The 72,089-nt window shown below is 42.4% G+C and overlaps 1 protein-coding gene across 1 annotated transcript; it reads left to right on the top strand.

Moving 5' to 3' along the window:
• Window positions 1-13,544: 13,544 nt before the first annotated feature.
• On the top strand, window positions 13,545-66,459 carry LOC311135959 (junctional adhesion molecule 3B-like; the record flags this gene model as incomplete). Its single annotated transcript, XM_084170005.1, has 9 exons — window positions 13,545-13,629; window positions 61,037-61,105; window positions 61,276-61,389; window positions 61,632-61,784; window positions 62,540-62,742; window positions 63,398-63,497; window positions 63,639-63,762; window positions 63,986-64,040; window positions 64,136-66,459. The coding sequence occupies 9 exons, from the start codon at window positions 13,545-13,547 to the stop codon at window positions 64,169-64,171; spliced, it is 939 nt and encodes a 312-aa protein (XP_084026131.1). The 3' UTR covers window positions 64,172-66,459.
• Between the last annotated feature and the right edge of the window lie 5,630 nt (window positions 66,460-72,089).

Raw genomic sequence — 72,089 nt, 5'->3', positions numbered from 1 at the left:
TCCGGCCCATTCCTGCTCCCCGCATCAAGCCTGTGGTGCGTCTCGTCAGCCCGGCTCTGCCCGTTCCTGCTCTCCGCACCAGGTCTGTGGTGCGCGTCGCCAGCCCGGTCCGGCCCATTCCTGCTCCCCGCATCAAGTCTGTGGTGCGTCTCGTCAGCCCGGCTCTGCCCGTTCCTGCTCTCCGCACCAGGTCTGTGGTGCGCGTCGCCAGCCCAGTCCGGCCCGTTCCTGCTCTCCGCACCAGGTCTGTGGTGCGCGTCGCCAGCCCAGTCCGGCCCATTCCTGCTCCCAGCACCAAGTCTGTGGGGCGTTTCGTCAGCCCTGTCCGGCCCGCTCCTGCTCCCCACACCAAGCCAGTGGTGTGCGTCGTCAGTGCAGCACGGCCCGTGCCTGTTCCCCACACCAAGCCAGTGGTGTGCGTCGTCGGTCCGGCACGGCACGTGCCTGTTCCACTGGAGCCGGATCCGCCGCCTAGGCGGAGTGCCCACCCGGTCCCTCCCCTGTTGTGTTTCGTTGGCGCGGTCGGAGTCCGCGCCTTTAGGGGGGGGTACTGTCACGCCCTGGCTCGGGGGACTCTCGTATGTTGAGCCAGGGTGTTAGTTTCTATGTTTTGTTGTGGGTCTAGGTATTGTATTTCTTTGTTTGAGTGACTCCCAATCAGAGGTAACGAGTGTCAGCTGTTGGCTCGTTGTCTCTGATTGGGAGCCATATTTATACTGTCTGTTTTCACTTTGTGTTTTGTGGTTTCTTGTTCGTGTTTGGTTAGTGTATGGCCATTGACTGTCACGTCGTCTTTGTTTGGTTTGATCGTGTTTCACGTATTAAAGAATATGTTCGCATTCAACGCTGCGCCTTGGTCCTCCTCTGTAGATGACGACCGTGACAGTCACAACACAAATGATTGGCTCAAACGCATTAAGAAGGGAAGAAATTCCACAAATTCACTTTTAACAAGGCACACCTGTTAATTGAAATGCATTCCAGGTGACTACCTCATGAAGCTGGTTGAGAGAATGCCAAGAGGGTGCAAAACTGTCATCAAGGCAAAGGGTGGCTATTTGAAGAATCTTAAATATAACATATTTTGATTTGTTTAGCCCTTTTTTGGTTACTACATGATTCCATATGTGCTATTTCATAGTTTTGATGTCTTCACTATTATTCTACAATGTAGAAAATAGTAAAAATAAAGAAAAACCCTTGAATGAGTAGGTGTTCTAAAACATTTGACCGGTAGTGTATATTTTTTGTCAGTACATGGTAGTTACAAAGTCTATAGACAGGTTCAGTGTAACCACAGTGTAGGTACACGTAAACAATTGTATAATTTGGTTTGAGCTTCATTCTATGACTAAGAACACTAACCTCTACATATCCTGTAAGTGCACCCTTGCAACCAGCTTCCTTCCTCTTCTTTCCTGCCTTCAAAAAAAAAAAACACCACCCACATCCCCCTGTTCAGATTACACCTTTATCAATATGCTTTGTGTTTCACTAGTTATATATTATTTTGCCTGTTGAAAAGAAGATCCTCCCCTGCTTTTGCTGCTCTGAGGTTCTGGTGAGTAAGGGTTTGTGAATGTCTGCTGGGGTGATCTTATGTCACCTCTTAGGGGGTGGGGGTTCACCCATCCTTTCTCCCCAGGCCCACCTCACTGAGCAGCTACCCAGAGTCCCATCTGTTCAAGTTCCACGTTTTATTAGTCATATGTATATGACACACATGGTATACACTGTCCAACTAAATGCTTACTTGCAGCTTCCTTTTCGACAATGCAACAACAATAGCAAATAATAAAAGATACCCCCTAAAAATAAATATATATATAAAAAAATAAAAAAATAATAAAAGATAAGAATACGAAAACATCACTTAAATGATGTTGTTTGTAGCATGAATGTATTGTATCTGTAGCTCAGTTGGTAGAACATGGTGCTTGCAATGCCAGGGTTGTTGGTTCATTTCCCACGGGGGGCCAGTATGAAGAATGTATGCACTCACTAACTGTAAGTCGCTCTGGATAAGAGCGTCTACTAAATGACTAAAATGTAAAAATATGTAAATGGTTCAGTAGAATAGAATATACATTTTAGCATGAGTATAATACAGGAAGGCACAATTTATAGTACAATATTTAGACATTTATCAGGAAAGGGGGGATTGGGGGCAAGTGTTTAAATTGTGCAGTATTATCTATTGTAAATAAGAGTCTGGTAGCTGCAGTTGTGATGTTGTTTGTCCCGCAGCATCATCAAGGACCCCACACAACCCCAGCCACGAGCTGTTCACTCCCTTACCTTCGGGGAGAAGGTATTGGCATCAGACCTCATGCTCCAATACCTTCTCCCTGAAGGTAAGGGAGTGAACAGCTCGTGGTTGGGGTTGTGTGGGGTCCTTGATGATGCTGCGGGACTTCCGTTTCAACTAGACGTCCTAGATGGGTGTTGTGAGTGCAAATAGTTTTGTATTTTATCCGTTTTCTTTTCTGGCACACATCTCAGAAGATAGAGGCGATCTGTTTATGTTTGTTTTTGTGCGAAGCACCGAAAAACGCTTCCCCGCTATTCACCTCGTGAGCACCTTGAGCACCAGTACTTATGATTTATTAAATCAATAATTTATCCATCTCTGCGTTTTTGTCTGTTTTGAGTGCAAATCGTTTTGTATTTGGTCCGTTTTCTTTTCATCATATGCACCACAGACAAACAAACAACTGAGCGGTGGATTCTATAACAGCTTCTCTGTTAGTGTAAGATCAAATCATGCTCAAGGCCGGGATGTTTTAAAGCAGAGGAATGTGTATTCTCCTATAGTTATGAACTTTTTTTTTGTAAGCATTCGCCTGGTTAAATAAATACATTTGTTAAAGTTTGTTATAATTATTTACACGATTTGCACAGTTACAACGTTAGGGTTCCTCTGTTATTCAAGGCACAGCTCCGGCAGTGCAACCAAATAAAACAAAGTAGAAAAAAAGGCATTTGGGAATTCCTACTCTGATGCGTGTTTGGCTTCAATGCTTAACAGTCATTTTGTTTGTCTAACTTTAGCAGCGACTTGTGCTTTGTTTCCTCTAAGGTTTGTGCTATATGGGTTTGCTGTGAGTATTTAGTGATAGCAGGGAGGATATCTACAGTGCTATTAAGCACTATGTGCCTGGGAGTTGAGGGTCATTCCAAGTTCAACTGTAAGGATAACAGTATGGTAGCATCCTCGATATGCGGGTGACATATTTGCAGAGCATGAGAAGTGATTCTCAATGCTTCCTATTTTTTTCCTCAATCCTTTTACTCCCTTAAGCCAGGTCCAAGTGGGAATTGTAAATTAGCATGAAAGGAGGAAAATATTACAGACCATTTCATCTAAAATGTAATTTTCTGGACACTAGTGTTTTTTCACAACTATTTTCTTTCAGTAACACTTTACTTGACACCCAGTGTCATAACACATTATGACAAGGTCATAACCATGTCATAATATGTCATAACAGCTGACATAACTTGTCATAACCTGTTATATTATGGTCATAACACTGTCATGACACATATTTAGACCTGTTATGACATATATTGCGTTATTTTATGGCTGGTTATGACACCTACGTAGGAGTGTAAAAACCCACAAATACTACCACGGTAGTTATTTTATGGCTGGTTATGACACCTACATAAGAGTGTAGAAGTGTGGTCCTCTGTAGCTCAATTGGTAGAGCATGGCGCTTGTAACGCCAGGGTAGTGGGTTCGATCCCCGGGACCACCCATACGTAAAAATGTATGCACACATGACTGTAAGTCGCTTTGGATAAAAGCGTCTGCTAAATGGCATATTATTATTATTATAAAACCCACAAAACCTACCACACATGGCAAAACATCAAATCAAATCAAATCAACTTGTATTTTATCACATGCGCCGAATACAAGTAGACCTTACAGTGAAATTTTTATTTACAAGCCCTTAACCAACAATGCAGTTTTATGAAAAATAAGTGTTAAGTAAAAAATTGATAAGTAAAAATAAAAAAAGAAGAAAAATAGAAAAATAACAAATAATTAAAGAGCAGCAGTAAAATAACAGTAGCGAGGCTATATACAGGGGGTACCGGTACAGAGTCAATGTGCGGGGCACAGGTTAGTTGAGGTAATTGAGGTAATATGTACATGTGGGTAGAGGTAAAGTGACTATACATAGATAATAAATAGAGAGTAGCAGCAGCGTAAAAAGAGGGGGTGGGGCGGACAATGCAAATAGTCGGGGTAGCCATTTGATTCCATTACACCATAGCCTACATGTCAACAGTATGTTTATGTTATATAATTTTTTTTGAAATGGACCATATGAAATTATCGTTATAGTTGCGCAAACATTGATGTCAGACATGCACCTACCCCAATGCTCTGTTGCTGATGACTGGGATAAATGCAGGAGCAGATTTCAGGCTGTGGACAAGACACCCTCTTTTTGACTGATGACTGACATAAAGGCATGTACGTGATAGGCCTATCTGGCTAATATGATTGTGACGGTCATAATGCTTCTTGACAGTGTCATAAAGTATATTTCCACAAGTTATTTAAAATATGATGAAAAAAAACATGACTGTAAAGAATGCATCACAACAACAACAACTGATTTAAGAAATAAACTTTCAAACAAAAGGAAACTTCTTGGCAGGGAAAAAACTAATTTGAATAAATGTGGATTTTGACACTTGTGTAGTTGTCATGACCAGCCATAAAATAACGCAATATATGCTACAACAGGTGTAAATATGTAAGTCATGACAGTATTATGACCATATTATGACAGGTTAGGACAAGTTATGTCAGCTGTTATGACATATTATGACATGGTTATGACCGTGTCATAATGTGTTATGACACTGGGTGTCAAGTAAAGTGTTACCTTTTTTTCTATGCGAGATGCCTGCAGATAATTTGGATGAGAAAAGCTTTCAGTTGTCCTGTCTATCACATTCTAAATATAACACAATACACATCAGGGATATAAATACATTGACTGACTTGATACCCTTGTCTTCACCCTTCGCCAATCAACTCTCACATTGGGCCCTGATTGGGTGCCTGCTTCCCCGGCCCCTTGTGGAGACTGGAGATCAGTCTGAGTGCTATTTGTTGCGACGGTTTTCAGACTTCTCCTTTGAGCGTCCTTGACTCTGATAAGGACTCCAAATGATGAAAGCCTGTAACGTTCGCACGTTGGGGGGGGGGGGGGTTGTAATTGCTTTGCTGCTGAACCCCAAGACCAACGGGACAAATTATTTATATATACACTAGATGACTGACAGGGGGCACTGTTTTGAAGCCACCGCACCTCCATCTTGGCACTGCCCACCATTGTAAAACGTATTTTGGAAGCTATAGTAATGCATTTATAAATGTCTACATTTGTTTTTGTAGCGTTTATTCTATTACAGACACCTTAGTGCATACTTTTAAATTATATTATGTGAGCTAAACATAAAACTTACTGGAAATTACTAATGTTACTGTCACCACTACAACAAGAAAATACTTAAATAAATGTAATTTTGTCCTTGCAACATTTAAATGAAATACTGTAGAATTCCATTAATTCCTATTGAGGACTGCTTTTCTGAGGAGTGCCAATATGGCTGACCGGTGGCTTCAAAGCCTCTCATTGGCCAATACAAAGCATTAGCAATACAGATTTTAAATACATCATTGGAGGGGACAGATATGGCCCTTTTAATTTGATTATACTTTACCTCTCTCCTTTCTTCTTCTACTGTCTTTGAGGATTTGTTATTCGAAAACGACCACGACTAAGACTAGGTATCATCTCTGGGAGCTTATGCGATTCTTCAAGTCTCAGGCAAGGTTACTCACCAAACCACCTCCTTTACACTGGAACTGTTGAATTGATTATGTACACTGAGTGTACAAAACATTAGGAACACACACGCTTTCCATGACGGACTGACCAGGTGAATCCAAGTGAAAGCTATGATCCTTTATTGATGTTACCTGTTAAATCCACTTCAATCAGTGTAGATGAAGGGGAGGAGACAGGTTAAAGAAGGATTTTTAAGCCTAGAGACAATTTAGACATGGATTGTGTATGTGTGCCATTCAGACTGTGAATGGGCAAGACAAATATTTAAGTGCCTTTGAAGAGGGTATGGTAGTAGATGCCAGGCGCACCGGTTTGAGTATGTCAAGAACTGCAACGCTGCTGGGTTTTTCATGCTCAACAGTTTCCCGTGTGTTCCCAACAGTACACAACTGTGGGAAGCATTGGAGTCAACATTGGTCAGTATCCCTGTGGAACACTTTTGACACATTGTAAAGTCCATGCCCGGACGAATTTAGGCTTTTCTGAGGGCAAAAGGCAGTGCAACTCAAATATTAGGAAGGTGTTCCTGATGTTTTGTACACTCAGTGTATATCATTATTATTTGATATGTGCCTTGAGGGATTTTACAAACCACCATGATACAAGAGATGTTATCCATCCACCTAAAGCAGTGGTATTCAAAGTCGAGGTCGAGACACCTCGGGGGATCTGCAGTTGGGACGCGGTTGAACTGCAGTTGGGTTGCCAATAAGAAATACATGAGTGAATAATACATGTTTTTATGAACAAAGATTATTATTATTATTATTGTATGGAATAATATACAAACGTTTTTGAGAAAATGTTATTGAGTAAATATATTTCATTTTGATAAGAGATGAAAATGCAATACATTTAAGGTTAATTGTTGATCTAAAAATTTACTGATTTTAAGGTTGTGTCATTAGATTTGGGGTCCCCAGAAATTCTGGTGGAAAAAATGGGTACCCGGTGAAAAAGTTTGAATACCACTGACATACAGTATGTATCTGTAATGAATACTCAGGGAGAAAAAGGTGTAGATTCACACGCAGAGCGTGGCAGGTGTTTATACGCCTTCGCAGAAGGCAGGAATCGTGGTCACAGGCAGGCAATGGTCATACACAGGTGGGCAAACAGGCAGGTGACTCAAAACTAGGACTGAAGGCTATAACTGGTTCTCACAAACGAGCTAGGAAAAGGCTTAGTAGAGTCAAAATGAACAATACCTCACAAGGCACAAACAGAAAGAACTGAACTAAATAAGGTGCTGATGAGACCAGGTGAGTAACTAACACAGGTGAAGTCAATGAACAAAAATTAAAGACAGGGCTACGTTCAAGAACACAAAGAAACAGGGCTACGTTCAAGAACACAAGGTGAACTAAGAAAATAACTACAGAACCTTACAGTATCTACCTCGATGGGTACCTACCTACCCACCCATCTATACGCTTAAACCTGATATACTCTCCTACAAGTCCTTGTGTCAAAGGCATCAATCCAAATCAAATACTGCACAGTAGTGAAATACAGTGGAGGCCCTCTTAAAAATAGATTTAGTCTACAGTGCCATATAGATTGCTTGACCAAGGGGACAAAAGACCAGAAGGCTTTGCTTACGTACCGTCTGGTGGTACATGTGACTGCCCTGCCATAAAGAGGACACCTGAGATTCGCACAGTTTATAGTGCTAACGGGCCAAAGCATCTCAAGGTCGCAGCGCCGGTCCCAAAGAAAATATCACTGACAGATTCGGTGAACCCAGAGCGTCCGTGTAAAACAGACCAAGAGAGGTAGTTTGTCTTCTGTCCGCAGCGTTTTACAACATGAGAACGGTCACCATAGCAGCAAGTGAGCCAATGCCACTCAGAGTCAAAACTAAATGTAAACTAAGGGTTTTGTGATACATTAAAACAGCAGTGCACACTGGAAAATGTGATTAAGATTTAGATGATGAGATCATTTTGTACTTGAATCATTAAAATGTCTCTGTTAAAGGGGAAGTGGGCTTGGATATGATGTCAGTGTTATATTGACTTAGCTACATAACCAGAGGACTGAACCAAAATTGTGGTTCCGATGGCTCAGTTAGCTGGAGCATGGTGCTTACAACACCAGGGTTGTGGGGGCAGTACAACATGGTGAGAATTGATCTGGCAACTGGAGGGCTGTGGGGTTCAGATCCTAACAACAATCCCCTAGCAATGTGCCCTGGAGTATTAAACCCCACAACATGCACTGCAGCTGACCTGGTGTTCCTCTCAACTGTGGGTGAGTGTGTGACGTGTGCTATCTGATAGGCATCTGCTAATGTACATATCATTGAATACTAGTAGTAGATGCAGTTGGAAAGGAAGATGCACAGATACATGTCACAATCCCTCATGATGGTTGTAACAACGCTGAGCAGTAAAATCTAACCTGACGCATTACACATTTCAACATCAATGGAGAAGATGCACTGAGTATACCAAACATTAGGAACACCTTCCTAATATTGAGTTGCACCCCCCCCCCCCCTTTTTGCCCTCAGAACAACCTCAATTTGTTGGGGCATTGACTCTACAAGGTGTCGAAAGCGTTCCACAGGGATGCTGGCCCATGTTGACTCCAAATTAAATGTTTTGAATACTCAGTGTAAAAAAATATAAACACAACATGTAAAGTGTTGGTCCCATTTTTTATGAGCTTAAATAAAAGATCACAGAAAATGTCCATAGGTACAAAAAGCTTATTTCTCTCAAATGTTGTGCACAAATTTGTTTACATACCTGTTAGTGAGCATTTCTCCTTTGCCAAGATAAGATAAGCTGATTAAACAGCATGATCATTATTACACAGGTGCACCTTGTGCTGGGGACAATAAAAGGCCACTCTAAAATGTGCAGTTTTGTCACACAACACAATGCCACAGATGTCTCAAGTTTTGAGGGCGCGTGCAATTGGCATGCGGACTGCAGGAATGTCCACCAGAGCTGTTGCCAGAGAATTGAATGTTAATTTGTCTACCATAAGCCACCACCAACGTCGTTTTAGAGAATTTGGCAGTATGTCCAACTGGCCTCACAACTGCAGACCACGTGTATGGCGTTGTGTGGCGAGTGGTTTGCTGATGTCAACATTGTGAACAGAGTGCCCCATGGTAGTGGTGGGGTTATGGAATGGGCAGGCATAAGCTACGGACAACAAACACAATTGCATTTTATCGATGGCAATTTGAATGCACAGAAATACCGTGATGAGATCCTGAGTCCCATTGTGAGGCCAATTGTTGGCAATCACAGAGGTCAGACGTTTCTTGTAGTTGGCCACCAGGTTTGCACACATCTCAGGAGGGATTTTGTTCCACTCCTCTTTGCAGATCTTCTCCAAGTCATTAAGGTTTCGTGGCTGACGTTTGGCAACTCGAACCTTCAGCTCCCTCCACAGATTTTCTATGGGATTAAGGTCTGGAGACTGGCTAGGCCACTCCAGGACCTTAATGTGCTTCTTCTTGAGCCACTCCTTTGTTGCCTTGGCCATGTGTTTTGGGTCATTGTCATGCTGGAATACCCATCCACGACCCATTTTCAATGCCCTGGCTGAGGGAAGGAGGTTCTCACCCAAGATTTGACGGTACATGGCCCGTCCATCGTCCCTTTGATGCGGTGAAGTTGGCCTGTCCCCTTAGCAGAAAAACACCCCCAACGCATAATGTTTCCACCTCCATGTTTGACGGTGGGGATGGTGTTCTTGGGGTCATAGGCAGCATTCCTCCTCCTCCAAACACGGCGAGTTGAGTTGATGCCAAAGAGCTCGATTTTGGTCTCATCTGACCACAACACTTTCACCCAGTTCTCCTCTGAATCATTCAGATGTTCATTGGCAAACTTCAGACGGCCCTGTATAAGTGCTTTCTTGAGCAGGGGGACCTTGCGGGCGCTGCAGGATTTCAGTCCTTCACGGCATAGTGTGTTACCAATTGTTTTCTTGGTGACTATGGTCCCAGCTGCCTTGAGATCATTGACAAGATCCTCCCGTGTAGTTCTGGGCTGATTCCTCACCATTCTCATGATCATTGCAACTCCACGAGGTGAGATCTTGCATGGAGCCCCAAGCCGAGGGAGATTGACAGTTCTTTTGTGTTTCTTCCATTTGCGAATAATCGCACCAACTGTTGTCACCTTCTCACCAAGCTGCTTGGCGATGGTCTTGTAGCCCATTCCAGCCTTGTGTAGGTCTACAATCTTGTCCCTGACATCCTTGGAGAGCTCTTTGGTCTTGGCCATGGTGGAGAGTTTGGAATCTGATTGATTGATTGCTTCTGTGGACAGGTGTCTTTTATACAGGTAACAAACAGAGATTAGGAGCACTCCCTATAAGAGTGTGCTCCTAATCTCAGTTCGTTACCTGTATAAACGACACTTGGGAGCCAAAAATCTTTCTGATTGAGAGGGGGTCAAATACTTTTCAAAATCAGCAGGGGATCAAATACTTTTTTCCCTCACTGTATCTGTATTCCAGTCATGTGAAATCCATAGATTAGTACCCAATGAATTTATTTCAATTGACTGATTTCTTTATATGAACTGTAAATCAGTAAAATCTTTGAAATTGTTGCATGTTGTGTTTATATTTTTGTTCAGTATAAATTGCAAGTGTCTAAACCTTTATGGGAGGACATTAATTTTGAAACTTCTTAGATAGCTGCTCCACTTTCCCCTGACCTTGCTGACGGCCACATAAGTGACGCGGAGCAACAGCCAAGTGTATATAAAAAGAACAAAAATCGGTATGCTTAGGGAGGGATGCGAGAGATGGGCTTCAAGGCAAAATCCAGATTTTTTTTAATTCAACATTTCGCTCTTCCTCGCTCTGACTCTATACCTCCGTTCTGCTTAAAACATGCCCTGAAAGAGAAACACAAGGATAAGAATGATGTCCGTGAATGCAATATGGGCTCAGAGCCAAAAGCTTGGACTTAAAGTGGATGGCAAAGGAGAATTGTTGTTGTCTTAAGTGCTGAAAGTAAACCTGATAATTCATGACGTCTCTAAAGGACTCAAGGCACCTCTATTTTTCAAAAGACAAGAGAAACAATGGAAACAAAATAAGCTGTTACATATTGTTTGTGCGTGTATGGGGGGAGGGGTGTTTAAGGGTTACTTTCCTCCACTGTACATCAAAAAGCCTGGTGCATTAGGTGCATATTGGGAATGTGTTTTACATCTCTAGGCTCCCTTGTCTGGCAAAGATCCTAGAATCTATAGTCAACAAACAGTTACAATCTTTTCTTTCTGTTAACAGTATTTTTAGACCCAATCAATCTGGTTTTAGATCTAAACACAGTACCACATCGGCCACTATGCTTATTGTAAATGATATTGCAAATGCCTTACATGATAGAAAGCACTGTGCTGTGTTGTTTGTAGATTTGTCAAAAGCTATCCTTTTGAGTAAGCTGTTATCTACAGAACTGGGCACTGATGCCTGTCAATGGTTTTATGACTATTTTAAAGATAGAACTCAGGCCGTCATGGTCGACGGGGTCAAGTCTGACCCCTTACAGTTACTTAAAGGGGTCCCTCAGGGTTCAATAATTCGCCCACTATTGTTCTCACTTTATATAAACAACATTGGTGATGATGTCAGATATTGTAAATTCCATTTATATGCAGATGACACAGTGATGTACTCTATTGCTCTAACAGCGGACCAAGCTTTAATGCAGTTGGAGTCTGATTTTAGGATACTACAGGGGTCACTTTTACATCTTAAACTTGTTTTAAACGCTAAGAAAACAAATGTCATGTTTTTTTCTAGGTCTAAACTCTCAATTAGAAACACTTTTGTAATCACTAGCTTGGATGGTACTCAAATCAAACAGGTCTCTGCATATAAATACTTAGGGGTATGGTTAGATGATAGGCTTTCTTTTAAAAAACATGTTACTGAATTGGGAAAAAAGCTCAAATTCAAGATAGGGTTCCTTTACAGAAACAGGGCTTGTCTGTCTTCCGTAAATAGAAAACAAATTGTGCAGGCTACTTTTATGTCCGTTTTAGATTATGGTGATATTATCTATATGCATGCATCGGCAAACACATTAAAACCACTGGATGTTATTTACCATTGTGCACTCAGGTTTATCACGGGTGATAGTTACAAAACTCATCACTGTATCCTATATCAACATGTGGGTTGGGCCTCTCTATCTGTGAGGCGAGAGCAACATGCTCTCTTGTTTATTTATAAAGCACTTCTTTTAAAACTACCTCCATATATATCATCATTAATTTCCACTAGATATACTAATTTTAAAACCAGATCACAGATGTGGATTACATTAGAGACTTCTGTGGTCTCCACAGAGTTGGGTAGGACTGCCTTCAGTTCCTTTGCACCTTATTTATGGAACAAACTGCAGATCCAACTTAAGTTAGACACTCTGGTGTCCCTTGCCCATTTTATGGAGGATCAATATGATGTTGTATGTGATTGCTTCTGTTGAATTATGTTTTTTGTTTTGTATGTTTGAAATGTTCTTGTTTGTATGTCTAAAACTGTACATGTCAACATGTTTACACTGGGCACAGACGTAAAAGAGATTCAGGTCTCAGTCTGTTTTTCCCTGATAAAATAAAGATTTATATACATTTGAGCTCTATTCACTGTGTGGACCTTGACAACATAGAACACATTTAAACTACTAGTTAAATGACCCGTTCTGTTCCATTTTCTGTATTACTACCTAAATGGTCTGATATTTAAAAACCATACGAACTCATTAAGGAGAAGACACCCTGACAACCTGAAAAGTGTAATGCAATTAATAATTTTTATACCCTCCAGTTCATCAAAGCAATACACATTTAATATGATGTCATCGCCATAAAATTGCAAGCAACATATTTGAGGCACATAAATGAGTGTGGATAAAAATCATACTAAGGGTGTTTACACCACAATCCAGACAATGTTTCCTAGTCCACACACTGACGCACACACAAGCACAGTCACACACAAGCACAGTCACACACACACAGTCACACACACAGAAGCACGCACACAGGCACACACACATCCAGTCAGCAGACACTATTCCAATGGTTGGCTTAGCTATCTAAAAGCAATAACGAATGCATGCAAGCTCTATTGAGATTGACTGGGATAAGTAGCAGATTCTTTCAATCTTGATCTGCTTGATGACACAGCTGTGGGATTCTACTTAAGTGCAGTTACCACTGACAGGATTAGGCCAGTAAAAAGAGCCTCCAATCAATGCACATGAATTCCTTGTTTACTCTACACAACATGAATACTCAACAAAACATCGCAAAGGTCATTTGATTTAGGAAGGATGCCTATTGTTTATTAAAAATTTTTAAGAATGGGATTTGTTTGGATATCTGACATACATAGCCTAATCTGATAATCAATGATACAAATTAAAAAATCACATAGAATAGAATGGGTAGAATGGGTAGCCTAATACAGTAGTCCCCAATCACAGCTTCCACCTGCCTGGTTCACCGTTGTAAAACGTCTGGTCCTCCCACGTCTAGTCAACCATCAATTCTTGACTGTGAGTGATGCTTTCGGTAGCCCCCCCCCCCCCCCCCCCCCCCCCCCCCCCCCACCCCCCACCCCTCTCACCGGCCAGTCCTCCTCTCTCCATCCACTAAAAAGCTCTTAACTTTGCGCATGTACGGCCAAACTGAACATTGCATCGACTCCAAAATGGCGTTAACACGTCTGGCTTGCATTCTGGTCCTGCTCTCAACTCACTGTAAGTAAATGTATGAGGACCACGCTTGATTTCCCTAGCCTCTTGCCATTGCTCAGATACATTCTGGACGTGATACTCCCACTTGTTGTTCAGAATTAGCTACTTTGTTATTTGCGAGCTACGTTGTGATCTGCGTTAGGATATAAGTGATTCTTCATGACCTAACTAAACTCAGCAAACTAGCTATAGCCAACCAGCTATCTTGATATTCATGGATGATGTTCTGATTTAAATGGAGATATATTCAATTATAAAGTACATAATCGAAGACCAGAAGTAAGACATTGTTTGGTAGAGCGCGAGGCTCAAGCCTTGTTGGCTCGTTGGAATGTTTGATCCGTCGCGAGCCGGACAGTGCAGTTATCTGGCTGGCATTTGGAGGCATGTCTAGCTTCTCGAACTCTTCAGAGATAGAAACCCCTCGCAAACTGCTCTACATACAGTTAGTTATCGATAGCGCATGTTTATTTGCTACAAACGTTACATTATGAAATAGCAAGAAGAGATCAAATGTATCCGTTAATTTAGAGGCGTGTTGTTTCATGGGGATGAGCCGAGTCCCCTTTGTCCGTCTCCTTACTTTCAAAAGTTTTCGAATCTATAAATTGAACTCTAAATGTGTTATAGTGTTTAATAAATACGTATTTGATACTAACATACGTTTGCTTAAACGTTTTTTAACGTCTTTGAATTGTGGTTGATAAAAGTTCAGACTGGCAATATTCAGTGATGGGAGATAACGTTTCTTTCCATTCGGGAATCAAGACAGACAGTCCGCGGTAGGAGCCTGCCTGAAAGCAGCATGCAGGGCGCTTTGCCAGCGTTGAGAACTCATTGATGATCGGTTCTAAAACGTTGATTTGTAACTTTGTATTAGCCATCTCAGATCAAGCGATTTGTCTCTGCACCTGGCCAAATTGTGACGTTGTTTAATGTTTTGATTGGGCTATATTTCTGAAAGGGTATGATGCAATTTCTTCTAGAAAAGTGCTCCCTCGTGTTTAGACAACTCATGCACGCTCAGATCCTTCTCGGAAAGAACGTTTAATCATTATGTTGACATTTTAGAGTTACATTTGTATCAACTTTCACAACAGTTGTTGTCATTGATAGGCATATGCTTAATTAAACAAAATAGAACTCAGAATAAGATACATGTAACCATAACATTTAGATGGATAGTTCCTAATAGCCTATAGCAGGTGTTATAGTATAGCCTACGTCAAATTAATCTTGTGTGTATTGTAATGAGAAGTATAATCACTAAGTTAATGATAACTAAGTTAAGGCTACTCACATACACAATAAATAAGACTAGATCATAGCAGGATCTTATTTAACAGCACCACATGTGATGGACTGGTGGTGGTCATTTGCTTTGTGCAAGGGCCCTTCATAACGACAGACACAGAAGAAAGGGTGGGCACAGACCTCAGTGTGCCTTTCTGATCATCAAAGTGTGTGGATTGGTTTAATTCTATGTGGATTTAATTAGGGATAGCAAGTAGGCTGCTTCCAAATATGTTGCTGGTGTCTTTCTCTGTTACTCTGGACTTAGGCCTACTGACAATCTGATTTAGTGTGTTTGAAGTGATGTATTATTTGACAGCTTATCCAGTTGTTATTGTCTGTAGGCTAAATAGTAAGAGCTGGTTATCCCTGATTGTTGTTGGAAAGACTGTTGACCCCAACTACAGTTCTGAAAGAAAAACATTGTTTGTTGTTGAGGAAAATAACTTTAATCAGCTTTGTACATTTAAATACTTTTTAATTTCATTTTATTGCTTGAATAAAAAATTAATTTGATATCCTGCTATGCATATGATTTTGTTGGTTTTAGGCTAATTCATCGTTGGCTTGTTTGTTCATTGCCAAGGAACTGTTTTGAACTCATGTCAAAGTTTATATTTATTTTGAATAGTTATGAGAGATGTAGCTATTGTGTATTTTTCCATCACAGATCTTAGAGAACAGGCTGACATTTCGCTGTTGGTTTTACCTGAGCTGTTTTACATCAAATTTCCTAAGAAAGGGGTAAGCACTCAGGAACGCATTTGCCTGAGTACTCCTGCCAAGATTTAGAAGTGCCAAGATATGTGTGAGCTGGACAATGCTCAAATTGGAACAGTTCCAAGACAATATAAACGTTGAGATCTTTCCTTAATAGTCATAGAAAGCAACCCTTTAGGCCCAGTCACTCTATTTTAAGTTAGAGAATTATTGGCTTCTAAAATGCAAGTTTGTTCATTGATGGCAATCAAACTTGTTTCCAGTCTGAATAAATGTGAAATAAACATGAATTACAATCTACCATGTATTTCTTAAAAGCGTGGTTGTGGCAAATGTAATTTCAGACTTGATAAATTACCTTTTAGCAAATAAGTGGGAAATTTATTAGGCTACTCGTGGAGGCTTGGCCAACTGAAATTATTGACTCTGGTCTAGTTCTTTTTTTGCGCTATGGCAGCTCATAGTAAGTCTGCTTAAGCCTCATGCCTCTTTGGGTGAGAAGAGAAGTCCCTTATTTGAGGATATACTGTATGTAAAGAAAATAAAACACACACGCACACAGAGAGACACACACAATGAAGGATAAGACGCCTGTCTTCTTTGCTGACTTAAGGCGTCCGCATGCTTTCCAGCCAAAACTGTTCGGAACAGTTTGTGCATATATTATGATGACATTTTGTGATGTTTTTGACTTCGGCAAGTTTTTTTTCCGGCTGTTCGGGCACACAGCATTTTTTTCTCGAGGCAAGCCGAAGACGGTAGCCGAAGTCTACGCACCCTCGTCAGCGAATGATCAACAGTAGGGATTCTTCAATGAAGTGCCTGTTGTCATTCAACGAGAGACGACTCGTCCTCATGCACATTTTTTCACTTTGAGAAATACTGCACCAAACATCCTGGTAAGATGCAAAATTGCGCGACTAAAATCTCGGTAAAACCGTCAAAAGTTATGACAGATTTCTTGAGTTATTTTAGATTAATTCTGACTATTTTGAGGAAACTGGCTACGGTGTCTCAAAATGGACAAACAGCACTATTGCTGTTTTTAAAAAAGTTTTTTTCAAGCCGAGCTCTGTTAGGCGCCAGCCGAACTGAAGCATGCTGACGCCTTTAAGAACTACAAGCATCCATTTAAACAATAGCCAGATGACAGATGCTTTCTTCATTGTCTGAAATGTGTGGCATTACTGGTGGGGACGGCAGGAGTTGGTGAGCCCCAGGGAAAGTGCTGCTAGTGCTTCCCCCAGGAGGTGCTTGTTATCAGATGCTTCCCTTCCCACCCACAGCTTGTGAGCAAATGTTTGGAGCACTCACTAAATGGCATGCTGGACCCTTCCCGGCGAGTCACATACGGCTTGACATTTTAGTGGAAAGACAGTAAATGGCAGGGAAAAAGGGATAGCACACACTGAGAGGAGTGGCTGCCCTCTCAGCACTCGTTTGTTTAGAGAGTTAAGGGTTATTCCCAACAGACAAAGCAGTTGTGTGAGAATGGTAGACCCACTGTCAGTTTAAACTAGCACAGTAGCCCATTTCCTGTAATTAGGCTTGCAGCTCTAGCCTACATTTCTAGTTTGCATGTAAAGCCGTTTACTGTTGACCTATTCTGGGGTTAGGGTTTGACAACAATCTGAAATGTCATTTTGAATTATGTGTTGTGCACAAAACATGCAGATTCATTTCAGCATTTAAAAGTTAGTTAAAGCTAATCCATGGACAACAACAAGACGATAACTGTGCTACAAAGGCCCATGCATGGGCTAAAGGCAGCCCAGCACATACCTCCTACAGTGGAATGGCCTGAAACAGCTGAGCAGGAGTGGGTGGATGTGTTTGGGGCGAAGGCATGGGTGACCAGAAATATCTGTGGCGTCCCTCCCAAACCTCAGACACCGTGTGTTAGCACATATGGCATTCCGAATCAAAAGCATACGGAGGAAAAAAACATTCTAATGTACAGTGAATTACAATACCCCTCCCACTCAACAACAATGTCAGTAAGACAAAAGAGCTGATCGTGAACTATAGGAAACGGAGGGCCGAATACGCCCCCCATCCACATCAACAGGGCTGTAGTGGAGCAGGTCGAGAGCATCAAGTTCCTCGGTGTCCACATCACTAAGGAATTAACATAGTCCACACACACCAACACAGTCGTGAAGAAGGCACGACAACGCCTCATTCCCCTCAGGAGGCTGAAAAGATTAGTCATGGGCCTAAGATCCTCAGAAAGTTATACAGCTGCACCATTGAGAGCATCTTGACTGGCTGCATAACCGCTTGGTATGGCAACTGCTTGGCATCCGACCGCAAGGCGCTACAGAGGGTAGTGTGTACAGCCCAGTACATCACTGGGTCCGAGCTCCCTGCCATCTAGGACCTCTATACCAGGCGGTGTCAGAGGAAGGCCCTAAAAAATATTTTGGTTCATCACATACACTGCTGCTACTGCTTATTATATATCCTGTTGCCTAGTCACTTTACCCCTACCCATATGTACATATCTAATTCAATTACCTCGTACCCCTGCACATCGACTCGGTACAGGTACCCGTGTATATAGCCAACTTATCGTTACTCATTGTGTATTTATTCCTCGTGTTATTCTCGTTCTATTATCTTTTTTAAATGTTTTCTTGCCATTGTTGCGAAGGGCCTGTAAGTAAGCATTTCACTGTTAGTCTACACCTGTTGTTTACGAAGCATGTGACAAATACAATTTGATTTGACTGACCTGTTTTGTTAACAGCTAAAAGGAACCCCTGCGGATAAGTTGGGCTTAAAGAAAATGAAAGGGGAGTTGACTAAGAAAGAAAGCATAACAGTTGTGTTAGCTGAAGGAGTTAGACATAAAAGCTGGATTTAAATTGAATGGCCTTTCATGAGATACAAATCCACATGAACTTCGCACAAAGAACTTGAAAGGTTATTGAAGTCGGCGCTATCCTGCTTGAAAAAAAACCAAACATCTCCTCTTGGTAAGCAGTGGCAGATGCTGAGGGGAAAGTTGAAAATGACATGCTTACTGTATGTTCCAGGAATGGCAAGCATGTGCATTCTTCAAATGTCAGTAAGAATATCATGCAGTAAGCCCATCTGTATGCCCCAATGTAGTTTATTGGAATTATGATAGAGGATGACAATTATTTATCTTTCTCACAGATCTCACTTTTGTCTGTCGTGAGATATGGCATAATAAGTCAGGAAGAGATATTTCCCCTTGTCAATAGCAGGTAAAATCTGTTGTTTGTTTTACTAAGACATTATTATGCTACCTTTATTCTGTGTCTGCGGGATAATTCTCAATCTGCTGTCTGAGCAGTGTTTGGGTGATTTCCTGTTTGGCTATCTGGTCACATGATCCCTAGGGGCGGAAGCACCGGAGGGGTTTTACTCCCTGTGTTCAGTCACTGGATTCAGATAGAGCCAGCACATCAACAGGTCAGGGGGAACCGCCATCGATCACACATTGGGATGCTGCCAACTTGGTGAAATGATTACAGATTAATTAATGACAGTGCACATATAATAAAGTGAATGCTGCTGAAGAACTGCCTGTCTGAAAATGCAAGGGAAGGCTGGGCTACATGCTGGGAGTCATAGCCAGATAATCGCTTTGGATTCATCCTCTGTTTACCATACTGTCACAAAGGCAATTACTCTCTCTATAAATAGCCAGATGCCAGAGTCATATGACACCCTCAGGTGTTTGAACACTGTTTATTCCAAAGCATGGGCTTGTAATCAAGCAACTCTAAATATATGATTAAACTTGAAACATGCATACTCCTGACATCTAAGCCATAATAAAAATACTATAGAAACTATTGGCATTATCAGAAAATAATGCCAATAGTTTCTCCTCTTCAAAAGTGGAGAATAGATTTGAATCATATTAGAAATCCCCTTGACCAATAAATAATTAATCAAAGACACATTGACGACAACTGGCTAGCTTCAGTGCCATTGTCACTGTTTTTCTACCCTTCCGAAAATGCAATTTGGCACTTTCAGAGAGAGCAGTGTTAGTTCCCAAAACAAGTCTATCACCAACAGCCAAGCTGACAGTCAAAACACTCCTTCCTGTGAACTGCAGGAGTGACGATGATTCCAATCCCTTAGAGCAGCCACCAGAGTGTTTTCTATGAAGGGCAGATGACACCAGCCTTGTGATTAAAAAAAGACATCCCAATAATTTTGTTGACCTTAACTAATCCACGCTGAGGCATTCTCTTGATGTAGTGCCTTACCGAAAAAGGTCAGTATGCAAGAGCCATGGTTGTACGGCCTCTGGGGAGGGATGTGCAATACTTGCGCTAAGACCTGGCAAAAATGTTTGTGGTCATCCAAAGGGAGTTAAAAAAAACAAACATTGCTTTGAGTAAGTGGGGGTGGAGTAGGGGTGTTTGGACTGCAGTGCCTCTTTATGTTTCTAACCAAGGTAATTGGCCGAGATGCTTTATCCACCCAGTGACACATTTGCCACAAATTATTCATCATCAGGCAGATATCCTTCTTACGACCATCTCAAGCTCAGGAAATGTAGTCCACTGCAGACTACTATGCCATCTCAAATTAGATTTTTGATCAGATAACTCTTTGGTCCATCAAAGTTTGACATTCATGTTTGGTTTACAGTTTTAGTCATTTGGTCCTGAGGTTCTTATTCACAGGGCTCGACATTCAGGGAAATTTTCTAGTGGCACACCAGGCCAGTGGCAACTGAAAGCTACTGGCCCGAATGGAGAAAAAAAATACGGGCCCAGGTCATGATCTGACAGGACAGCAAATGATGCGCGCATAATTCCAATAGCAGGTGATTTGATCTTTCATTTGCAAGTAGCCTATACATGGTTCATACAGACAGTGGCAAGTCAAATTCAAGGATTTTCAACATTTGAAGCACTTAATTGTAATTCAAGGACCTATTTTATATTAATTGTTGTAATAGCCTATAGGGGAAAAAACTCCCCCCAAAATGTATGCAAAAGAAGTATGAATTACCATTTTAAGGATAATTAATGTTTTAATAGGCCTTTCCAATGGCATTATGCATGGACATTCACATTATTTTTACATTATAAAATATGTCAGAATAATGTGGGCATTGCCTGACTAAATAGACTGCATACCCCTGAAGATGCTCCCGGCATAAACACACTAATGAAGTCTGTCCGTGTGGTAGCTAGTCAGTCTCGCCATTTGAGATGTTGAAGAGCTATTGAGGGGTTATTGTATCATGTTTTAAAACGAGAAAGCGACCAAAAACCGGGTTCCCTTAGTAATTAAATTATTTGTATGAAAAACCAAGTTGAAGCCAATGTTCAATGTTGTCTTGCTCATAATAACCGCACATGGTTTTAGCTCAACGAACGCAACAGACTGGCGAACGCAACAGACTGGCGGAACACCCGTCAATTGAAACGGCGGGAAACAAAAAAAAGCGGCTACATCTCTCATAAAAACGGATCAGAAATTAATTCATAGAATAATTATATTGGAGCAGTAGAACTTCTAAATTGGCTGCCATAACTTGAAGGACTTTTCAAGGAGCAAATAGCCTAGAGGAAATGTCAGATTTTCAAAGTAGGCTATTACATCATGGCTGATGTAATAGCCTACTTTTTAAATACCTGGTTTGCATACCCATTCTTGCCTTGGCATTTACTGGTAGATATCAGAACTGCACACAACAACCAGCTGTTTGAGATCTGCATGCTCTCTCTGCCCGACAGAAATAGGCCTACTATATGTGTGCGGCGCGCTTGTGATAGATAATCTACAAAAACGAACATAGCTTCGGGAATGCATCTGTTTTTTCATCAATTATATTGCCTAGATTAAAAATAGCATTATTACCATAATGTTTGTACTGGCCCAAGCGGGCCACTGACTGGCCCGGAGGGTTTCCAAAACCTCCCCGGGCCAGCGGCCAGCCCTGTATGTCGAGCCCTATATTTGGGCAGCTGTTAGGTAGGCCTACAACCTAAAACTACAGTTTCCAATTGAATATATTTCACAATAAAGCCTCTCTCCACTGAACGTTAGAATGATGGTGAGTAAGCGACAGAGAACAGACAAAGCTACAATAAATGATTATTGATTTGTGTCAAACAAAGGAAGGCCTTATTAGAATCATTAGCCTTTCTACTGTTGAGAATCCACCATTAGCATCAGATTTGCAATGTTAATTTAGCTGACTGGTCAGATAGTGTCGGAAGATTGTCACTAGACCATATGGTGACCGGGCATTAGGGCTAACACTTAGGGCTACAGTATTAACTGGTAAAAAGGATGATTTGATGCGGCAGAGATGCCACAGTGTAACATATTAACTGACCTCAGTATTTCCTTTGTCCTATTAATGCTCTTAATAAGGATACTCTTTATATTACAGTATGCTATTTACCTAGTACTTACTTAGAAATTACATGGTGAAATGGTCATCAATAATAGCGTAATAACTATTTGTTTGGTTTATTTGGGATTCATTGAAACAAGCAACAGCATTTGGGCCCAGGTAATAGTGTTTTAAAGTATTGCTTTATTTGAATTAAGAACCAAAAAGTATCAATTGTCATCACATAATTTCATTTGTACATACCAGGTAAATATATACAGAAAAAGGACTGTAAATATAGCCAGTAATAAGAACATATCTTCACAATGGCTTTCAACAGACCTAGTCTGGAGCACATCCATTAAAACATCATCATCAGTTAGGTGGAGAAAAAAAAAGCCTGAGAAAAGTGTTCGGACAGAGCATGTATAAATACTTAATGAGCACTGAAATGTTTGATATCCAGCGACATTAATGGCATTTCCTAATCCTGTCAGAATGTATCACAGGGACATGGGTGACCCATGTTTTCAGGTTTGCCATGAGTCGTGCCTGAGAACACGGTAGAAGCCCAGATACAGTATGTACACTGTACAGCTGCCACACGTGTGTGAGTGCATACCTTGGGTAAGTAAGTGCCTGAGATATTTGTCGACATGCCAGAAATTGTTGACGAGTTTGTACCATGGTGGCCCTCGACTGAGCTCTGGTAGAGGGTGTACTGCTTTTAGTACTTGCCTGTCAACCATGTTACAGCAAGCTATAGAAAAATTATAACAATTTGGGTCATTTTCATTGTGACTCAGAGCTTTGGATGGCATTTGTCATCGCTGTAACCGGACGCTAGACAAGGCCGCAGCCCCAGAGCTGGAGAACGAGGGTTTAGGCATTCATGTGTGAAGCTTGCTTATGAGTCCATTTTAGTAGCAGAGCCCATAGGGGCTGATAAGGGTGACGTTGGCAAGTTAAAAATAAAAAAACACCAACGCATGGAAGTGCACAGTCATTTCAATACAGTTTCATAAACACCGCTGCGTCAGCCAGGGATGAGGAGTGGAAAGAAAAAGCGAATAGGACAGAAAAAAGTAGACAACTGTCGTCAAATGTGTTACATTTAGCTCAAGCTTTTCCCGATTTCTAAAGCAGGAAGGTTGTAATTAAACAAAACTATCTCATCTGCCATTTCCTCCTGATAGTCGCACTTCCCGAGTTGAACATGTTTACACAATGGTCATTATCAGGGCTTACAAGCCACCAAGACCTTGGAGAGGTTTCACAGGCAGAATAAAACAACAGTATTATTGGAGGGAATTATGAGGCTTAAAAGAGATCCTCACAATGTGGAAAGACACCACAACAAAGATACTGGTACATTCACCATAGCCATGTAAATAGAAAAGAGCAAGTTGAACACAAGAGAAAGAGGTTCATAGTAACGCTGGAATGAATTCAAGACCACTAGATGAATGACAGAGATATATAGAAATGACGACTTCTTGTGAGCAAAGCAACATGATAGATGAGACAAAGACCGATTACATTTGTCCCCTTAAAACCCCTCCTTTCCTTTGTTTGCTGAAGCGCGAAGTCCCACCTGAACTCTCCCCTTAACCTATTTAATCACAATAGAAGCAACAATAATGGTTTTGAAGTCAGGATTACAATCGATTGTGATAGAAAACGGCATGTTTTGTAGTTCTTAGAAAATATGCAATTTTTGTTATGGCCAAAGCTCAAAGGATGAATACGAAGCACTAAGCCTAGATGCGGCATTTGTCAGGTCTCCACTGGACTAACATTCTAAAAACATTTTTACATTTACATTTTAGTCATTTAGCAGACGCTCTTATCCAGAGCGACTTACAGGAGCAATTAGGGTTAAGTGCCTTGCTCAAGGGCACAAAAACAAAGCTCTAAATCATTGATTGATTATAAGACCCTCTATGCATGCACATTTCACACACACATACACACACACACACACACACACACACACAATTCTCTGCAAGCTGTACAGGATCATTCTGTCAGAGCCTCTCCATTTCCTTATCGCCTCTGCATGGATTAAAGCTAAGATTAATATAGAACTTCTGATTCATCCATCTACCCACTGGCGTCCATTGCAGACCTTAGTTGTCCTGCATCCCTGACACAGAAAATTGTGTTGTGACTTGTCAGACTGCAGGCCTACATAGGCTAATTAAAGCCAGCATCCATTGCAGACCTTAGTTGTCCTGCATCCCTGACACAGAAAATTGTGTTGTGACTTGTCAGACTGCAGGCCTACATAGGCTAATTAAAGGCCGAAATGTTTTCAGTTGTGAGATTGTTATTGGTTGAAATAACACCCCTCACTGTACAAACCCCGATCTTCAAACAACGACTGCCTGCATTGCCATGTAGCATATTGATAACAAACCATGAAAATAAATAGTTTTGAGAGAGATATCCTGACAGTCCTGCAAAATCAGATGAAAGTACTATGACCCTGATGGATAAGAGCGTCTGCTAAATGATGTAAATGTAATGGAACATCTGGTCAGGCTGCACCAATAGAGTTGTCACGATCAGGAAGTTAGGACACTGAGCTGATAGTAGTAATAGAGAAAGAAAGGCAAATTTCTTCAGGGGCTTGACCAGTGTTCTTCATTTCCAGTATGCACTGCTGGTATGATGAAGACGTGACTTATAGTCTTTCCGAAAGAACAATGAGAGCACAGATGTGCGTCTCCTGAAATATTCAACGCATAAAACAGCGGAGAGGAGGAATAGAGCACACAAATAATTTATTTATTGAATAAATAAGAACGGTAGAAAACACAAGAACAAAAGCCTTTTTGGGCAGGATGAGTTATGTTACGGCGCTCACACGGGGCCTCAAAGTGTGCCTGTTGGATGAGGAGGAAAAACAAACATTTTTCCCCCAAAAGTTGAACCGCAGCTTCCTCGAACCCATCCGTTCTGTCTATATCCGGTTTGAGACAGAATAATGATCTTATGGGTTTGTGCATTTTCACCACATTTTCAGAGGGAATCTACAGTAAATCTCTGGGCTGATGAGTCCCTTTTAAACAGCCTCCCCCGATGCTCAGTGTAATTAATTCCCCGCTCTGATGGTCATTCATGCGGAACTGGCCAACCATGCAGTTTTATTTCAGATCATCAACACTCAGGATCATCCCGCATATGTCCATGGGCAGCATCCCATGGTTTCAGGGAGATTATTAGCACAATGTTTAGAGACCGACCTCCGTTGCGCTGGGAGTGACAGGGCTTGGAAGGCCTCGTGGAAGGCCTCGTGATCAAGCATATCTACAGGAGGCCCCAGATTTGAGCAATGAAGGTAGCATAGAGTACTGTATGTACAGTAGGTTAAACATACTGATGCCCAGTCAATTTGACTGTTTTCCCCTCAGAGTTTAGCTGGGCGCTTGTCTAGAGATCAGACAGCAGTTGGCCAATCAGTTGGAGACATCACTTATCAGCAGTGGGGTTACTGTAATTGCAGGTGCAAAGAGTAAATCAGAATCTGGACATTCAAATCAAATTTTAATTGTCACATGCTTCGTAAACAACAGGTGTAGACTAACAGTGAAATGCTTACTTACGGGCCCTTCCGAACAATGCATAATACAATATTTAAAAAGATATACAGTGGGGAGAACAAGTATTTGATACACTGCCGATTTTGCAGGTTTTCCTACTTACAAAGCATGTAGAGGTCTGTAATTTTTATCATAGGTACACTTCAACTGTGAGAGACGGAATCCAGAAAATCACATTGTATGATTTTTAAGTAATTAATTTGCATTTTATTGCATGACATAAGTATTTGATACATCAGAAAAGCAGAACTTAATATTTGGTACAGAAACCTTTGTTTGCAATTACAGAGATCATACGTTTCCTGTAGGTCTTGACCAGGTTTGCACACACTGCAGCAGGGATTTTGGCCCACTCCTCCATACAGACTTTCTCCAGATCCTTCAGGTTTCGGGGCTGTCGCTGGGCAATACGGACTTTCAGCTCCCTCCAAAGATTTTCTATTGGGTTCAGGTCTGGAGACTGGCTAGGCCACTCCAGGACCTTGAGATGCTTCTTACGGAGCCACTCCTTAGTTGCCCTGGCTGTGTGTTTCGGGTCGTTGTCATGCTGGAAGACCCAGCGACGACCCATCTTCAATGCTCTTACTGAGGGAAGGAGGTTGTTGGCCAAAATCTCACGATACATGGCCCCATCCATCCTCCCCTTAATACGGTGCAGTCGTCCTGTCCCCTTTGCAGAAAAGCATCCCCAAAGAATGATGTTTCCACCTCCATTCTTCACAGTTGGGATGGTGTTCTTGGGGTTGTACTCATCCTTCTTCTTCCTCCAAACACGGCTAGTGGAGTTTAGACCAAATAGCTCTATTTTTGTCTCATCAGACCACATGACCTTCTCCCATTCCTCCTCTGGATCATCCAGATGGTCATTGGCAAACTTCAGACGGGCCCGGACATGCACTGGCTTGAGCAGGGGGACCTTGCGTGCGCTGCAGGATTTTAATCCATGACGGCGTAGTGTGTTACTAATGGTTTTCTTTGAGACTGTGGTCCCAGCTCTCTTCAGGTCATTGACCAGGTCCTGCCGTGTAATTCTGGGCTGATCCCTCACCTTCCTCATGATCATTGATGCCCCACGAGGTGAGATCTTGCATGGAGCCCCAGACCGAGGTTGATTGACCGTCATCTTGAACTTCTTCCATTTTCTAATAATTGCGCCAACAGTTGTTGCCTTCTCACCAAGCTGCTTGCCTATTGTCCTGTAGCCCATCCCAGCCTTGTGCAGGTCTACAATTTTATCCCTGATGTCCTTACACAGCTCTCTGGTCTTGGCCATTGTGCAGAGGTTGGAGTCTGTTTGATTGAGTGTGTGGACAGGTGTCTTTTATACAGGTAACGAGTTCAAACAGGTGCAGTTAATACAGGTAATGAGTGGAGAACAGGAGGGCTTCTTAAAGCAAAACTAACAGGTCTGTGAGAGCCGGAATTCTTACTGGTTGGTAGGTGATCAAATACTTATGTCATGCAATAAAATGCAAATGAATTACTTAAAAATCATACAATGTGATTTTCTGGATTTTCCGTCTCTCACAGTTGAAGTGTACCTATGATAAAAATTACAGACCTCTACATGCTTTGTAAGTTGGAAAACCTGCAAAATCGGCAATGTATCAAATACTTGTTCTCCCCACTGTATATATATATATTAGAAAAAATAATACCCGGAGCAATATGCAGACCAGTGACACTCCCCAGTAATTGATGGGATATTCTCCTCACTGTGTCTAATGAGCTTGGACATAATTATTTCCCATTAAAGTGTTTTTTTTTTTTCTCTGTTAGCTGAGTCATGCTAGAATTACTCAGCTAGTACTGTAATAATACTGTTAGCAACCTTTTCCATTTGGAGTGCCAAGTTATCCAACAATTTCTACTGATCTGCGGCCAGTTATGATTTTCATATGCTAATTTTCGTGAAAAAGTTAAACTTAATTTATAATAAAGTCTTCATATCTCAAAATCAATGTAATGTGGTTAATCAAAATTCTTAAGGAAAATGATACAAATCTAAAAGTAACTTCTATTGCTATTGCCAATATGTAAAAATAGCCTTTGGAAGTATTCAAACCCCTTGACTTTTTCCACATTTTGTTACGTTACAGCCTTATTCTAAAATTGATTAAATTAATTGTTTTCCTCATCAATCTACACACAATACCCCATAATGACAAAGCGAAAACAGGTTTTTAGAAATGTTTGCAAATGTATTAAAAACAAAAACAGAAATACCTTATTTACATATGTATTCAGACCCTTTGCTATGAGACTCGAAATTGAGCTCAGGTGCATTCACAGTGCATGGCAGAGCAAAAACCAAGCCATGAGGTCGAAGGAATTGTCCGTAGAGCTCCAAGACAGGATTGTGTTGAGGCACAGATCTGGGGAAGGGTAGCAAAAAATTTCTGCAGCATTGAAGGTCCCCAAGAACACAGTGACCTCCATTATTCTTAAATGGAAGAAGTTTGGAACCACCAAGACTCTTCCTAGTGCTGGCCGCACGGCCAAACTGTGCAATCGGGGGAGAAGGGCCTTGGTCAGGGAGGTGACCAAGAACCCGATGGTCACTCTGACAGAGTTCCTCTGTGGAGATGGGAGAACCTTCCAGAAGGACAACCATCTCCGCAGCACTCCACCAATCAGGCCTTAATGGTAGAGCGGCCAGACGGAACCCACTCCTCAGTAAAAGGCACATGACAGCCCTCTTAGAGTTTGCCAAAAGGCACCTAAAGGACTCTCAGACCATGAGAAACAAGATTCTCTGGTCTGATGAAACCAAGATTGAACTCTTTGGCCTGAATGCCAAGTGTCACGTCTGGAGGAAACCTGGCACCATCCCTACGGTGAATGGAGCAAAGTACAGAGAGATCCTTGATGAAAACCTTCTCCAGAGCGCTCAGGACCTCAGACTGGGGCGAAGGTTCACCTACCAACAGGACAACGACCCTAAGCACACAGCCAAGACAACGCAGGAGTGGCTTCGGGACAATCTCTGAATGTCCTTGAGTGGCCCAGCCAGAGCCCAGACTTAAACCCAATCGAACATCTCTGGATAGACCTGGAAATAGCTGTGCAGCGACACTCCCCATCCAACCTGACAGAGCTTGAGAGGATCTGCAGAGAAGAATGGGAGAAACTCCCGAAATTCAGGCGTGCCAAGCTTGTAGCGTCATACCCAAGAAGACTCTAAGCTGTAATCGGTGCCAAAGGTGCTTCAACAAAGTACTGAGTAAAGGGTCTGAATACTTATGTAAATGTGATATTTCAGTTTTTTTTTTACATCAATTAGCAAACATTTCTAAAAACCTGTTTTCAAATCAAATCAAATTGTATTTGCCACATGCACCGAATACAACAGGTGTAGACATTACAGTGAAATGCTTACTTACAAGCCCTTAACCAACAATGCAGTTTTAAAGAAAAAAATAAAAATGGCAAATAATTAAAGAGCAGCAGTAAAATAAAATAACAGTAGGGAGGTTATATACAGGGGGTACCGGTACAGAGTCAATGTGCGGGGGCACGGGTTAGTCGAGGTAATTGAGGTAATATGTACATGTGGGTAGAGTTAAAGTGATTATGCATAAATAATAAACAGAGTCATAGACTGTTCTCTCTGCTACTGCACGGCAAGCGGTACCGGAGCGCCAAGTCTAGGTCCAAAAGGCTTCTTAACAGCTTCTACCCCCAAGCCATAACACTCCTGAACAGCTAATCATGGTTACCTGGACTATTTGCATTGCCCCCACCCCCCTCTTTTACGCTGCTGCTACTCTGTTTATTATTTATGTATAGTCACTTTAACTCTACCCTTGTACATGTACATATTACCTCAATTACCTTGACTAACCGGTGCCCCCGCACATTGACTCTGTACCGGTACCCCCTGTATATAACCTCCATACTGTTATTATATTTTAATGCTCCTCTTTAATTATTTGCTATTTTAATATTTTTTTCTTAAACTGCATTGTTGGTTATGTAAGTAAGCATTTCACTGTAACGTCTACACCTGTTGTATTACACCTGTTGTATTCGGCGCATGTTTTTAAATAACATTTGATTTGATCTGATGATTACATTGTTTATTCATACAGTAATTATTATTTAACAATTCCTCACCTGGGATTTGAACTCACAACCTCTTGGTTCATGGCATTCTGATTGTCCTGCTACGTCACCATGTCTGTATCAATAGCTTATTTCACTTGTAGGTCTATTCCTACACTTTACACTTCAAAGTAAGTTGACATCCACACTAATAATTCGATATTAAACTGATTATGGCAGAAGGCCGAGGATGGCACTAGTCATGTAAACACCTTACTCTGTTTGTCTTAATTGGCGTGAAGTCATAATCGAAGTAAGCATACGCCGATTAAAACACCTGATTTTCTGAGCAATCTTTACAATTATTAGGACATGTAAACAGTTTAATCGGCGTTCCAGTGGTCTATTTGATCTGCGCATGTGCTAGCACCGGGAAGCACAAGCTTCTCTCTAATGCGCGAGTGAAGTGACTTTGGAAAAACTGAAAGTATGCATCTTATAAATAGTTTTCACATATACATTTTATAGGTCCGAACTCAGAATCAAATAGTCTTTGCAAAAATAACATGGTCACGGTGGTAGAACGTTTATTTTGATTTGAGATTTTCTGCATTTATCAAAAGTCCCATCAGTAGCCTGATTTCAGATGTGTCCATGTAAACAGGATTATTAGGGAAATCGTTCTTCTTGCAAAGCATGTAAATGTTTTAAACAAACTATTATATTAACCTGACTATCCACAATAATCGCATTATTGTGTGCATGTAACCCTGCTCAGTGATTCAGAAGTAACTTTTAAAAATAGCAGTGCTGATGGCACTCTTTTGCTAAGTGCAGATATGTATTAAAGGTAATGAATGTGTTGGACTTCTTTGTGCAGCAGAAAGATCAGCATACTCCAAATCCAGAGGTTGTGAGTTCAAGTCCCAAGTGATCATGTCAAATGTAATCATATTGCCATTGATTAAAGATTTTATACTACTTTAGCTGAACAGCATACCACTTTACTTAAAACCTCCATACCATTTCATTATTTTACTAATAATGGTTTGGAACACCTGGGACCATGACGTGACAAAAAGCTCCAGGGGACCATGACACAACGTCCAAAGAATGCCCTAAAAACGTCCTCGGGGACGTCCCCGGGACAAACCGGGAACTAGACAAAAGCTCCAGGGGAACATGACACAACGTCCCAAGAACGTTCAGGGGATCATGACACAATGTCCCAAGTACAGTCGTGGTCAAAAGTTTTGAGAATGACACGAGTATTGGTCTTCACAAAGTTTGCTACTTCAGTGTTTTTAGATATTTCTGTCAGATGTTACTATGGTATACTGAAGTATAATAACAAGCATTCCATAAGTGTCAAAGGCTTTTATTGACAATTACATTAAGTTTATGCAAAGAGTCAATATTTGCAGTGTTGACCCTTCTTTTTCAAGACCTCTGCAATCCGCCCTGGCATGCTGTCAATTAACTTCTGGGCCACATCCTGACTGATGGCAGCCCATTCTTGCATAATCAATGCTTGGAGTTTGTCAGAATTTGTGGGGTTTTGTTTGTCCACCCGCCTCTTGAGGATTGACCACAAGTTCTCAATGGGATTAAGGTCTCCTGGCCATGGATCCAAAATTTCGATGTTTTGTTCCCCGAGCCACTTCGTTATCACTTTTGCCTTATGGCAAGGTGCTCCATCATGCTGGAAAAAGGCATTGGTCGTCACCAAACTGTTCTTGGATGGTTGGGAGAAGTTGCTCTCTGAGGATGTGTTGGTACCATTCTTTATTCATGGCTGTGTTCTTAGGCAAAATTGTGAGTGAGCCCAATCCCTTGGCTGAGAAGCAACCCCACACATGAATGGTCTCAGAATGCTTTACTGTTGGCATGACACAGGAGTGATGGTAGCGCTCACCTTGTCTTCTCCGGACAAGGTGTTTTCCGGATGCCCCAAACAATCGGAAAGGGGATTCATCAGAGAAAATGACTTTACCCCAGTCCAATCCCTGTACCTTTTGCAGAATATCAGTCTGTCCCTGATGTTTTTCCTGGAGAGAAGTGGCTTCCTCGCTGCCCTTCTTGACACCAGGCCATCCTCCAAAAGTCTTCACCTCACTGTGCGTGCAGATGCACTCACACCTGCCTGCTGCCATTCCTGAGCAAGCTCTGCACTGGTGGTGCTCCGATCCCGCAGCTGAATCAACATTAGGAGACGGTCCTGGTGCTTGCTGGACTTTCTTGGGCGCCCTGAAGCCTTTTTCACAACAATTGAACCTCTCTCCTTGAAGTTGTTGATGATCCGATAAATGGTTGATTTAGGTGCAATCTTACTAGCAGCAATATCCTTGCCTGTGAAGCCCTTTTTGTGCAAAACAATGATGACGGCACGTGTTTCCTTGCAGTTAACCATGGTTAACAGAGGAAGAACAATGATTTCAAGCACCACCCTCCTTTTAAAGCTTCCAGTCTGTTATTCTAACTCAATCAGCATGACAGAGTGATCTCCAGCCTTGTCCTCGTCAACACTCTCACCCATGTTAACGAGATAATCACTGACATGATGTCAGCTGGTCCTTTTGTGGCAGGGCTGAAATGCAGTGGAAATGTTTTTTTGGGGTTAAGTTCATTTTCATGGCAAAGAGGGACTTTGCAATTAATTGTAATTCATCTGATCACTTTTCATAACATTCTGGAGTATATGCAAATTGCCATAAAAAAACTGAGGCAGCAGACTTTGTGAAAATTAATATTTGTGTCATTGTGTTGTTCTTTAAAAGTTATTTCCTCTCAATATTAAATAAGCATGCCCCATTCAAAAAATTCAGAACTAAGAACAGATATAGGCCCTGGTTCTCCTCAGACTTGACTGCCCTTGACCAGCACAAAAACATCCTGTGGCGTACCTCATTAGCATCGAACAGCCCCTGCGATATGCAACTTTTTAGGGAAGTCAGGAACCAATATACACAATCAGTTAGGAAAGCAAAGGCTAGCTTTTTCAAACAGAAATTTGCATCCTGTAGCACTAACTCCAAAAAGTTTTGGGACACTGTAAAGTCCATGGGAAATAAGAGCACCTCCTCCCAACTACCCACTGCACTGAGGCTAGGAAACACTGTCACCACAGATAAATCTACAATAATCGAGAATTTCAACAAGCATTTTGCTACGGCTGGCCATGCTTTCCACCTGGCTACCACTACCCCGGCCACCAGCTCTGCACCCTCCGCTGCAACTTGCCCATGCCCCCCTGCTTCTCCTTCACACAAATTCAGACAGCTGCTGTTCTGAAAGATCTGGACCCCTACAAATCAGCTGGGCTAGACAATCTGGACCCTTTCTTTCTAAAATAAGCCGCCGAAATTGTCGCAACCCCTATTACTAGCCTGTTCAACCTCTCTTTTGTAACGTCTGAGATCCCCAGAGATTGGAAAGCTGCCGCGGTCATCCCCCTCTTCAAAGGGGGTGACACTCTAGATCCAAACTGTTACAGACCTATATCCATCCTGCCCTTCAAAAGTATTTGAAAGCCAAGTTAACAAACAGATCACCGACCATTTCGAATCCCACCGTACCTTCTCCGCTATGCAATCCGGTTTCCGAGCTGGTCATGGGTGCACCTCAGCCACGCTCAAGGTCCTAAACGATATTATAACCGCGATCGATAAAAGACAGTACTGCGCAGCCGTCTTCATCGACCTGGCCGAGGCTTTCGACTCTCTCAACCACCGCATTCTTATTGGCAGACTAAATAGCCTTGGTTTCTCTAATGACTGCCTCGCCTGGTTCACCAACTACTTCTCAGATAGAGTTCAATGTGTCAAATCGGAGGGCCTGTTGTCTGGACCTCTGGCCGTCTCTATGGGGGTGCCACAGCGTTCTTGGGCCGACTCTATTCTCTGTGTATATCAATGATGTCGCTCTTGCTGCTGGTGACGCTCGGATCCACCTCTATGCGGACGACACCATTTTGTATACATCTGGCCCTTCATTGGACACTGTGTTAACAAACCTCCAAACGAGCTTCAACGCCATACAACACTCCATCCGTAGCCTCCAACTGCTCTTAAACACTAGTAAAACTAAATGCATGCTCTTCAACCGAACGCTGCTTGCACCCGCCCACCCGACTAGAATCACTTCTCTCGGCGGGTTTGACCTAGAGTATGTGGACAACTACAAATACCTAGGTGTCTGGTTAGACTGTAAACTCTCCTTCCAGACTCACATTAAGCATCTCCAATCAAAGTTAGATCTAGAATCGGTTTCCTATTTCGCAACAAAGCCTCCTTCACTCATGCTGCCAAACATGCCCTCGTAAAACTGACTATCCTACCGATCCTTGACTTTGGCGATGTCATTTACAAAATAGCCGCCAACACTCTACTCAGCAAATTGGATGTAGTCTATCACAGTGCCATCCGTTTTGTCACCAAAGCCCCATATACTACCCACCATTGTGACCTGTACGCTCTTGTTGGCTGGCCCTCACTACATATTCGTCGCCAAACCCACTGGCTCCAGGTCATCTATAAATCACTGCTAGGCAAATCCCTGTCTTATCTTAGCTCACTGGTCACCATAGCAACACCCACCCGTAGTCTGGCTCCAGCAGGTATATCTCACTGGTCATCCCCAAAGCCAACACCTCCTTTGGCCGCCATTCCTTCCAGTTCTCTGCTGCCAATGACTGGAACGAACTGCAAAAATCTCTGAGGCTGGAGACTCTTATCTCCCTCACTAACTTTAAGTGTCAGTTGTCAGAGCACCTTACCGATCACTGCACCTGTACACAGCCATTCTGAAATTAGCCCACCCAACTACCTCATCCCCATATTGTTATTTATTTTGCTAATTTGTACCCCAGTATCTCTATTTGCACATCATCTTTTGCACATCTATCATTCCAGTGTTAAAACGAAATTGTAACTATTTTGCACTATGGCGTATTTATTGCCTTACCTCCATATCTTACTACATTCGCACACACTGTATATATATTTTCTGTTGTATTTTTAACTTTATGTTTTGTTTAGCCCATATGTAACTCCGTGTTGTTGTTTTTATCGCACTGCTTTGCTTTATCTTGGCCAGGTCGCAGTTGTAAATGAGAACTTGTTCTCAACTGGCTTACCTGGTTAAATAAAGGTAAAAAAAAAAAATCTCTAAACTTTTGACCACGACTGTACATCCTAAAAAAACTCCCCGGGACAAATCGGGAACTAGACAAAGGTCCCCCAGAGAACATTCCCTTGGGACCATCAGGCGACATCCTAAGGACTAGTCAAATGAAAGTCCTGAGAACGTCCTAAAAGGTCCTGACATGGTCGTCAGTGACATCCTGGGAACGTACAGGGAACTAGACAAAGGTCCCCTAGACCATCACGTGACAAACTTAGAACGGTCTCAGAATGTTAGTGGGATAACATTGCGCCCTGAACCCTTAAGGGACCTAATGGGAACATTGCCGAATGTCCTCAGGGCGTCCCCTTTTTGCTGGGTCTATACCAGGCGGTGTCAGAGGAAAGCCCTAAAAATTGTCAACGGCTCCAGCCACCCAAGTCATAGACTGTTCTCTCTGTTACTGCATGGCAAGCGGTACCGATGCACAAAGTCTGGAACCAACAGGACCCTGAACAGCTTCTACCCCCAAGCCACAAGACTGCTAAATAGTTAACCAAATAGCTACCCGGACTATCTGCATTTACCCTTTTTCACTCATTACATACGCTGCTGCTACTGTTTATTATCTATCATGTTGCCTAGTCACTTTACCACTAGCTACACAACCAGTCAAAAGTTTGGACACACCAACTCATTCAAGGGTTTTTCTTTATTTTTGCAATTTTTTACATTGTAGAATAATAGAGAAGACATCAGAACTATGAAATAACACATATGGAATCATGTAGTAACCAAAAAGTGTAAAAAAAATCTAAATATATTTGAGATTCTTCTAATAGCCACCTTTTGCCTTGATGACAGCTTTGCACACCCTTGGCATTCTCTCAACCAGCTTCATGAGGTAGTCACCTGGAATGCACACTTAACCAGCATGGCTACCACAGCACTCTGCAGCAATACGCCATCCCATCTGGTTTGGGCTTAGTGAGACTATCATTTGATTTTCAACAGGAAAAGTGTTCCAGGTGAAGTTGGTTGAGAGAATCCCAAAGGGGGTCTCAACTGGCCCCTCGAAATCGAGAAGGGGGAGGCTGGCCTCTCCTCCAGTGGTTCCCCAGGGGGTTCGGGTTCCGGCTCCCCCTCTGACTCCGACTCCGGTCCCGTAGAGTCAGTTTGATTAACCGGTGGTGTCCTGGCCGCACAGGCGAGGGGTCGTCCCCACTCTCTTCTTCGGCCGGCTCGTATCTTTTTTTTCAACTCGTGCCCCCATAGGGCCGCGAACAGCGGACAATCCCGTCCCACTAGGATAGGTACCGGCAGCTCTGGTACTGCACCCACCATCATCTGGCAGCTCCCTTGTGGTGTCACGATGTTGGTCCATACGGCAGTATACCGCTTTGTGTCACCGTGAACACAGGAAATGGACATCTCCCTACCCCGTTCGGTCTCCTGGTTCAGCAGGCTCGTGGTTACGAGCATAACCATGCTTCCCGAGTCTAATAGCGCTTCCGTGTCATGTCCGTCAACCTTCACCGGGACCATGGGTGCAGTTGATTCATGGTGCGCCCAACAGGAGGTGACATAGTTCACGGTGTGACCCACCTGGCCTCCGGTGCTAGCTGATGGCATCGACTCCTCTCGAGCAGGGCAATTCCGGGCGCCACACTCAAAACACATCCGTTGGTCTCCATCTACCTGGGGTCGTCTGTGGCGGGTCGGCCCTTCCCCAGCCGTCTCTCTACGGGTTTGCGGTCCCTTGGCCCTGCCGACTGTCGGTTCGGGGTACACCGTGGTGGGGTTGTCCTTCCGTACTCTCGCACAGGTCGCCGACTCGTCCCGGCTCCCCCTCAGAAGGGCCTGAGTGTTCTGATGCGTCCCCACTGCTTCCAGGAGACCCTCCAAGGTCTGGGGCGCGCATAGGCTCGTTGCCCTCTTCATGTCGTGGGGTAGCGCCCGTACGAAGCGATCCAGGACCACTTTGTCGAGGAGGGAGAGGGTGGATACGTCGGTTAGGAGCCATGCCCTGGTGATGCGCAGAAGGTCGCTCATCTGCGTCGGGTACGAACCTCCAGTCGTGGAACCGTTGAACCCGCTGTACCCGTAGCGGCTGAGTATCTCCCGTTTGAGTCCGTCGTAGTTAGCCGCCTGTTCGTCGTTCAGGTCCCAATACGCCTTTTGCGCATTCCCAGAGAGGAACGGGACCAGCAGACTTGCCCACTTCGGCCTTGGCCATTCTTCCCGTAGCGCTGTCCGTTCAAACGTACAGAGGTATGTTTCAATGTCATCGTCTTCCGTTAGCTTGATTTAAAAACTGGTTGGGATGGGTTTCAGGAGACGCTCCTCCTTGCAGCTTCCTGACTTCCTCCACGAGGCGGACGTTTTGTAGTCGCTGTTCCTCCAGCGTTCGTTCCTGAACTGTCTGTTGTGCTTGTTGGGCCGGACGAACTGAGCTATCAACTCGTCCATGCTGATTCTGTGTAAACGTCAACCCTGATCTGTCCACGTTATCAAGGTGCCCGCATTCTCCACCACTTGTGGCAGATCAGGGGGTTGGGTCAAGACGTTTACAGAGATCAGACACGGACAGAGTATGATTAGCTCGGTTTCAAGGGTGTTTATTAATAAACTAATCAAAAGAAAAGGTTAGGTCTCCCCCATGAGATCCTTTCCAGGATACCGTCTCCAACTACACGGAAGTTACCTTACTTCCCTCAGTCCTCCCCCATGTGCTGCCCTTCTGGCAGCTTTATGGGCCTTGCACAGCTGGTGAGCAATCCGCCCTTAATTACTCACCAGCTCCCAAACAGCCCCAATTTAGTCCTGTCCGGGGAGCCCGTCGAGACCTGGCACGTCCAGCAGATGGAGCCACGTCTCGTGACGGATACTCCATCTGTTACCAGGCCTTGACGAGTCTCCCCCTGGTGGCTGACCTGCTGTACACCACAGTACATACCTACTATACCTAAATTACCTTGTTCCCCTGCACATCGACGCTGGAGTTGCTTACCAATGAGCCAGTGAATGTTCCTGAGTGGCCGAGTTACAGTTTTGACTTAAATTTGCTTGAAAATCTATGGCAAGACTTGAAAATGGTTGTCTAGCAATGATCAACAACCAATTTGACAGCTTGAATAATGGGCAAATATTGTACAATCCAGGTGTGCAAAGCTCTTAGAGACTTACCCAGAAAGACTCACAGCTGTAATCGCTGCCAAAAGTGATTCTAACATGTATTGACTCAGGGGTGTGAATACTTATGTAATATGATATTTCTGTATTTCATTAACAATAAATGTGAGAAAATAACAAACATGTTTTCAATTAGTCATTATGGGGTATTGTGTGTAGATGGGTGAGAAAAAATACATATTTAATCCATTTTGAATGCAGGCTGTAGCACAACAAAATGTGGAATTAGTGAAGGGGTATGAATACTTTCTGTTGGCACTGTATTGTTTTGGGGATGAGTCGAATATAGATATAATATCGTCAAGAAATGACATTGCGATATGTAACTGTATCGAGTCTCTCCCCCCACCCATCACTAGTCTTTATACAGAAGTGCTAGCTAATTTTTCTGTTAATGCCAGTAAGAATTACATTCTAAGAGGCATACCTTGCAACACACTCACTCATCAAATCAAATGCCTGTTAACAACCATGACATGTCATGAAACCACGATATGAAACCAGGGTATGTCAAGAAAAATGAAACAGCTTCACAGAGCTTAACAGTGACCAGAATAGAGAGGTGACTAGGGGGATGTATAGGCTATTTATGCATTCATCTAGCCTAGCTGTCCAGGCATTCGGAGTTGCTGCCCCACCGCACAAGATGGCTTTTGTTCAGGAGTGCAAACAAAAGGCAATTAATGGGATCGGCTATGGGGGGCCACTGCTGGAGAGGAAGACAATGGGGGCGCTGGGATTTGTGCTTGGGCTACTGTTCCAGGGCTGATAGCATCTCGATGAGTGGACTGAATGCTACTGGGAGGCCCATTATGGAGACTTCATGAGCTTCCTGCTGCCTTCTCACAGACTCTGCCCTGTGAACACTACGATTGTGTGGCTAAAGAGTTCAGTAAGTGACCATCTCTGTCTGTGCTACAATGTGTTTCAGCCATTGTCACATTGTCCAATAGAAAACTGGGCTGTTCCACTCAGTTCTAACAGGATCTAAGCCTATATAGTAGATGACTCCCATTGGGAAACACAGATGAAAAGATAAATCCAAATCACTTTGCTAGATTTAGATATGTAGGTTGTGAAAAGTCTCTGTTTTGTGAAAAGCTCAAGCGAGCCAGTGAAGTTTGGCCAATGGCCGTGTCCCCAGAGGCAGTGTCACAGGGGACGCCCTTTCAACTCAGCCCTTTTTCAGAGCACAGCGAGCATCCTTTGGACCAGGAAGTGAGGCGGATTAAGGCTTTTGCCCCCACTAAATCAACACTTCTCTGCTAGCAGTGTGGCGTTATTATTCAGCTGTCAGAAAAGCCTTAGCTCACCGGTGTCTGCTACATACATCGGCCGGCACTCTCAACAATGACCGCTTATCGCTGTAGCCCGGGCCAATGTGGCTGAGCCTAACCTAGTGTATAGGGCTAAATAGGACATTACAACATAAAGTAAATGCTGGGGTGGTAAAAAAAAAAATCTGTATTAATGCCAGTCTCCAGATTTGGCTGACATCCGGAAACTCACGCATTGGTATCTCTTTATGCTCGTGAGGAATTATTAAAGATTTGTATCATGTCAATGGAAAGCTTTAGGAAAGAGTTAATATCGCAGGAATAGAGATGAAGGATGAGAAGTACATGTGGGGGGGTTGTGCATATGTCTGTGGGAGCCGGGATTAATATAGGATGACTATATACATATGTAGCTCTTACTCTCAGGGACTGTCCAGAGATTTAACCACAGTACCGCCATGTATTATATATCCGTGTATGAACACTCTGTCAGGGGTTGTGGAGTGCACAAGCAACACCCATGTTTCAACCCCACTGCTTGAGGTTATATTTCAAAATGTCATCACAATCACATTTCTTGACCGTAATATTTGGCCCAGAATCCAATTAAAACCCACAAAAGGCTATTTTGCTTTCTCGACACAAAGTGTATAGATATATTTTCATTGCAATTGGAAAGGCTGGGGTGGAAATTACATTCCTAATTAGGATTTAGGAAAAGGTCAGTCTGCTTGGACTAGAATGTGAGCATTTGCAGCGAGCAGGGCAGATGCCATCTGTGCAGAGTGATGTGAGCAGCTAATTCTGGCACCCGAGAGCAACACGATTTAACACAGATTTTCGTTGTAGTAGCTTCGCTCCGAGCATGGGATTGACTCTGTCCCCCGCCAAAACGCTGTGTTGAGCTGAATTAGGCCCCTGGATCTCTTAAGCCCCTACCACGGTCTGAGGGAGCTCCCCAATTTATTTTGACGGCCGAGGTGTGGCGTGTCAGATTGTAAGCACGGGAGTGCTACATCAGGGGCGCCGTCCCCTCTGCTTAATGCCTTGATTTGCCTTGACAGAAGCGTTTTCAGCATCTTACACAGGGGCAAGCCGGGGGTTGAAAAATGAGCTACCTATTGATCTTATTAAGGGAGAATGGTCAAGGCTTCCCCAGCTGCCTGTAAAATGTCAGGAGATGTAGTGCTGCTATGCTTACTTGAGAGTGCAACCAATTACCGAACTGTGGGGGCCACTATAAATAGCTGCAAGGCTTCTCAAACGCTAACCTGTTCTCACCCTACCAGACCCGCTACCTCTGATTGTCCACCACATCACCACTAACCTGCACTTGTAAAGTATTGACTCCAAAACAGGCTACGCACAACCCATATACAGTGAGGGGAAAAAAGTATTTGATCCCCTGCTGATTTTGTACGTTTGCCCACTGACAAAGACATGATCAGTCTATAATTTTAATGGTATGTTTATTTGAACAGTGAGAGACAGAATAACAACAAATAAATCCAGAAAAACGTATGTCAAACATTTTATAAATTGATTTTCATTTTAATTAGGGAAATAAGTATTTGACCCCTCTGCAAAACATGACTTAGTACTTGGTGGCAAAACCCTTGTTGGCAATCATAGAGGTCAGACGTTTCTTGTAGTTGGCCACCAGGTTTGCACACATCTCAGGAGGGATTTACTCCTCTTTGCAGATCTTCTCCAAGTCATTAAGGTTTCGAGCCTGACGTTTGGCAACTCGAACCTTCAGCTCCCTCCACAGATTTTCTATGGGATTAAGGTCTGGAGACTGGCTAGGCCACTCCAGGACCATAATGTACTTCTTCTTGAGCCACTCCTTGTTGCCTTGGCCGTGTGTTTTGGGTCATTGTCAGGCTGGAATACCCATCCACGACACATTTTCAATGCCCTGGCTGAGGGAAGGAGGTTCTCACCCAAGATTTGACGGTACATGGCGCCGTCCATCGTCCCTTTGATGCGGTGAAGTTGGCCTGTCCCCTTAGCAGAAAAACACCCCCAATGCATAATGTTTTCACCTCCATGTTTGACGGTGGGGATGGTGTTCTTGGGGTCATAGGCAGCTTTCCTCCTCCTCCAAACACGGCGAGTTGAGTTGATGCCAAAGAGCTCCATTTTGGTCTCATCTGACCACAACACTTTCACCCAGTTCTCCTCTGAATCATTCAGATGTTCATTGGCAAACTTCAGACAGACATGTATATGTGCTTTCTTTGTGCTTTCTTGAGCAGGGGGACCTTGTGGGCGCTGCAGGATTTCAGTCCTTCACGGCGTAGTGTGTTACCAATTGTTTTCTTGGTGACTATGGTCCCAGCTGCCTTGAGATCATTGACAAGATCCTGCCGTGTAGTTCTGGGCTGATTCCTCACCGTTCTCATGATCATTACAACTCCACGAGGTGAGATCTTGCATGGAGCCCCAGGCCGATTGAGATTGACAGTTATTTTGTGTTTCTTCCATTTGCGAATAATCGCACAAACGTTTTTTTTATTTTTTTATTTGTATTATTTTTTTATGTCTTTATGGGGGTAGATCAGCTTAATATTGCAGATAGATTGTAACTTCTATCAATGTAATTGTCTGCATCACTTCCAATCCCCCATGTTTTTTATATATATACTCCCCTTTATTACTTTTCAACCCCGCCATCCTTTCCCTACTTGGGGTAAATTAGTGAACAACAATGCCCAGGCCTCTACTTCCAGCCTATACTTACTATCTATACCTTATGGACACAGTACATTTTAGAATCATTCTATTTTTTTTTTTTTGCTCCTGAACTTCTACTCTCAACCTCTCCGATCATTTTCATGATGTCCATCCGGTTTGCTTCTATATGCCATATCTTTCTAACTGTGCTCTTTCCCAAAAGCTCCCAACATACAACCTAGACACAGTATGCTTACATTATTAGTTATCTTGTTATTATTTGTTGTTATTTGTTATTAGTCCCATCCTTCAACTCCATTCAATACCTCCCATCTATCTCTTAACACCATCCATATAGGATTTCTATTTGCCATATATATTTCAACCGTACTGTGATGTTTTACAAAAGTTCTGAACCTTTCTATTCTCATTGCTTCTACAGATTGTGAATTAAAAATAAACATTTTTGCTAAAAGTATTATTATATTATTGATCGATTGACTATGACTTTTCAGATCACCCAGTAATGCTATCTGCAAGGTTAGCTCCAGGTAAATATTGCAATCCTTTAGCCATTCCTGGACCTGTGTCCAAAAACATCGCACCAACTGTTGTCACCTTCTCACCAAGCTGCTTGGCGATGGTCTTGTAGCCCATTCCAGCCTTGTGTAGGTCTACAATCTTGTCCCTGACATCCTTGGAGAGCTCTTTGTTCTTGGCCATGGTGGAGAGTTTGGAATCTGATTGATTGCTTCTGTGGACAGGTGTCTTTTATACAGGTAACAAACTGAGATTAGGAGCACTCCCTTTAAGAGTGTGCTCCTAATCTCAGCTCGTTACCTGTATAAAAGACACCTGGGAGCCAGAAATCTTTCTGATTGAGAGGGGGTCGAATACTTATTTCCCTCATTAAAATGCAAATCAATTTATAACATTTTTGACATGCGTTTTTCTGGATTTTTGTTGTTGTTATTCTGTCTCTCACTGTTCAAATAAACCTACCATTAAAATTATAGACTGATCATTTCTTTGTCAGTGGGCAAACGTACAAAATCAGCAGGGGATCAAATACTTTTTTCCCCTCACTGTAGCATGGTGTCTTCACTTTATGCACAGCATATGCACAGCATACCCACTAAAACGCACATGACTTATAATGCTTCCTGTGTAAATATTGTACCTGGATATAAATATGTAGATTAGCAGATCCAAGCTTAGATTATTTTACCTGTTAACAGAACACCCTCTCATAATTCTATTGGTGTTATCAGACTTATAGCACTGGCTGTTTTTGAATTTCATGTTGCCCTTGGCAATGATTAGGTGCCTACTTAGACAGAATAGTATGGAGAGATTACCTAAGTGGTAGTAATATAAACAGTATGCTTGCCATTTAATTCAACACAGTGAATAGACTACATACACACTGAAATGTTAGGCCTGTGTTTTTAAGTGTAGCTCAGCGGAATAGTTTATGGAGAAAAGTAATAATAAATGCTGGAAATTGTGAGTAGGACTGATGTCTGACTGTAAAGTCTATGTATACAGAGGGTCTGTTTGGTGCAGATAAGTGTGATGCAACATTCCATTTACTCATAAAGGGATAGTTTAAACATACTGTGAATCAAGGGCTTTTTTTTTACGTCTAGAGAATATTGAGTGTTGAGATCTGACATCATATTAAGTCAAGAGGAATAAAGAGAGCATTACATTATCACAACATGATTACATTCTTAACAACCTTGAATTTAACAGAAATATTTCATATCTTTGTAGTAGTTACTGCAGCAATGTTTCTGTTAAACAGCTTTACAAATTTGTATCTGGTCAGGCATATTTTGTTCCAGAGAGATCTCTGGACCCCATATTTCAGTTAGGCCTATAGGCCGGGCGATGCAAGTTTTGGTTCTGCTTTTCTACTGGGTAAATCTGGAATGCCATTATTCCTGGCACACAATAGCCATCAACAATTGTTCAGTTTAATTTATCATTCACTCACTCCTACTGCCTAAAACTGTGTCACAAAGCAAAGGTCTCAATTGGCATGCATGAGGGCCTGGACCATGTGAACCACCAGTAGGACACCAAACAAGAGCACTATTTTAATCCAGGAACAAGATTGCCATCTTATCATGCCAAGATGCTGCGCATGACTCGATGAACGAGGGTGGCAATATTCTCCTCAAAGACCATTCAGAAATGTTTTGTATTTGTTAATAATTCGATTGAATAGCACATTTTAGAGCACTTGACACCCCATAGTCTAATGTTAAGTGAGTGCAGATCACAACTGGTATGGCTGCCTGTTGTTTTGCATTGCAGGACAAATGTGTAGCGCCACCAAAGGTGAAGAGTGAAAGTTCTGTGCACCACTCCGTGGACCAGCCCTGTGAGTTAGTAACAACTCAGCTGGAGGACAAAGGGATAGCGACCAGATGAAAACGCTGACGCAAAGTGACAAGTTCCTAGGCATTCGGTGACACCGTCGCCCCCTACCCCCTCCACTCTCTCATTTGGTTCTAGTCAGGCCTACTCTTTGACCTGTGTAGATCAAGAGGACCCCTCCCTGCCGTACAGGCACAGGGGGCTGCCCTGGAATAGCACGCATCACAGAGCAGGGCTTATCACAGCCACACATGCAAATGCAGAATAAATGAATGCACAAAGAGCCCTTCCGGGTAACACTGAACTCTGTCAGAGTGGACCTGGAAAAGATGGAATGTAAATGAGCTCACTCCTGATTCCCAGCCACAACTTCTAATCAGGGACCATTATACATACACACACAGTGCACACCGTTTCTTCTCAGCAGTAGGCATCTTACTACTGTTGGTAATGGCATGTTATACAACGGGGGGGTCTAATCCTGGATGCTGATTGGTTAAAACCGCATTCCAGCTGGTGTCTATTCCACAAGTTTACTCTGTTCCATCTCACTGGCACTGCGCAATCCACTTTCTCATCAGCCCAGCCAGGGAATTTTTGAACTTTATCTCCACTATAAAAAACATCTAGACATTATCTCCCATTTCTTTTAGACTAGCATTTGCTTTTTAACATCGGAGATTTGGATAAACTTTGCTGTCTGTATCTCTGATATTTGTAACATTGTTTCAATATTGAAATTCCATCTCCAGCTGTCCCATAGTAATGAATGTGTCTGGAGTCGGGACGAGACAGACAGGCAGGCAACTTTTTCAGCCAGTCGAAATCATAATAATAATAATAATAATAATATGCCATTTAGCAGACGCTTTTATCCAAAGCGACTTACAGTCATGCGTGCATACATTATTTTTTTTTTGTGTATGGGTGGTCCCGGGGATCGAACCCACTACCTTGGCGTTACAAGCGCCGTGCTCTACCAGCTGAGCTACAGAGGACCACGAATCAGAGGACCACGAATCATGAATCAGCTTGCATAATTTTTATGGATATATACAGGTAAAACGGAACGAAATGCAGCTAGTTTGCAGTCTTTCCAGCTTTAGTTTGAAGTGATTGTGTTAGCTATGTTGTTGGCTAGCTCCTCTAAACAACAGTGTTCTGACGAGAGAGCACATTTTCTATGCCAGGCGAAATTGCGCATTATTAGCTAATTGTTATGGATGCATCCAAATAAATCTCACAAAAAAACAGCTTAAACAAACACAAATGGAGCTACTTTTCTGTTTTTCTGGCTGCACAGTTTGACGTGACTGTAAGTTAGCCATAGTTGGCTAGTTAGCAAGCAAAGGATAAGAATGTTGTCAGCCAGTATGGCAATGGAACATTTAGAACGAATGACTGGGCTTCGAGGGCATTCTCATTCACTCACTCCTACTTCCCAAAATACAGAACAAAAATACTTAATGCCTGGGTGATAGAACGAACGACCAGCCGGCTTGGCTAGCAACCTTAGATTTGTGTCAGGACTATATCTCGTGGAAGGATTAAATAGTATGAATAAATTCATCAAAATAATGTTTTTAATGAAAATATGTTGGTAACCCGTTGTATGGCACTGTTTGCCGGCCCTCGACGAACAACACCCGTACCAATATATCCTCCAAACACCGACTTCTCTGGCATTATCACTTAAATATTGCATATACAATTGAAGTTTGCTGCTCTCTTGCACTGTTACTACACTCAGCCCTCCTCTCCCATATCAAGCCTGGTGACATTTGCTCAGCAGCTGAAGGAGTCTGAGGTATTTTCTTTGAGAGGCTTACGTTATCTTTGCTTGAACTGCACTATATTTAGTTGCACTGGAATGAGGGAAGACACAAAGCCAGCCCCTCCTGTACATTTCCAAACTTGGAATTTGAATGCCTGTATGTGTTACCATTAGATCTTTAATCCTTTCATGACAAGAGTTGACAATCATCCAGTGACTGTTTCAATCATCATATAGATGCAGCCAATGTGACGCCATTCCCTGATCTGGTATCCACTAGCAACCCCAGCCTCCTGGATACAAAAGGACTTTCCGCCGGTGCCATCTATAGCCTGTTCAGCTATTACCCAATTATGATAAGAGATAGGAAAACAGCAATGGCAAGGCAAGTCTAGCGACAACCTGTGATTCGAGGAAATGAGGCACGAAGATGATCTGTGAATCTTAGGGCACTATCACAACATATTGTGCAATCACAGCATAGCAATAGTGATTAAGTGTTAAAGTTTCCTAGGGTTAATTACACTGAACAAAAATATAAATGCAACATGCAACAATTTCAAACAGTTCCAGTTCATATAAGGAAATCAGTCAATTGAAATAAAATCATTAGGCCCTAATCTATGGATTTTACATGACTGGGAATACAGATATGCATCTGTTGGTCACAGATACTTCTTTTTTAAAGGTAGGGGCGTGGATCAGAAAACCAGTCAGTATCTGGTGTGACCACCATTTGCCTTATGCAGCTCGGCACATCTCCTTCGCATAGAGTTGATTGTGGCCTGTGGAATGTTGTCCCACTCCTCTTCAATGGCTGTGCGAAGTTGCTGGATATTGGCGGGAACTGGAACACGCTGTCGTACACGTCGATCCAAAGCATCCCAAACATGCTCAATGGGTGACATGTCTGGTGAGTATGCAAGCCATGGAAGAACTGGGACATTTTCAGCATCCAGGAATTGTGTACAGATCCTTGCGATATGGGCTGTGCATTATCATGCTGAAACATGAGGTGATGGCGACGGATGAATGGCACGACAATGGGCCTCTGGATCTCGTCATGGTATATCATTGAAATTGCCATCGATAAAGTGCAATTGTGTTCATTGACCGTAGCTTATGCCTGCCCATAACATAACCCCACCTAGACCATGGGGTACCGCTTGCCCCTGAGACAGTTTCTGACAGTTTGTGCAGAAATTCTTCGGTTGTGCAAACCCACAGTTTCATCAGTTGTCCGGGTGGCTGGTCTCAGACGATCCCGCAGTTGAAGAAGCCGGATGTGGAGGTCCTGGGCTGGCGTGGTAACATGTGGTCTGCGGTTGTGAGGCTGGTTGGACGTACTGCCAAATTCTCTAAAACGATGTTGGAGGCGGCTTATGGTAGAGAAATGCATATTAAATTCTCTAGCAATAGCTCTGGTAGACATTCCTGCAGTCAGCATGCCAATTGCACGCTCCCTCAAAACTTGAGACATCTATGGCATTGTTTTGTTTGACAGAACTGCACATTTTAGAGTGGCCTTTTATTGTCCCCAGCACAAGGTGCACCTGTGTAAGGATCATGCTGTTTAATCAGCTCCTTGATATGCTACACCTGTCAGGTGGATGATTATCTTGTCAAAGGAGAAATGCTCACTAACAGGGATGTAAACAAATTTGTTCACAAAATTTGAGAGAAATAAGCTTTTGGAACATTTATGTTTCAGCTCACAAAACATTGGACCAACACTCTACATGTTGCGTTTATATTTTTGTTCAGTGTATTTGCTTGCCGCCTACGCAGATGCTGTTATTGCTCCACGGGTTTCATCTGTGCCCATCTGTGACAGCAGACAAACCTTTCATTTCAGAATATCTTGTCAGAGCTCAAGCTTGGAGGATGAACAGATGGAGTCAGTGTTTGATTGAAGCCAGAGGTTATTTGTATCATCCAATAAGAACAGAAGTGGCACTTTACAAAAGCAAATGAAAGGCGATTTTGCTAATCGTCCACGAAAAGATATGTAAATTCAACAAAATACCTCTGGTAATGGTTTTAGTGGCCCACGGTGTTAATCTTCACAGCTTATATAAAGAGGTTTCAATGTTAAACTGTGGTGGACCTGAAGGGTCTGGGATTTACATAAATAGCTAACTGTGAACATGGGTTAACAACACCTTCCACGGTTAACACTTTCTCACAAGACGATGGTGCAATAAGTCAGTATGATGGAAACACATCACTGGTGGGAAAATGTGCATATTGTTTTATGCAAACGTTTGAATATTCGCATGAAAATCTGTCACCAATTGAATGGAAACCTAGCTAGTGGTCAAGTACAGTGAGCTCCAAAAGTATTGGGACAGTGACAATTTTGTTGTTGTTTTGGCTCTGTACTCCAGCTCTTGGGATTGGAAATTATACAATGACTATGATGTTAAAGTGCAGACTGTCAGCTTTAATTTGAGGGTATTTCCATCCATATCGAATGAACCATTTAGAAATTACAGCACTTTTTGTACATAGTCTTCCCATTTTAGGGGACCAAAAGTATTGGGACAAATTCACTTATGTCTATTCAAGTAGTAAAAAGTTAAGTATTTAGTCCCATATTCATGGCACACAATGACTACATCAAGCTTGTGACTCTACAAATGTGTTGGATGCATTTGCTGTTTGTTTTGGTTGTGTTTCAGATAATTTTGTGCCCAATAGAAATGAATGGTAAATAATGTATTGTGTCATTTTGGAGTCACTTTTATTGTAAATAAGAATAGAATATGTTTCTAAACACTTCTACATTAACGTGGATGCTACCATGATTATGGATAATGCTGAATGAAACGTGAATAATCATACCCCCAAGACATGCTAACCTCTCACCATTACAATAACAGGGGAGGTTAGCATCCCACAAATTTGGAGAGTCACAAGCTTGATGTAGTCATTGCGTGCTATGAATATGGGACCAAATACTTAACTTTTTACTACTTTAATACATATATAAGTGAATTGTGTCCCAATACTTTTGGTCCACTAAAATTGGGGGACTATGACCAACTCAGTGGCCTTGTGGTTAATGTCCCCTCTGAGATTGGAAGGTTGTGAGTTCGATCTCCAGCCGAATCATACCAAAGACTGTAAAAATGGGATCCGATGCGGACCAGATGCGTCTCTGGGTCCCGATGAGTCTCTGCTTGGCACGCAGCATTAAGTAGATAGATTTGGGGTAAGGCCTGCGATAGACTAGCGTCCTGTCCAGGGGGTGTACTTGTACATCATGCTGCCTCACACTATAGAAACAGGAGATAGGCTCCTGCTCCTATGAGCAATTCCAGCTCGCACACGCCAAGGTTTGTGCAAAGCTACTTACTTATGTACAAAAAGTGCTGTAATTTGTAAACGGTTCAACCGATATGGATGAAAATACCCTCTGTAAATGTCTCACTCATTATTATTCACGATTCATTCAGCATTATCTGTAATCAGTCTGCACTTCAACCTCCATAGTCATTGTATCATTTCAAATCCAAAGTGCTGGAGTACAGTGACAAAACGACAACAAAATGTGTCACTGTCCCAATACTTTTGTAGCTCACTGCATGTGGTGACAAAAACTGTAACCTAGTTTTGCTTGCAAAGATAAATATTTGCTCTCGTTGGAGGCATTCCAAGCGTTCGCATAGCCTCCCTTAGCTACAAGTTAAACGCTCTGCAGGCTGAGACACTGTAACCGGTACAGAAGTGCAGTTACCCGAGTGGCTGAATTGGAGAATGTGTGACCTTTTCCACACCATGGCCAACAGGCAACCATGCAGAGCTTTTTAGAGCAGTAAAGGGAGAAGAGGGCTTAAGTCTTGAGGAGTGTTATACTGGACAGTCTTTCTTAGCACTGGGGTAGAGGCTAGTTTAACACAATCCACATATGGAGTGGAAGTTGCAGAGCATAGAAACACATCCCATCAAATTACCTTTGCTGACTAAGGAGGATAATGAATTGCTCTGTGGGCACCACTTGCTCAGCGAACACACAGCCTCCTCCTCCTGGGGGAACTGAATCAATGCAGCAGTTTAAAAATAATGAGGAATATTATCCGCTTCACGTGCAGTTGAATGTTCACTGACGAGACATGTTGAAGCAGATTCTGTTTTGATTCTGCCCATTTACAGTCCTGTGTGATTGCTAATCACGTGTGTGTATTTGTGTGCATTACACAAAAAAGATTTGAAGACAGCAACTAGAAGATACTTTGCGAAACTACGTACTTTGATGTCTGGGGTTTTCAAAAGGGCATGGGAGTATCTTGCTGAGGTGCTAGGCAATGTTGTTACTAGGGGATTTCACTTGGAAGCTTAATTCGACCCCTCCATTTATGACGTTAAACTCCTCTATAACTTCCTTTTACTACCAGAAGGGGAAATATTGGTGCAATTCCCAATAGGAAAACACCATAGAAAGCTAGGTTCCAATTCACATGCAGGCATCCATTCTCTAGTCATCAGTTCAGTCACCATGGCTCCATGTCATCTGCATGTATAATTCGAAATGAAGCTACGGGATGGCTTTTTTCTCCAGTTGCTCTTCTATTGTTTTATTCAGCACCGCAAAGCCTGGGATTTTATTAGAGCATTACACTAAGATTACCAAGAAGAACCAGCCTTCCATCTTGAGGAGGGCGAGGGATATTAAAAAACAGTCATGCAAATTGGCAGAAAGACGAGAAAGAGAGAAGGAAAGACAGGGTAATATAGGTCACAGAGCACCTTAATGGTTTGAGGGCTTAAACTACACACACAAAGGCACACACACACTGCAAAGATCTGGCCGTCCACTGTATATGAAGCCAGTGGGAAACACTACAGCAGCCTCTCAGGCGCAGGTGTCAGGGGCTGCATCATGGCAATGGGAAGAGTCTCTCCCAGGGCAAGGCAGAGAGAAAGAGAGAGAATAGACAGGGAGACAGAGGCGTCATAGGGCAGGATGTGGCAGACAGGGGAAGAGAGACGGGAGATACCTGTCCCACAGCACACAGTCATCACTTCCTCATTGCCGCTTAGACTCTGAACGCTTTACTGGCCACTGCCGCCGATTCGCTAATGCCCCCATCAGGAAAGCTCCATCTGTTGCTATGCAAACGCTAAGGAGGATGTCATTGTTAAGAGGATGTATGTTCAAGCAAGGGCCCGGCCTGCTGGATCCGCTCCATCTCTTGTATTGTTCACCTAGCCTCGCCTGCCAACCCTGGGAAATGATTAGGAATTCAGTCTTCCTGCCTGCAGACTAGACTATTTTGTGTGTAAATTACCAAACATCGGGACTCGTCGGGGACAGTATATTCTCAAAGTATTATTTAGTATGTCGTTTAAAAAGCTGCCTTCTGCACTCGCAAAGAGTGTGTTGTGGCTTTAATATTATGGTCTGGATGTAGATGGGAATTTTATGTTATTTCTTTTGACTGGGGTTTTTGCAAGTTTTTAGCTGGACAGCTGTTTCTAGGCCAGACCTCACAACCTTTAATCGGAGTTTCGAGCTAACTTAAGCACCAAATATGCCCTAATACTGTCTTAGTTCACAGCCTTAGCTAGCCTTTTAGCCAGTAAAAACAAAAATAAAGCTGTTTGGTGAAATCAAAGACAAAATACTATTGTGCTTAGTAATATAGTTAGACAAGCTTATGTGGGTTTATTGTCTTAAAGATTGAATCCGCAGTAGGGGGGAAACAGCGCCACTGGCCGCCCCACCACTATTGTTATTGTTTTTGTCGAGCTGAGGAGCGTCGTGCGTGCAATGATGTTCGAGAGGGAAAAACAGCGTTCGTTGAATGCAGTAACTTCTTTGTTGTTGTAATATCGCAAGCGGACGTGGCTGTTTCACCCCTAAGGATTCCAGCTTTAATGTGCACACAATCATCAACAGGTTTTATTTTATCAATCTGCACCATTAGATACTTGACCTATATATTTCCCTAATTAACATACACTCCTACCTACAGTCACGACTGAAATCAATGGCACTGTTGATAAAGATGAGCAAAAAAGACTGTATAAAATAAATGGTACAAATACTGAGCTATATTGTATGCTCAAAAATGTAAAATTGTACTATTTTATACTAATACAATTGCTCAGAGAAATAGATTTGAGAGAAAGTTATATTTGTTTTTCCAGTATGAAAATGTATGCACTCACTAACTGTAAGTCGCTCTGGATAAGAGCGTCTGCTAAATGACTAAAATGTAAAATGTAAATGTTTTTTCGCAAAAAAGGGTCAAAATGATTGGCACCCCTGTTTTCAATACTCCCGGCACCCTCCCCTTGTGAGGAAAACGGCACTGAACCTTTTTCTAAAATGTTTTATGAGATTGGAGAACACATTGGGAGGTATCTTAGACCATTGCTCCATACATAATCTTTCCAGATCCTTGATATCTTTGTCTGTGCTTATGGACCACAAGTTTTCAATAGGGTTCAAGTCCGGAGGCCACTACAAAATGTTGATTTTGTGGGCAATTAACCATTTCTTTGTGGATCTTTGATGCGTGCTTGGGATTATTGTCTTGTTGGAAGATCCACTTGCGGCCAAGTTCCAGCTTCCTGGCAGAGGCAACTAGGTTTTTGGCTACAATAGCCTGGTACTGGGTAAAGTTCATTATGCCGTTGGCCTTAACGAGGACCCCAGGACCATTGGAAGCAAAATAGCCCCAAGACTTCAAAGATTCACCACTACCTGGGGCGGCAGGTAGCCTAGCGGTTAGTTGCTTGTTCGAATCCCAGAGCTGGCAAGTTGGAAAAATCTGCCGTTCTGCCCTTGAGCAAGGCAGTTAACCCCCACAACTGCTCCCCGGGCGCCGATGACGTGGATGTCGATTAAGGCAGCCCCCCTCAGAGATTCAGAGGGGTTGGGTTAAATGCGGAAGAGACATTTCGGTTGAATGCATTCAGTTGTGCAACTGACTAGGTATCCCCTTTCCCCTTCCATATTTTACAGTAGGTATGAGGTTCCTTTCTGGATATACATCCTTCTTTCGACACTAAACCCACCACTGGTGTGCGTGGCCAAAGAGCTCTATTTTCATAACCAAGGGCATGTCGTCTTGTCCCTTGATATTCTGGAATAGAGGAATATGTGAATATGTTGCAGGCTTTGACAAAACAATTTGATTTTTCAGTTTAGAAACACAGTAAATTAGCTTTTCAGTCAAGCATTGTTGCAGTATTAACAAAATACTGTATTTTATACTTATTTTATGCCTTATCACTTCTAATGCTTGTGGGTTTCTAAAAGTCAAAATGAAGAACTTTTTCCACTCAGGGCCTAACTTTAGTTGTCTTTGTTGAACTAGAACTGTATGAAATGGATCACATCTCGAGAAACAAAGCCCAAAATACTGTTATTAAAGATTCATATCCATTAACATTAGCAATGGGGGGAACATTAAAGTTTCAAAGGCCTACACTAAAGAGTTACTCGTAGTCCTTCCTTACCATTGCTCCCACTCCTGAACTTTAGCGATGGATCTACATTTAAATAATGGTTACCTGGAAGAAAATGGAGGAGAGTCATGCTTTTTCAATTTCAGTTAAGTATTTTTTAAATCTAGTCCAGGGGAGGGTCATGTCATTTGAAATTGATTACATTTCTGTATTTCTCAGTGTTTTAGAATTAGTTGCTTGTTAAGTTTCAAGTTTTAATGTCACATGCATTAAATGTCACATGCACAAGTACAGTGAAATGTGTTTCTTGCAAACTCAAAACCCAACAATGCAATAATCAATAACAATGTATTACTAGAATAAAACACAAGACATAAGAATAAGAAATACACAATAAAGTAAGTAAGTAAGCATACTATATACAGGAAATATTTAAAAAGTCAGTTCCAATACCATATTTACATGTGCAGGGATACTGGAGTGATGGAGGTATATATGCATAGGGTGAAGGGGACTAGGCAACAGGATATAAGATAAACAGAGTAGCAGCAGCTTGTGTGGGTGTGTAGAGTCAGTACAAATGTATGTGCATATTATGTGTGAGTGAGCAAATTATGGAGTGAGTGTTTGTGTGTGTGTTGGAGTGACAGTGTGTGTGTGTGTGCGTGTGTAGGGCCTTGTGAGTGTGCATAGAGACAGTGCAAAGATTGAAATAAAAGGTACATGGTTAACTCATAGTCAGTGTAGCTATTCTGTTATCAATTTATCAGTCTAATTGCTTGGGGATAGAAGATTATCAAGAGCCAGTTGATGTCAGACTTGATCCACCGGTACCTCTTGCCGCGAGTCAGCAGAAATAATAGTCTATGGCTTGGGTGGTTGTTTTTTTTGACAATTATCCGGGCCTTCTTTTCACACTGCCTGATATAGAGGTCCTGGATGGCAGGGAGCTCGGCCCCAGTGATGTACTGGGCTGTCCGCACAACCCTCTGTAGCACCATGCGATCGAGGGCGGTGCTATTACCATACCAAGCAGTGATGCAGCCAGTCAATATGCTCTCAATGGGACATAATAATAATAATAATAATAATAATAATAATAATAATAATAATAATAATAATAATAATAATAATAATTATTATTATTATTATTATTATTATTATAATAATAATAATAATAAGCCATTTAGCAGACGCTTTTATCCGAAGCGACTTACAGTCATGTGTGCATACATTTTTACGTATGAACACACGTATTTTTACATCTATAGAACCTTTTGAGGATTTGAGGGCCCATGCCAAACCTTTTCAACCTCCTGAGGGGGAAGAGGCACTGTCGCGCCTTCTTCACGACTGTGCGTGTGTGTTTGTACCATTTTAAGTCTTTAGTGATTTGGACACAGAGGAACTTGAAGCTGTCTACCTGCTCCACTGCCGCCCCTTCGATGTGGATTGGGGCGTGCTCGCCCCCCCCGTTTCCTGTAATCCACAATCAGCTCCTTGGTCTTGCTGACGTTGAGGGAGATGTTGTTGCTCCGGCACCACACTGCCAGGTCACTGACCTCCTCCCTGTAGGCTGACTCGTCGTCGCCGGTGATCAGGCCTACCACCGTCGTGTCATCAGCAAACTTGATAATGGTGTTGGAGTCGTGCGTGGCCACACAGTCGTCAGTGAAGAGGGAGTACAGGAGGGGACTAAGCACAGACCCCTGTGGGGCCCCTGTGTTAAGGGTCAGCATGGCGGAGGTGATGTTGCCTACTCTCACCTTCTGGGGTCAGCCTGTCAGGAAGTCCAGGATCCAGTTGCAGAGGGAGGTGTTCAGACCCAGAGTCCTAAGCTTGGTGACGAGCTTGGAGGGGACAATGGTGTTGAACGCTGAGCAGTAGTCAATGAACAGCATTCTCACATAGGTATTCCTCTTATCTAGGTGGGTGAGGGCAGTGTGGAGAGCAATTGAGATTGCATCGTCTATGGATCTCTTGGGGCGGTATGCAAATTGGAGAGGGTCTAGGGTAGCTGGAATGGTGGAGTTAATGTGTGGCATAACCAGCCTCTCAAAGCACTTCATGATTACAGAAGTGAGTGCTACAGGGCGGTCGTCATTGTGGCATGAAGCCTTAGAGTTCTTAGGAACAGGTCAAAACCCGGCCTTGCGGGTGTTGACCTGATTCAAGACCCTTCTCACGTCGGCCTCAGAGAGCGAGATCACCCAATCCTTTGGGTCGTTGACAGCCCTCACACCTGGCTCAATGTGTTGTTGTCAAAGCGTGCCTAAAATGCATTGAGTTCAACTGGTAGAGAGGCATCGTTGGGCAGATCACGGTTGGGTCTTCCTCTGTAATCCATAATGGACTGTAGCCCCTGCCACATTCTGCTATATATGGATGTGTGCCCGATGCCACCCCTCATCTCTGATTCTCCGCTGGGCACGCTATATCAAGTGTGCCTATAGGCTATTTAGTGTGTTCTCAATCAAATGATCCATAGCCTATAGGCTATAATCTACGAAGTGCATGCTCGGAGAAGCACAGAGCAAAGTTATATTTCTAAGATAGCTGGGATGGTGTAAATACAACTAGGCTGCATTACACACTGCAATGGATATTCCAACCCTGAGCCCCGACCTGCTCTGCTCTTGCTGATAAAAAATAAATGTGTGTCCTGCCTAACCGATGGCTGTGCTGTGTAGGCCTATGTTGGCAGTTCAGGAGGAGAGTCAAAGGCTTTTTCCAATTTTGGGGGGGTTGCATTTCCAAAAAATGCACTATCTTGAGCAGGGACTAGCCTATAGCCTATGTTCTGTTCAGTTTGAGAAGGAGAGCACGAAGATGAGGAGGACTGGAGGTGAACTTTTTAATAGCTTACTACTATAGTTGATTTTATTAAACACAATTTGTTTCTTGCTCAGGATGTATTTATCAGAGTTATTGACCTCACAATAAGCCAGATTCTTACATTGTGGTGCTGAAACTTGAAGCAGCAGCCGCAGCATAATCAATCGGAAATGGACAGCTCATGGTGCTGAAAGTAGACAAATTCCAGTAGGCATAATTCATTTCAACCTTCTTCATTTGAATGAGACTTTACTAACAGCAAGAGGGCTTTGTGTTGGAGCCTATTTCTTCCTATTTAAGAAATAAGAGGTAGACCTACCTGTTTGACAGATGAAATTAGGCTATAAGCTGCTATATCCATTGATTTGTTGGTCAATTCCTCCACCCACCATGCACTCTTTAAATAGCCTACCTCTGTGTCAGTGAAGGGCTGTTAAGTTATAACCTTGACTCAAATTTAGGGGGTTTGAGAGGGTATGCCGTAGGCCTACCTTTTATTTATTTTTTATAACAAAAAGCACAGGCCTACCCCTTGTTAGCTTAACATTTGGAAGAAAATAAAATGGATCCGATTATATAAAGTGATCTATAACAGCGCTTTGGTCCGTGATGCTTTACGCTAGAAACAAGCTGTAAAATACAGGGAAAGACGTGACTCCGATGCATATGGGGATATCGTTGTTTCATTTCTTTGACATTCAGAGGCTGAGCTACAGTGAGGGAAAAAAGTATTTGATCCCCTGCTGATTTGGTACGTTTGCCCACTGACAAAGAAATGATCAGTCTATAATTTTAATTGTAGGTTTATTTGAACAGTGAGAGACAGAATAACAAAAAAAACATCCAGAAAAACGCATGTCACAAATGTTATAAATTGATTTGCATTTTAATGAGGGAAATAAGTATTTGACCCCCTCTCAATCAGAAAGATTTCTGGCTCCCAGGTGTCTTTTATAAAGGTAACAAGCTGAGATTAGGAGCACACTCTTAAATTAGGAGTGCTCCTAATCTCAGTTTGTTACCTGTATAAAAGACACCTGTCCACAGAAGCAATCAATCAATCAGATTCCAAACTCTCCACCATGGCCAAGACCAAAGAGCTCTCCAAGGATTTCAGGGACAGGATTGTAGACCTACACAAGGCTGGAATGGGCTACAAGACCATCGCCAAGCAGCTTGGTGAGAAGGTGACAACAGTTGGTGCGATTATTCGCAAATGGAAGAAACACAAAATAACTGTCAATCTCCCTCGGCCTGGGGCTCCATGCAAGATCTCACCTCGTGGAGTTGCAATGATCATGAGAACAGTGAGGAATCAGCCCAGAACTACACGGGAGGATCTTGTCAATGATCTCAAGGCAGCTGGGACCATAGTCACCAAGAAAACAATTGGTAACACACTACGCCGTGATGGACTGAAATCCTGCAGCGCCCACAAGGTCCCCCTGCTCAAGAAAGCACATATACAGGCCCGTCTGAAGTTTGCCAATGAACATCTGAATGATTCAGAGGAGAACTGGGTGAAAGTGTTGTGGTCAGATGAGACCAAAATCGAGCTCTTTGGCATCAACTCAACTTGCCGTGTTTGGTGGAGAATGCTGCCTTTGACCCCAATAACACCATCCCCACCGTCAAACATGGAGGTGAAAACATTATGCTTTGGGGGTGTTTTTCTGCTAAGGGGACAGGACAACTTCACCGCATCAAAGGGACGATGGACGGGGCCATGTACCGTCAAATTTTGGGTTAGAACCTCCTTCCCTCAGCCAGGGCATTGAAAATGAATCGTGGATGGGTATTCCAGCATGACAATGACCCAAAACACACGGCCAAGGCAACAAAGGAGTGGCTCAAGAAGAAGCACATTAAGGTCCTGGAGTGGCCTAGCCAGTCTCCAGACGTTAATCCCATAGAAAATCTGTGGAGGGAGCTGAAAGTTGCCAAACGTCAGCCTCAAAACCTTAATGACTTGGAGAAGATCTGCAAAGAGGAGTGGGACAAAATCCCTCCTGAGATGTGTGCAAACCTGGTGGCCAACTACAAGAAACGTCTGACCTCTGTGATTGCCAACAAGGGTTTTGCCACCAAGTACTAAGTCATGTTTTGCAGAGGGGTCAAATACTTATTTCCACTCATTAAAATGCAAATCAATTCATAACATTTTTGACATGCGTTTTTCTGGATTTTGTTGTTGTTATTCTGTCTCTCACTGTTCAAATAAACCTACCATTAAAATTATAGACTGATCATTTCTTTGTCAGTGGGCAAACGTACAAAATAAGCAGGGGATCAAATACTTTTTTCCCTCACTGTACAACCTTCTATAGCCGAGTAGAGAAAACATTGACTTTGCTTGGGAAGTAATCTAATTCTGTCACTATCAGTTGATTAAGCTATTCACTTTCTGTACAATATAATGTTGTTGTTTAAACCCAGACAGCTTTTAGGTAAACACTTGTGACCTTTTTTTGTTGGGTTAAGCCACAGAAGAAGAGTAGCCAGCTGTTAAAGCTTACATTTTTCTGCGTTGGTAGACCTACACCCTGTCTAGGGTGGAAAGGTAGGCCTAACTTTTGAAAGAACCATGCTCAGATTCCTAATGACGTCTCAGATAAAAACATTTGCAAACAGGGACAGGTTCGTTGCAAACAAGACACACTGATTTGGCATTGAAGAAATATGATAAGATGAACACATAGGCCTATCTTAGCCTGTAATTTCAGTAATTTGTGTGGTATGAAAAAAGATTCTGCTAATATGCAATTTTTTGTCGGACCTGCAAATACGATGATAGATTCATGCAATGTTTTTACTATAAAGGAGATCTTTCTACCCCTACTCTTGTCCACAGTGGTCTGCGAACCCACAACCTTCCTGTATTGCCATGACGAAGAACAGTTTCTAAAACTGCATATCTAAGGCTCTGGTCTGTCCAAAAATGAGGTTAAACGGATCACTCCCTTACATCTCATTAATTGTTTAATCTTATATTGAGGTAAGAGGGCGAATAATCAGCTTTTTAAGCCCGTGGGACAATGTATAGCATGGCGTTTAACATGACGACATAAGGTAAACAAGCTGTGATCTAGTAATGATCTCAGAGACCTTAGGGTAAGCAGCTTACCCTGTCTGCTTTAGAAGGCAACCCCAGACAGCTCCCTCACCCATGCGTGCATTCGATAGTTAGCAGAGAACTGGTATGACACCAAAGCAAACTGACCTTGACTTAGTAGGAACTGGGTGAGTGACACAGAAAATACACCTACTTTAATGCCTGGGTGTGAGGAGAATTTCCTGGGGAATGGTCTACCAAAGGATCCATGACCTTACGCTTTCAGACAGACTTGTCTCTTCAGGTCACCGACTCGCCTTACTGTGTGAAAGAACTGTGTGGTGCCTTGCTAATTCACTGTGTCAGCAGAGGCCCGGTGACCTCTAAAACAGTAAAAGGCTCTAAACGGGCTCCTGTCTTTTTATAAATGACTGGGGGGCTTAGGCCTCTAGCAGCTACTTGAGCCTAAGCTTTATCTGAGTCTCAGGGAGACTTCATGTGGGTATTACTGGGTTGGGATGCATGTGTGGGAGCATGGCCTTTCAGTATGATTCTGCAGTGCACACTGCAAAAAGTTAAATCTAATCAAGCCTAAATATCTTATCTTTCTTTAAATTTATTTTTACCAAGCTAAATGATCTAATGTCATTGGCAGATAACTTTGCTTATTTTAACATAAAAAAAGGCCAGCACCAAACCAGTGTCTACCTATGTGAAAACGGCGCATTTCTACATTTGGTAGAAAACAAGAATGTTAAAAAGTTCTACATCATCAAACACTATGAGATTCACGGTGACGTGGGGAGCAAGAAAATACCCTCTCTCTGGCTAGAAACTTGTTGCAGGTTTTGAAAATCAGTTAAAAAAAAAAAAAAACGTTTAATCCCACCCTGTGATGTCACAGAGAAGCATTTTTTTAGGACCTATCTTCTTAACCACAGATCATAGAAACACACCGTTTCACATATGTAGACACTGGTTTGGTGCTAGAGATAATGAATATGAGGTTGAAAAGTGATGGAGTTGCAAGTAATTTATCTTATTTCAAGATAATAATTTGATTTATAAGCAAAATGATCTGCCATTAATGTTAGATAATTTAGCTTGGTAAGATAAAAACACTAATATAAGTGAATTATCACTCATATAAGGTATTTAAGCTTGCGTAACAGACCAAAGCGGGGCGTGTTTCCAGGGCACTCATGGCCCATTACTGCTACATGGGCACACGCGTCAGGCCCAGAGAGAGAGAGAGAGAGAGGCCACTTGCATGGGTGAGCTCGCGCTGAGGAGGGCAGTCGCCTCCCTGCACAATTACCCACCGTGCGCAGAAACTGAGCTCCCCTTACGTATGCCCGCGTTGGTTCGCCCCGCCAGACTAAAAATGGAAGGTAACAGATCCAGGCCATGGTAAGCTGGGAAGAATGCATCTGGGTGGGTTGGTAGGCTGGGAGCAAGGGGATGGAGGGGTTTGATGCTCATTAAGTTTCTGGAATTTTGGATGAGCTGACTGGGTAGAAACATCCCTAATGTAGGCATAACAGCCAGCTGACCAACCACAGCCCTGCAAACAGCTACCAATGGACATCGCACGTAGTTATTGAGGTCATCAGTGTAATGGCAAAGTTTGTGTGGCTGTAAGACTCATGTTTCTTCCTCCTCTTTCCTGTTTTGCAGGCTACTTCACCGTATTGGCAGTAATACTGAAAACGACAAATGATGCGCCATGGGCCAACGAGTTTGAATGTAAGAGCCAATAGAGATGTCGTAATGTATACACCAACGTGACAATCAGTTACAGACATTTCCTGCTTGACCTTGACATGACACTAAAGAACCAGAACTAGATAACATCCATCCTTTGGTTCTTCCTTTAAAAAGCCTTACATCTAATTCCCTATTGTCTCCTCTGGCAGCTATCGAATTGTCCTGTTTGATAGAGTCCATCTCCACAAAAAACCCAAGAATCGAATGGAAGAAGATTAAGGATGGGGAGCCCAGCTATGTCTACTTTGAGAAGAAAATCTCAGGTAACACAAACTCAACTGAGTGCTTTGTCGTAATGTCATCTTCACTAATATCTCCAACATCAATATCAAAGTGACAAAACCAATACAAAATGTTCAAAATCATCTTACAGACACAAACAACTCCTGTTTTACAAACAGCAGTTCTCGGACTAATAAGGGAATGACATTCTGTTTTATACTCATCATCAATTATGCCTGTATTAAATAAATGGGAACTTAAAGCATGTTTTTTTCTCCTGCAGGAGATTTGGAGGGCAGAGCAAGGATCAGAGAGCCTGCGACATTGGTGATAACCAACGCCACAAGATCAGACTCAGCCAGTTATCGTTGCGAGGTCAGCGCCCAGACTGACCATAAATCATTTGATGAGATTTTGATCAACCTCGTCGTAAGAGGTAGGTCCATCATCCCTCCGAGCCGCTTCAGCTCACATCTGCTCAACACATCATCACCAGCTTTTTGCACCAGAAGCACATCGTTAGTTGTATTACTACAGTAAACTGTGGTATAATATTGAAACCAGAACAAATTCAAGACTATACACCCACAAGAAGATGCATCACCCTGTGGCTATGACTGAAATTGCATGTTTGGGTAAGGGAGCATTGCTGCTACCTCGCTGAAATTGCATGTTTGCCATCAGTCATTTGCGTTGCAATTCTTTAATGCATCTCATAATGTCACTGCTAAAATGTTTGCCGTTAGTCTTAAACCTTGTTTCTTTGAAAGTTGCTATGAAACATAACATACAAAATACAATGAACATGTAGTCTTTGTACCTAAAACAGCCATATCAGTTTACAGGAACTTATTTTTCCTCTGTTTCAATGTTGTAAGCTGAAACCATGTTTTAGGTCACGCCAACCTTTTGGCACATGTATGAGGATGCTTTTTGACTGGGCCGCCCCTGCCCCAAAGGCGTGTTCTGGGCTATATGGGGAAACCTCTGAAACTGCATCCCCGCTAAATCGCAGTGCTAAAGATGGAAAGTGTTGGCAGGGTTTGGCACGGGGTAAAAAACACGTACCCTCCCTCCGAGATCATTCATTGGCCTAGTAACAATAATTCAGTGTGTATCATGGGCTAGGCTGTTTTTGACACAATCAGATGCTGAATGTTGCCATTACTGAATGTGTGCTTGTGTCCACAGTGAAGCCAGTGGTGCCAAAATGCGTTGTCCCCAAATCGGTGCCTGTAGGGAAGGCGGCAGAGCTGCGATGCGTGGAGGACGAGGGTTTCCCCAAGTCTCAGTACCAATGGTTCCGCAACAAGGAGGAAATCCCTGATGACCCTAAGACCAGCCTTAAGTTCTTCAACTCCTCCTACACGCTCAACGCCGAAACAGGCACCCTGGTGAGTGTGTGTTTGTGTGCGGTGACTGGGAGGGAAGGGGACACTGTAGTGCAGTGCGAGGCTGCGGGGGTGGTGGCCTGGTGCCTAGGGGTAGGGGTGGATATTTTGGGGAGACAGTTGATGGTGTGAGGGGGCTTGAGCCATTAGGGGAATCTGCTGTCCTCATTGGCACATTCCTGAACTCCCTCCCTCCAGACAGTCAGTGGCTCGCCCCCGGGCCACTCCACTCCACTCAACCTTTACACTGGCTTCTAAAGGTTGGTCTGGCTGTCACTGACATACTGTACTTCCAGGGAGTCACACCCTACTAGATACTGGCCGCTTTTCCTTGAAGACCACCTGCATACGCTACCAAATCTGCTTTTCATATCCAACTGAAAGCCAACTAATTATTTACAGGACTAGAATTAGAGGACAAGACCATCATTAGCGTGGGTTAAAATCCGATGGGAGACAGCATACAACGAGAACTGAAGGGATATCTGTTGAACAGTAAAGCAACTCATTTTGGGGACAGTTCCACCCCCAATGTAATTCCGATTGAACCTCGTTATAAGCCTGCACTTTCCCACATGCAGTACATACACCAGAACGAAAGGACACCGGTTATACGAAGTGTAATTGAGCCTTGCTGTTGTTGGTTTTTCCTCTACAGAAATTCAGTGCTGTCAGAAAGGACGACTCAGCAGAGTACTTCTGCCGAGCAAAAAACGACGCGGGCCACTCGGAGTGTGGACCGCAGACAATGGAAATCTGTAAGTCTGTCTGACAGCTGACAAAGTTGTACACAAGACACATGTTGTTTGTTGAAGCATGTCATTCCAGTAGTCCGGTATTTAATTCATAAAGAGGTATCTCAACTTCAATTCTTCATTCTTCCTGTTGTTTTTCCCCAGATGATATCAACATTGCCAGGATCGTCCTGGGTGTGCTGGTGGTGGTGCTATTGTGTGTAACAGTGGGCCTCTGCTTTGCGTACAAGCAAGGCTACTTCATCAGCCAGAAACAGACTGGAAACAAGTGAGTGAAACTTCCTCTTGAGCAGCAATAGTGATGGGTCATGGCTCATTGAGGTTTAACATTTGCCAATTTAGACTTTATGAACAAACTTGACTTCACAACTTTACCTAGTTAACTTACGGCCCAAGGTTTTATAACATGCATGGAACAATTCTTACTAGAAATGTGTTGTTTTTGCAACAGCATAAATGCCTTCTGATCATGTCTCCATGGTGTTTGACAGTTACAAAGCCCCAGCCAAAGGAGAAGGAGTGGACTACGTCAGAACCGAGGACGAGGTGCGTAAAGAAAAACAAAGATTTCTTGAACTCAAAAAAGTAAAACTAGGCAGTCCTTTAACTTTTGCTTACTTGCTCTTCCCTTTTTATTCTAGGGCGACTTCCGACACAAATCTTCGTTTGTCATCTGAAGAGGAAGACGAAGGGCATGGAAGTGAAAGGCGTGGTACTTTGGACTGAACTCATTAAGTGTGTGAGATGACCAGTGAGCTGCCACAGTACATGCCTTGAACTCTCAGCATGTCTGAAACTATTCAAGTTTGCCAAAGGTGACAAGTTTTCACAAATCTATATAGAACTGTTAACCATTGTTACAGATACACAGACAAGTTTTGAAACCCACTTGTTGACCATTTTCATCACCAATCAACTTATTTTGCAAAATGATGGAGTTAAGTTACAGTTATTGCATGTTTTAAAAGGTTTTTAACATCATCTGCTGGGAAAAAAGCATTTATGTAAGATGTTCTGCCAGGAGGAAAAAAGTATTTAGCTAAGTTCTGAAGTAAATCTAACATGACACATTTATTCTGTAAACATTTGCTTCAAAAACCTTTTTTTTCTACCAGCAAAATGTCTGACTATTTTTGATGGAATATATTTTGAAATGCCCATAGATAAAGGTTTACTTTTTTAAATATTTGTAAAATACTAACATACTTTTTTTATTTGGTTGTGGGAAAAATATATAACAGTTTCAACCACTCAATATTCAGCTGTAAACAGTCACCTTTCCTGATCATGAAAAAAATTATCTCATTACAAAGTTACCTGTATTAGCATATCAAGGTTTGGCTCTAGAATGGTCTTAGATATTTTATTTACTGCTGGGATTTCCATGTTAATATTGAAAGAAAGTTACACGTTGATGTTTGTACAGTAGATATAGTCTTAGACAGTAGGAGGCTTCAAAGAGTACCAGCCAAAAGCTAGGAAACACTGTGCACAGTCAGTGCTGCATATCCTTAATTTTAAGTGTCCTTCTGTGCTTGCTGTTTCTTGTATATATTGAATAACTGTCCAGGTTGGGTTTTTTGCTGTGTGTCAGGAATATGTTCAGTATTTGTAATACAGGGGTGATGTTGGCTAACAATTGTACTGATTGTATATAGATAATTGTTTGTTTCCCCCACCAATCAAGACTATGGTGAAGAACATTGGTGAAGAATCAAATGTAAAACTACCTAAAGGAGGCAATATGAAACTCTTTCCATGGTTTGAAAAAGACATGGTCATGGTAGAGCCGATCTGCCTAATGTTTGCACATAGGAAGATATCAATACTGTTCAATCATCTCTACCCCAGGCAAAAATAACTGAAAACAGAATTTGAAATAGAAAATTGAAGTAAACGACATAGATAAATTGTATTTGACGTTTTCCCAAATGAATTTATTTCAGACATTTCCAAGAGTTACAAAACATTCTGCGATACATACACAACAATTGCCTGATACACAAATAGTTTTTCACAAAATAGGTACTGAAGGTTTTCATTTGTACATTGATAAAGATCATTCCTCTTAAGTGCCTTCTGCCATTACAACAATAGATCCGCTTCATGTCATCTAACACTTTCTTTTTTACAAAAACTTTAATTGCATTTTAAATACTCTGCAACAGCGTTTGAGAGGAATGATGACATTGCCACCTATTCTTAAGACAATAATAGTGTAATATTTTCCCACCCAAAACATTTTAACATATCTGCTTTGCTTTGTAAATAGATTATTTTCGTTTTACATTCTTTTAAAGGATTCAACTTTTTTCCATTTGAGTAGAAATAGAGATTTATTATGTATTAGTGCCTAAATATAGTGGGAATTATTTTTGGTAAAGACACATAGCACTAGTACACAAACAGAAGAACATGTACACAAAGTTTGTTAACAGATTAAATAGATGGAGAAACACAAAAGCATGTAGCCTACTTGAGGCTTACATTTACCATAAAGGCAGAAAACACCTGCAACTTCCAAGGCATTGAAAATAGATTATTTTATTTACAAGCCCTCTCTTTAAAACCTGCAATTTAGTTTTAAATACACCGTGAAAGATCGATTCCAATACATGTTCTGTGGTTGGGGCTAGCTAAGCCAAATACTGACTGCCAATCACGTTTCCTCCAATCCAAGGATGATGAGGTTCCATCTATCCAGTGTTGATAATCTGCCTCTAATTTCTCCAATGCTGGAGGTTGGCATTGATGTCATGTAAAGGTTCAAGCTTTTCAAGTGTTCACACGTTTATTTTATTGAGAACATTTTCTGAACCAAACTCATGTAACACCCATCTCGGGCCTGGTACAAATCCTCAGAGAATTCTTGAACTGTATGTCTATGAATAATAAAACTCACTTCTAATATTCTGACATGTGCGGTGGATTTTAATTTACAAAAATAAACACAGAAAATATTTGATTTTAGATAGGACATCGAATGTGTTCAGTATGGATAGAAGAGAACATGAAAAATACAGAAAAATAAACAACTATTGCTGGATTCGTTTCGTTCTTTTTTTATTGATTGGGGACTACAAGTTCCGTTGCCTGGACACTGGAGTTCTGAAAATACGAGATGAATCAGTTGAAACATTTGATCCTTTACAATGGTTTAACGCTGACTTTACTTACTGCTGATCAGGTGACATCTTCTCCAGTCTTTGAACCTGTGAAGAAAAAAACAATAGTCAAACCAAACACATGATCACAATGATCAAATGGCATCTGTCAAAAGATCAAGATTTAGCATACCTGTTCTCCGGTCACTGAAGATGGCGCTGACTCCTTTCCCGAATGTAAATTAGCTTATTTTACCTGAGTAACATGTAATAAGGATATTATGTTGAGGATGTTATGTTGGGAAATTAGCTTTTTGGTCTTTAATGTTAGGCATAAGGTTAGCAGTTTGGTTAGGGTTAAGTTAGGGTTAGTTTTAAAAACAGCTTTTAAGATGGTAGAACTTCCGGCTTTGCAGCTTGGCCAGTTAGTGCCAACTGATGACTTCAGTGACTGGGAAATGGCCATCTCTGGACACCGTACTTGGTGGGATTTATCATGGGGCTACCAGCCATTTACTTGTGGCTCAATGGCAGCACTTTCTCTACATTAAGGAGCTTTCATTGAGTCCGTAAATTGTTGACAGTACCTGAAAACACCACCAGTGGGGTGCACCATTATTATTTTTTTGTTGATGCATGCCAACAAAGCCACAACATTAATCTATACATTGATTGCACTATAACGGTGACTAACGGTGCCCACAAACTGTTAGGGCCTACATAAAGCTGTCCCAACAGCAGAGCTTTCTTTTCAGCACCATGGAGTGAATCCTTACCACCGCTACACCTGGCAATCAGCGGAGCCTTGTCTGGCAGCGAAACAGTTCATTCAGACTCATTTACTGCCTTAAAAAAAAAACGTGGCTGACTTGCTTAAACAAATGTGGTTTCTACTGACAATTGAGATGTACAAACTAAGGCATAAGGGAACGAAGAGCAGATAAGAGGAAATTCGTAATTTCGATTAATATATTAATGAGCGAGCTAGGACATACGTAGTCAATATAAGTATTTGTTCAGCACTTTTCAAATGTACAGCGATAGAATTCAGAACAGGTGGGAGGGGTGGCAATATTTAAGGCATGTCTTTGAAAACAAGTGCAAAGGTGACATTTCCATGCAGCACATATCGGGATATTTTAGACCAACGAAAAGCAGATCTTAGCGGTAACATGGTAATGGCATGGATTTTGTGAGTGGAAGCACAACCTATACAGCTGTGACGCACAGTGCCCTTATGCTCATGGAACAAGAGAGGATATGTGTTTTTTTATGCGGGTAACCCTCGTATTAATAAACATAAAAAACAATTTGCTTTTACCATTTGCTTTCATTTGATTCAAAACCAGGCATAAAGCCTCCCCTCCCTCAATGAAGGCTGTTTTTTTGTCCTGCCCAATTCGTTCAACAAGTAGCCAAGCCTAGCATTAATGGTTTTGAATCTTGAGACTGCTTTGAAATGAATCTTCAGCACCAAAGCTTTATTAAAAGATTAAGTTTGGAAGCAGCAAAGCAGTGAACGGACATCGCCTTTTTATCTATGTATTGTGCAGACCCTACATTCTTTTCGCCAGCTTCCATTTTGGATGTATGCAAAAAAACCTCCATGTAGGCTACATATGTCCAAATGCCCATCATGAAACGAGAGATGAGATGATGCTGGTAACCCTTGTATGTTCTCCATACTCCCGTCCAGCAGGCAGTACTGCTGCATCAAGTCTCAGCTTGACAAACAGACTGTTAAATGGATCAAAACTACTCCTCTCCCTCTCCCACAGACTATCCACACGGACTCTATGCCCATCCATAGTGTGTTCTTGGACATGCAAATTGATTAGCTAAGCTTTATCAGGTGTTTGTAAACACAGTGTGCTGCGAGTGTAATGTTCTCCTCTATTCTACGTAATTAATCAGGCTAAAACCTACAGTGATCAACCTGAATCCGAGTACAGCCTAGTTGTTGTTCCTGTCCAGTTTCTAGCATATTCAGTGCACCGTGGATACGTATCCACTGCTGTTCTGCCACGCGACCCGGCCCGACGGTGGTGTACATCCCATACCCCATATGGGGTCCTGTCAGCTGGGAGAGCTAAATGTTTTTAAATGTTACATATCAATGTTCAATGTTAGGTCTGTCCTCTTTCGTTAGAATGTATAGTTTTTAAAATACAGCGTGGGTTACGTGAGGCGAACAGAACGGGGATCGCAGACTGCGTAGCTCAAAGTGGGGGGGTTCTATGATTTTATTATCAAGCGTGGGACTCCGGACTCCGGACGCTATTATGTCCCTGTGTTGCTGCGGTAGTCCTGCATGGAATACATTTTGTATGGCAAACCGTGCGCAGTCTTAAGTTTTTACTTTTCAAAATGTGCTTTAAACATTTAAGTTTAAATGTTCTGTATTTTAAATTTCTACACTGAAAAAAAATAAAAATGCAACATGTAAAGTGTTGGTCTCATGTTTCATGAGCTGAAATAAAACATCCCAGAAATGTTCCATACACAAAAAAAACGTATTTCTCAAAAAACAAATTGCACAAATTTGTTTACATCCCTGTTAGTGATCACTTCTACTTTATCAAGATAATCCATTCACTTGACAGGTGTGGCATATCAAGAATCTGATTAAAGAGTATGATCATTACACAGGTGGACCTTGTGCTGGGGACAAAAATCCACTAAAATATGCAGCTTTATCACACAACACAATGCCACAGATGTCTCCATTTTGTGGAGCGCACAATTGGTATGCTGACTGCAGGAATGTCCACCAGAGCTGTTGCCAGAGAATTGAATGTTCAACATTGTTTTAGAGAATTTGGCAGTACGTCCAACTGGCTTCACAAACGCAGACCACTTGTATGGCGTCGTGTGGGCGAGCGGTTTGCTGATGTCAACGTTGTGAACAGAGTGCCCATGGTGGCGGTGGTGGGGTTATGGTTTGGGCAGGCATAAGCTACGGACAACGAACACAATTGCATTTTATCGATGGCCATTTGAATGCACAGAGACAAGGTGACGAGATCCTGAGGCCCGTTGTCGTGCCATTCATCTGCCGCAATCATCTCATGTTTCAGCATGATAATGCATGGCCCCATGTCGCAAGGATCTGTACACAATTTCTGGAAGCTGAAAATGTCCCAGTTCTTCCATGGCCTGCATACTCACCAGACATTGAGCATGTTTGTGATGCTCTGGATCGACGTAAACGCCAGTGTGTTCCAGTTGCCACTAATATTCAGCAACTTCGTACAGCCATTGAAGAGTGGGACAGCAGGCCACAATCAACAGCCTGATCAACTCAATGCGAAAGAGATGTCGCGCTGCATGAGGCAAATGGTGGTCACACCAGATACTGACTGGTTTTCTGATCCACGCCCATACTTTTTTAAAATGGTATCTGTGACCACCAGATGCATAGCTGTATTCCCAGTCATGTGAAATCCATAGATTAAGCCTAATTTATTTATTTCAATTGACTGATTTCCTTATATGAACCGTAACTCAGTAAAATCTTTGAAATTGTTGCATGTTGCATTTATATTTCTGTTCAGTATAATCTCTAAGGTCGTTATCAGGGACATTATCATTGACAATGGACTCCCTGTCATGATGATGGCTGTCCTCTTGCTCTGCCTTACCTGGAGAGAGCCCATGAGGTCATTCAGGACTGGCGAACGCTTCTGTTACAGCATGCTCTTCAGATTGATGATGATGATGGGAATCATGCTATCGATGAAATCTTTCTTCTGGACCTGTGGGTGGATGAAAGGATGGATGGGCGTTTGTTAGTTAGACGTTGGCGCCCTCTAGTGGCTTGGAACACAAGTTGTGGTTTTAAGTACCGTGTGGGACAAATGCATCTTTATTGTAAGTCACTTTGGATATAAATGACAGCTAATAGTGATATCATCAATATTATCACTGCTACAACAACTGTTTTATAATACAACAGTGTGTGTACTATTAAGACGTTGCTTGTAAAAGTAAATAATTAAACAAAGCTTCAATTGCAACCAAATCCAGGGAGTCCTGGCCCCTTTTTGTATTATTTACTAGTACAATTATCATAATCTATTATTACTAGTACCAATATTCAAAGCTTAACGTACCTGTGAAACCACCTTCTTCTGGTCCACCTGCATGACGGCCATGGCCCACTCAGCACTGACGGCTTAATCTCCTTGAGGCTGAGGATCCCAAAGGTCTCGGCTAGCACCGCCGCCCCATCACCGTCCAGAGGCAGCTCCCCATCCACAAAGCATGCATTTGGACTCAGATTTTGTGTTTTTTTAACAACTAACTGACATTTCCTGCAATGTAGAGCAAAACAATGGCCTTAAATGATAACAAATCAAGTAAAGAATTACATATATTATATATATTTTTGTTGGAATTTATATAGTGATGCAGCCAGTCCACAACGTGGCACAGCGCCCCTCTTACATTCTTTGGGGAGAACCCTACAATGTACCACACAGTTGTTGCTCTTACCTAGGATGTTCTGGCTGATCTTGATGGTGATGTTAAAGTGCTAGGTGTCTGAAGTGCTCGAGCAGGAACATATACATCCTGAACCTCCTCTCTTTGTTCTGGGCTCCTTTCAGGGAGAACTTAGCCTTCTCACTGGGGGACAAACAATCAGACATTCAAGAGCAATTCTGCTAAATGGAATTGTGTGCCATGTGTTACAGAGTACTTAAGGGTGCCATTCTGTTCAATAGCAATTATGTAGTAAATGGCTAATTCAAATTGTCTATCACAGTAGTGGCACTTCGATTCATTTTCAGTCTGTTTATTTTCCGCCGGCCACTACATTGACAATTTAGTAATTTAGCATTTAACTCTTATCCAGAGTGCTTTCCAGTCAGTAGAGTCAGAGCTAGAAGGGGGGTGGGGTGTTCAAGTGCTGGTTAAGTGTTCTTTTTTTATATTTATATTTTTTAATTGGGGGGGGGGGGGGGGGTCAAGGTGAGGAGGAGGATTATTTAAAGATACTCTTTGAAGAGGTAGGGTTTCAGATGTTTTCAGAAGATGGGCAGGGACTCTGCTGTCCTAGCTTCAGGTGGAAGCTGGTTCCACCATTGGGGTGTCAGGACAGAGAAGAGCTTGGACTGGGCAGAGCGTGGGGTGGGAGGGCCAAGAGACCTGAGGTGGCAGAACAGAGTGCTCGGGTTGGGGTGTAGAGTTTGAGCATAGCTGAAGGTAGGGAGGGGCAGTTCCTCTTGCTGTTCCGTAGGTAAGCACCATGGTCTTATAGCGGATGTGAGCTTCAACTGGAAGCCAGTGGAGTGTGCGGAGGAGCGGGGTGACATGAGACAACTTGGGAAGGTTGAAAACCAGGCAGGCTGCTGCATTCTGAATAAGTTCCAGGGGTTTGATGGCACAAGTGGAGAGCCCAGCCAACATCGAGTTGCAGTAGTCCAGACGGGAAAGGACAAGGTTCTTTGCACTCTGGGAGGATGACACTGTGGAGTTGTCAACCGTGATG

Source organism: Coregonus lavaretus, assembly GCF_964263955.1.
Source record: "Coregonus lavaretus genome assembly, chromosome: 10".
Lineage (NCBI taxonomy): Eukaryota > Metazoa > Chordata > Actinopteri > Salmoniformes > Salmonidae > Coregonus > Coregonus lavaretus.
This window is presented reverse-complemented; position numbering and strand designations above follow the sequence as displayed.